This window comes from Parasteatoda tepidariorum, chromosome 12, assembly GCF_982258835.1.
Source record: "Parasteatoda tepidariorum strain Cologne lab strain chromosome 12, Ptep-v5.0, whole genome shotgun sequence".
NCBI lineage: Eukaryota > Metazoa > Arthropoda > Arachnida > Araneae > Theridiidae > Parasteatoda > Parasteatoda tepidariorum.
In genome coordinates, this window is record NC_141766.1 from 43,785,304 (window position 1) to 43,853,581 (window position 68,278).

Sequence of the window (68,278 nt, forward strand, 5' to 3'; positions counted from 1 at the left end):
AGATTTTTCTGACCTGGGAAAGCAATTCTTTCTCCACCCACCGGTCCTGAATAGGTTTTAAAAAAATGTACAATGCGTAAAACTTAAGACGAAACACCTAACTTTTGATTTTATTGGTCGGGTTTTCATTTAGTAGCATGCAATCTTAATGGTTTTAGGGACTGACCTGAAATATGCTGATTAATTAGTGCAGAAGATACTTCAAATTATTGCTAGATTGTAGGTAGGTAAGTACTTTATTTACGTCGCACTAGAGCAGCACAAAGGGCTATTGGCGACGGTCTGGGAAACATCCCTGAGGATGATCCGAAGACATGTCTTCGCAATTTTTATCCTCTGCAGAGGAGATGGCTGCCCTGCTTTGGTAGCCCGACGACTTGCGCGCGAAGTCGAGCACTTTACGGCAGAACAGTTTAACGAGAACCGATACTGCACACCCTCGGTCCCTACGCAGGATGATCAAAGTGGTCATCCACCAGCTTACTGACTGCATGCAGTGATGCTGGACTACGGTGTTCTACTGGTTACCGTGTCTTTACAATCAGTTCACTGCGGGACTATAGTTAGATATATTAAGGAGATAATAGTAAGATATATTATAGAAGATATATTAACTTATTACTTAATATATATAGAAACATACTTTTTTTAAATAAATCTACCTTTTTTCGACAGTTTAGTATTTTTACCTTTAAAATGTTAAAATATGGGTAATCTCAATCAGAAAAAAGATGGCCTAAATAGTTTAGTTGGGAGAGCAGTCGAAAGTTTGAACCCCTTAAAACTTTCATTTTTTGCGTATTTTGCTAAATCTCCAGAATTATTTAAGCTAAGTTAAAAAAATTTGCACAGAATTGTAAAACTTATTTACCCAAAGATAATTCCTCATAAAAAGTAATTTTCTTTTAAATCGTTACAATTTTTTATTGATAAAGTTAATAATGGTCGAAACAAAAATGGTAGACACAAAATTTTTTCATCTTTTCCAACTATCTAACTTAAGTAACATATTCCAAAATTTGAACAAAATTTTCAATCAAAGAGCTCAAGAGAAATAAAAATTTAAAAATTTTGACTTTTATGAAATTGTTATAACACAGAAATCATTTTGCCAGTTTTTAATACGTTACAATTTAAAATTCTTCAACCATTATTAAATTGTATTTTTCAAAAAAATCAATAATTATGCGCAGTAATTATGCATGAAATTATGTTTGAAAGAATTTTGTAATTGCTTTCCCCAGAGATATGAACAAATACGTGAAAAAAGTGATCAATTCAAAATCAGCTTTCAATTGTGTTTTTCCTGATTAAACTACTCGGACAATATTTTCCAAATTGCGGCTACCCCCAATATTTTAAGGATCTAAAATCCAAAACAGACGGGGAAAAAGGTTATGTTTATTTAGAAAAGTACGTTTTTGTGACTATTTTCGCAAGTTGAAGTATCATTAGTAATTCAGTTTGGAACTACCCCCAATATTTTAAGGGTTAAAAAACTAAACTCGTCGTAGAAAAGGGAAACATTCAGTGAAAAACATTTTTGTGACTAATGTTGCGAGTTAAAATAATGTTTGCTATCCTGTTGGCGACTACCCCTTATATTTTAAGGCTCAAAAAACAAAATTCGTTGGAAAAAAAGGTATGTTTATTCAGGAAGAGAAACTTGCGACTGATTCCGCAACTCAAAATATCATTTGCTTAAATAATTTTTTTCTTTTTGTCTAATGGCAGGTACAGAACATATGTTCTTCACCTCGGCAGGTGCCGGAAGTGTTGCTCATTTTGTCACCTAAGCACAATTAACCCAAGTCACGGAGGAGAGCAACATTACCCACACTACATTGTTACAGATACCCGTTTATAGGGTGGGTCACATTCACGCATCACACACAACAGGACAACACGCAGAGAGAAACATCCATACCCAGAGCAGGATTCGAACCCGCAGCCATTAACTTCGCAGTCAGGCACACTAACCGCTCGGCAACCTTGCCGGCCTACATTAACATATTTATGGCTAAACTTTCAAACCATTAAAATTGCATCTTAATGCATGAAAATCAGACCTATCGATAAAAAGTTAAAGGTGTTCTGTTTTCAATTTTCCGCGCAGTACATTCAAGGAAAATTGCCTTAAAAGATATTATGTACTAATTAAAAACATTTAAAGGGACATAAAAATTTCTGAATATTTATCCCCCCCCCCTTATTTTTTTACTCTTTTAAAAAAAAAGCTAATTTTATCATTTTCGGTCCAAATAATAAAAGAGATTTTAGAGTGATCATATATCTGATTTATTTATAAAAATCCTCTTTTTTTCTTTCTTTAACACGTTGAATGCCATGCTAGTTCTACATGGCTCACCCGTCTGGCCAAAAGCTAAATAACTACAAACTAAATTTGCAAATATTAGATAGATTTTGCTAGTTTTTTAAAAGGTTTAGCATGACATATCTGAAAAAAGTGGTCAATTATATAAGCCTACGAATTGTTAAGAAATAGTGGTGAATAAAAATCTACTAAATTGAATTTACTAAACCAAGAATCACAATTAATAAACCACCACTTGAAAATATTTATTCGCTGTCCGAAGCAAGTTGGCATCTCTGCGTATATAAATAAAACTATTTTTGTGTGTTTTATACTGCATTAATTTCTTCAAATCATTTTAGTAACTATAATAATATTTAAAAAATTAAAAGCATTAAAAATTTACTCGAATTATGTGTTTCTAATAATCTTGACTTCGCCGGTAACCCCTGTGGTGCTACGAACAAACTCAGTGCTGGTCACCGGTGACCCCCATGGCATTCAACGTGTTAAAGAATAATAATAAAATAAAATAAAAAGTTTGTGCTTCATCTCCACCAATATAAGTCTTTAAAGTTCCCGAGGAAGTTATCGGAAATTTTAACAATAGGCACTTCAGCTTATTATTTGTTGAACAAAATGAAATTACTTTAATTTCCAAATAAAAAAAGAGAAAATTCTTTAATTGAGCTTTGTCTTTCAAAATCAAATTCATTGAACAGTAACTAATTGGAAGCCATTGCGTGTGCAATAATGTTTACTATCAACTCTTATCTTGCTCGTCTTTTTTTAATACGTTGCACAGTGGGCCAGCATCCAAGGTTTCGTGGCCAAAATTAGTACTTCGATAAAATTTGTTTCAAAATTTGGGGGTTTTTATGAGCAGGTAAATTGAATTCATAGTTGAAATTTTTAAATACACTAAAAATACCAAAAAAAAATAAAAATGGCGGCTGAAATATGGCGAGCAAAAATAAAATAAAAAATAATATAGAACGTTTAAATAATTAAATATAGCAATGAAAATATAATAATTTTCGTAATTTTATATTAAAAATGAAAAGCAAATTATATTTCCGAAATAATATTACAAAATAACGCGAATTAATTGCAAAATGACGCGAAAACATGAAAAAAACATAATTTTTGTTTTTCGGTATATTTAGTCCACTTTTGCAATATGGGCAAAATGGCGTAGGATTTTTCGAAAACGAAACATCAAAGAAGACAACAAAAAAAAAGTTTAGCTAATTACCTCGTGGAACTTTTTGGAGATAAGTTTCGAAAGTGATTCAAACATTGTAAAATGTCAAATGATAAGATATAAACTATAAGTTTGTCAAGAGTATTAACTAATCCAACAAACTGAAAAATTGTACTATAATTTCAGACTAATTACTCTGATAAAAATGCAACAGTAAGGTGAAATTCTTATATATATTTCTGAAATATAAATTTAAAAGTCACATTAAAAAGAAAAAAATTTTAACATATTTTTCACTACGTTGTACTCTCGTCGGTCCAAAAAGTAAATTATAATGTTTGGAATGATTATGAATACTTAATTTGGGCGATATTAAAACTGCCTACACATATTTTAGTTGAAAATTTAATTTTGACTTTTGGCCAAAGATCATAGTTTTCACTGTGCGTTGTGAGAATACTTCATTTTAGTAAAGATACGTTTTCCCAATTCCACCGAACAAATTGTTGCTACAGAAGAATTGTTTACAGCAAAATTTTTTACCAATTTTACTGAACAAACTTCGTGAATAATTTTTATTGTTATTATATTTAATTACGATGCGATTTAATTTTTTGAACAAATCATGAACATGTGATTTTAAACCGAGTAACTTTCCGAGTAATTTTGGTCTATACAGCATCGTCGGTGACAATGAAACTAGAAAATTATATCGATTTCATTATTTCAGTTAATCGCAGCCAATCGCTGCTTCTATGATTTAAGATCATTACTGAAATCTCACTTAATAAAAATAATGACGAAGATTTTACTTTATAAGGTATTAATCAAGTCAGTTTTGACTTATGCTTCAGAGACATGGACTTTAACAAAAAGGGAAGAGAAGTTATTAGCAACCTTCGAAAGGAAGATCCTACTAACCATCTTTGGCGCTATCCTCGATAATATATAAGATCTTTAATAGTGATGATGTCATTAAATCTATTAAACTAAGTAGAATGAGATGGGCCGGGCATGTAGTGAGAATGAGCCCAGAACGAACGGCATGGAGAGTCTTTAATGCAACCCCCTTCAATGAAAGGCCAAGAGGAAGGCCCAAAAAGAAATGGAAAGACTGTGTGGATGAGGATTTTGCCATCCTAAAAGTAAAGAACTGGAAATCAATTGCTGGGAGAAGGGCAGAATGGGCAAAGCTTTTGAGGAAGGCCCAGGCTCACAAAGGGCTGTCGTGCCAATGCTGATGATTATTATTTCAGTGCCTGGATTTTCGATTTCAGATACGATTTCCCCTGTTCAGAGGAAAGGTAGTTTTAATCTTATTGAACAACTGGTTTTCAGATTTTATTGAACAATGCTATACCATTTAGATGAAACATGCCGAATTTCAATTTCTCATAAAAGTTAATTTTTAAAAAAAGTGTGACTTATAAATATTTTACAAAAAGAAAAGGTTCGATCCTTTTATATGTATGCATGGAACTTTGAACAAGAAATTGAGTAGTTTGTAATCAAGTTACCACTAGTATCAATTTTGAAAACTTGATTGAAGTAAAATAGATTTGAAAGCTGTAATTTTTTTAGAAATATGTTTTGATGCGATACGATATTATTAAAAAAAATTGTTATTGTAGTTGTAGTTCATTTACGTCGCACTAAAGCTGCTCAATGGCTATTGGTGACTGTCTGGGAAACATCCCTGAGGATGATCCGAAGACATGCCATCACAATTTTGATCCTCTGCAGAGGGGATGGCACCCCCGCTTCGGTAGCCCGACGACCTGCACGCGAAGTCGAGCACTTTACGGTAGAACAGTTTGACGAAGACCAATACAGCACACCCTCGATCCCTACGCAAACTGATCCAAGTGATCACCCACCCGCACACTGACCGCAGCCAGTGATGCTTGACTTTGGTGATCTGCTGGAAACAGTGTCTTAACGATCAGACCACTGCGGGACTCAAAAAATAAGAAATAATGAAGAAAAAAAAATTTAAAAAATTTCAATTAACTAAACTATATTAACTATTCTAAATATTTTTTAACATTTTAGTTACAGCAACCCGCTTCCCACTAAAGTGACGCCACTGAATAGTGCTTTGAGCCGTGACATTGCACATTGCATATTAAGATTTCGTATTATATTTTACTTTTGTACCTAACGAATACTTCACTCCTAAATGTAACACACCGAAGAAACTTGTTACATATTAAGCGCATTTTTTATTTTGCTTTATAACCGGCGTTGAGCAGCCGACCCAACTCTGAGTTTACGACTACCAATGTTCAATTGCGTACCCTTGTAATTTTGAACCCAATCTCGAAGACAAAGAAACTCCTGAATCAAGCATTTGGAACAAACTAGCCTTTTTAAAGGAAATGACCTGCATCTGCGTTACATGGAGAGAAAATCAGCGAAAACCTTCCATGGTTAGCCTGACGGCAACGGAATTCTAACCCATGATCCGTCTGAGGATATTTTATGGCTACTGTAGCCATACCACTGAGAATATTTTATGTCAGCATTGTAATAAGTGAGAACCGGGAAAAAATTCGCATCAACCAGTCAACGATGTGATTCGAACCTGGAACCCCTATTAAAAGGTGAAGAACGCTCCATCCCCTGAGTGGTATTATTTTATATTTCATAGCCGTTGTTGAACAGCCGATCCAATTTTATGGGTTTACAACTACTAATGTTCAACTCCGTAGCCTTGTAATTTTGAACACAATCCAGAAGGGAACTCCTGGATCGAGTATTGGGAGAAATTTGCCTTCGTGGAGGACTTTTTGATGGAGCCATCCAGCATTTGCGTTACATGGGGAAGAAAACCACGAGAACCTCCCATGGTTAGCCAGACGACAAGGGGCTACCACTGAGGATATTTCACGTCATCACTGTGATCGGTGCAAGCCGGATGCGGAATTCGTATCGACTGGGATTCGAACCCGGTTCGCCGAAATTGGAAGGCGAATGCTCTATCCCCTGAGCCATCGTGGCTCCCTGAGTGGTATTAATCCAATATAGGTCATTGAAATATTAGTCAGTGGCAGCTTAAAGCAGATTCGGCCGGTTTTCAAACATTAACGCGATGATGCTGTCCAAACACGGCGCTCGTGCACGCAGGACATCGCGTTGATGCCGGGAAAATACGGCGCTTCTAATGAAATAGTTGATTATTACATAGTAATTATTAATTTTAATTTTTATTATTTTTCATATTGTAGAATATTTGTATACATAATGCAGGCCATGAAGCAAAATCCATTAAACTCAAAATAATTAGATACTTATTTGTCATAAAACTGTTCAAAAAGCTGCTTGAATCGAATCTCTTACCTTCCTAAAAAAATTTTATTTTCCTAAATTTATATTAAAATAAATTTCTGTTACAATGAAATTTCGATCCAGCGAGGGGAAATTCAAATATTGGGGTTACAAACTAGTTCGGTCCGTTTTTCCTTTTTGTGATCAAAAATGCATTTATTTCCGAACAAAATGAATGAACAGATTAATCAAAGCATTGTCCATCGCTGACTACTACTTTTCCCCACCTCTCAGGCAATTTTCGAATTCCATCTCGAAAAAATGTCTCGTCTTTCGAGGCGATCCAAGTTAGGAGCCAATTTTCGATTTCTGCGAAAGAAGTGAACTAGTGACCTGCCAAATCGTGCTGCATCCGTCGGAACAACCAGTAATCAGAAGGAGCAATGTCCAGCGAATACAGTGGGTGCGGCGAAATATCCCACTTGAGCGTTTCCAATAATTTTTTACGACTTTTGAGACATCAGGCCGACCGTTATTATGCAGAAGAATAGCGTTGTCATGTCTTTGCTCGTATTCCGCCCGTTTTTCTCGTAATGCACGGCTCAAGCGAATCAATTGTAGCCTATATCGATCGCCCGTAATGGAATCACCAGATTGTAGCAGCTAATAGTCTACAACACTATTCACCATTCATCATTCACTATTCACCATTCTTCATTCACCATCCTTCATTCACCATTCACCATTCCCTGCATGATTTATCAGTTGGAGCATTGTCACCATAAACTTCTACAAGCATTCGATGCCCTTCAGCTGCACTTTTCTTCCAATTAAAGCGGAAACATAAAACCTCCGGCAAATGCTGCTTAGTTACTACAAAATTTGACCTATTCAACAAAGTAAAAAATAGCGTTTTTGTATGAAACTCAGAGCGATATAAACTGAATATTATTGACAGATGTTTAACCTCTCTGAAACCACCGAAACCAGCTGTCACTATATAACATTCATAACAGCAGAGCCATCTTTTAAAAACGGACCGAACTAATTTGTACTCCCAATATATTTTTACATTTACAATCACATTGTAAAGAGATACAAACAGTAAAAAAAGAACTCTTAAACTATTATTTTTTTATGAGATATAATTTTTGCAAATGTTGTCTAATATTTAAGACGCTGGATCACAATGGCTAACGAGCTTGGCTAGTTCAGGCGGCATTAGAAACAACAATAATATCAAACATTTTAGAACAGCAATGAAAGAAAGACTGATTTTCAGCGTTTTTCTATTTTCTGTATCAGAAATGAATAAAAATTTCTTTGTTTTGCCCTTTTCGTCTATATTGCTAGCTTAAACAACAGTAAAATGTAATTTTCTCAACAACAAAAAATTGACGAAATAGCTGGATGCAAGTAATATTTAGCTTGATAGAAACAGGCAGGTTTTGTCAATATTAACATTTTGATGGAGCCCTACAATGAAAAACTTTCAGGTATATGTCGCACGTATTACTCGGAGCTTTTACAGTACAGTCCGCAAAAAAAAAAATAATAATAATAAATAAACAGATCACCTCAAATAATTTTTGATTGTATCCTCACATTCTATGACACAATCTTAATGGTTCAAGGGGGTGACCTTAAATATGCTAATTAATTAGAGCAGACGATTTTTTAAGGTACGCAATCAGCCACAAAAACGCACTTTCTCTAAATAAGCATGCCTTTACTTTGACGGATTCGAATTTTTAAATCCCAAAATATAGGGGTTCGCCACAATCTGGGATATATGGCTCCGATAATTTGGTCAAGAAAATTGACCAAAGTTTGACCCCTTTAATGTCCTTTTTTATTTTGCGCATATCTCGAGAACTTTTTAAGCGAAAATTCGGCACACGTATAAGAAGTTCGTTTATCCAAAGATAATTCTACGCAAAATATAACTTTTAGTAAATAATTATTATTTTTCATTTAATAAAAATCGAAAAAAAAAATTGTATTGCAAGGTGTACAAGTTTTTACATCATATTAAAGAATGCTAGTTAAAGTGACAAAAAAAAAATTAACAAAAACGGCAAAATACGGTGAAATAGTTCATGAAAAAATGAATTTTTAAATTCCGACCGATTCAAAATTTAATTTCCCAGGAACTATTTTAGCGTTTTCGCTTAAATTCGTTTCTTCGAATATTTTTACGTTTCGATTATTCACAGATTCATTTATTGCAACCAACCTTTTGGAGTCCCGCAGTGGACTGATCGTTAAGACACGGTTCCCAGCAGATCACCGAAGTCAAGCATCACTGGTTGCAGTCAGTGTGCGGTTGGGTGACCACTTGGATCAGTCTGCATAGGGACCGAGGGTGTGCGGTATTGGTCCTCGCTAAACTGTGCTACCGTAAAGTGCTCGACTTCGCGTGCAGGTCGTTGGGCTACAGAAGCGGGGTGCCATCCCTTCTGCAGAGGATCAAAATTGTGATGGCATGTCTTCGGATCATCCTCTGGGATGTTTCCCAGACCGTCGCCAATAGCCCATTGTTTAGCTCTAGTACGACGTAAATGAACAACAACAACAACCTTTTGGAATTTATAAATTGCAGAAAATTCTTATGAATAATAAAATTACGGTTAAATTTAAACACAAATCATAATTCTAAAACTGTCTAGAAAATCTAGCCTCCGTACATAACCTCGTAAACATAATATAAGCCGAGGAACTCACCAAAAATTTTCTAAATTTTTAAGTTATTGTTTGCATTCCATCAACTATCCATGGAAGGACATAAAAAATGAATCCAGGGTTATCCTGCTACTGTAGTTCAGCCTGCTACTTCAGCTGAAAAATATTTGGTGAAAGGAAAATGCTTTTCTGTCATAATTAAACCCAAATTTATGGAGCATTCTCACTGCATAAAATTCGCGTTAACGATTCATCGCGGACGCAAGCAGCTCGTCTTCATGTTATTTCTAAACTGACGCTCTCACGTCTAGAGCAAATCGCATGCAGTACAAATGTTCTCTTATTTTTATTTGATTTGACTGTTAGCCAACCACTAGAGCTACACTGGTATGCTATTAGAGACAGTAAGAAATGATAAAGTGAAGCAGGTGGGTTGGTAATGCTGTCTTCGAACCATCTCCTCAAACTGCGTCTCTGAACTTCTTCTCGCTTGGGAAGAAGGAGCCTTGGTGCATCCACAATGCATGCGATACATATGGATGGTGTTTTCAGTAGAAATGTAAACAATAGCAATCTCGAGCTGTATGCCTGCTCTAATTCCGGTAAGAAAGTTCGCAGCTGTTTACTACATGTTATTCTGCGAGGCGATATTTTCAAACGGATAATTTTGTTTTCAATAAAAGAAATATATTAGATAATTTCCGAGCTCAAATCTGCCGTATTTCATAAGATATTAATGTTATTATGTAATTCTGGTGAGTTTGAAGTGAAAATTTGGTTTAGTTATTTAGAGATATATTGTTAAAAAAGGTGACATGGTTGCAAGATTTTGACTAACTCGCTTTTTTGATAGTCTTGATACGGCCTCTTTCCATAAGTTTATTACTGTTTGTTCTTGTTGCAAGCTGTGCACCATCTTACGTTAGTGTTAACACTTTTAGCATTGTAAACACAAGTATTGTTAGCATTGTAAACACAAGTAATAAGTAATCAAATACATTGTTTGCAAGAATTTCAAAACACAATGATGTCAAATGGCTTTAAAATACAACGGAAAAAGTAACCCGTAAATTTAGGCGGTAGCGGGCTTGCAGCTTTCCCTAGAGTAGAAAACACCATCCATATGTGTTTGCATGTCAGTGCAATTCTCCCATGCGATATGCGCGAGCAGTTCGCCTTACATGCTGTTACTTAACACTGGCACGAGCGTCTAGGGCAATCACATGCAATGTGATCAGACGTTCAGCCCCAGCCGTCTACGTGAGGAATTAACTATCGACTCTTGAATAAAACCTGTCTTACCTCTAATGTCTGAGTGGTTAAAGTTTTTCATGATTCATAAAACATTTTTTAGCTAATAAACTTATTTTCGTGTTTGGAACTAATCACGAATGCGTGCTGCGCGAATGAGATACAGTGAAAATGACCCTTACAAAATTTCTGTTCTCAATTTTTCAATATTTTTTCTCGGCTACCGCTGCTTAAACTGTGACTGCTCTCTTTAGGTTTTGATAACTGGCAACTTCTGAAATTTATGCGTTCCTCGCGAGGGCGTCAGAAATATTTGCGACGTCATTATACCGTAAGCTAAGTCATTAGGATAAACAAACTATCAATTTTGACTTCAGTTTTAACTTGTAATTTTATCGTGAAGTTTAGCGGAAGACGTCTCTTATTTTAAGAACATTTATTCCAAATGGCTTCAGGAGGTGATTCTGCAAGTAAGAAACTGTTTCAGTAACATTTCTTTCGGTTTACTAAAACCGGCCGGCTTAGCTGTCACTTAAAGCTGTCAAGCATTTTTCGAAATACTATTTACTTTTGACAAGACGGAAATATGTCACACCTGCAGATGTTTACCTTCTAAACATGTCGAATAAAATATTTAACTTAATATAAATCCTTTTTATTTTTCTACATCTGTAATTAAGCAGAATTAGCGTTAAATTTTGAATTAAAGCTGTTTTATGTAAAACTTAAGAAGTTTCATAAGGTGTGAAAAATTTTCAATTTTTGGAAATTCTTTAACTTTTTTTCCCCTCATTTGCGTTTTTTGCTACTTTCTTTAATCTTCAAATCGCAGTTGTTATTTTGAAAATTGCTTGACAATTTCCGCTTATTGCTTACAGATTTAATGGTGATGATTCCATAGGCTGAACTTCATAAAACAAAATTGTATTGAATGCTGACAATGTTTCTATAAATATTGAGCTCATTGTTTGTAAAGAATTTCGTTTATCCCGGCTTAAATAATTGTAGTGATTTGCACTTATCAGTTTAAAATGAATACTGTGTAAAAAATGCATATTTTTATTAATAGCATAAATTTAAAATTAATATTTTATCTGTAACTCAGCTGTTCTGATTTAAAACTACTGACTGTTCTACTATAATAAAAACTTTACAAGTTGTAAAAAAGTAAGAAGTGGAAATTTTACAAAAGTTCTGATCGCATTTAAAAAAATTATTTTCATAATTTCCATCTAAAAATGAATGTCATCCAGGCTTTCTGGTCTTGTAAGTCCCTATGCATGCTATTAGTTCAGACCAACAGTTTCCAATTTCTTTAGACCTAGAACCTTCTACTCTTAATGATCGATTTTATCAATTCATTTCAACTAAGTATTATAATCAATAATTCAACTAATTATTCACTGTTAACTAAAGAAAGACTTCTTAATTATTTTGAAAGTGTAAAGAATCAAGTTTTTTCATTGTTTATCAATACCAGATTTAAAGCTAGATTTACCCTGTTTTTGACAGTTTCATCCACTGATCTGGAATAGCATTTAGTCTACTGTGGAAATTTGTTTAAGTGTAGGCATAAGTTGAAAATAAACAAAATAAGCTGGATTATGGCTTATGTTGAAATAAAAACTGGTGAAAAGAGAACTGTAATAAGTTTTTAAAAAAGTCAAACATATTTAGTTATTATGGAATTTAGTTTTATTTAGGATTGAAAAAAATTTAATTGCAAATATAAATGCAATTTTTTCATTAATGCATATTTTTATTCAATATATTGTCTTTTTTTCTCTAGCATTTTACTTGAATAATTTAATGAAAATAACTAAATTTTGAAAGAAATAATTGATTGTGGAGGAGATATAAATATAATTACAGCTTTAAAAGAGCTGTAATTGGTCAATTAAAGTCTTAGATTTCAGAACCCATAGGTACCCTGGAACTAATTGTGGGAACGACTGTCTTATGCACCGCTATAATGTAGCCTGATTATAGCCTCATGTAGCCTTGCACTTTAATGTTTTGATATAAACTTAATCTGTAAGTAATCCGTCTGATGTAACTTTATACCTACCATTCTTTAATATTTATTATTTAAATATTAAGGTTTATAATTTTCTCTTCTATGGAGCTGCTACTTATATACTTTTCAATTATGATAATGTAAACAGTTATGTTTTTTGCGTACATTATTTGCTGAATTTTAGTAGGTACAATTTCTGTAATATTTAATTCTGAATTTCTCTTTATTTTTTTGTGTGTATTTTTAAGTAATGAATTTAACTTATTACGTTGAATGAATAAGCTATAAATATCATAAATTTGTTTAAAAGTCCCCTTTGCTTACATCCAAAATAAGTGGTAGCTAAATTATTTCATACTAGCTTTTGCAACATTATTTTTAACTTCAAAAATTTTCACTCTTAATAATCGTTAAAATAACTAAGCACATTCTTTTTTGCCAAAATGTAAAGTTTTTTCACAGTTTAACTCTAAAGTGCCTTTATACATAGCAGATATTTTAGTACAAGATATAAAATTATTTTTCTTATTTTAAAGGCATTTATATTTATTGAGTTGCCAAAATGTGGATTTTAAGATAAGTAGTTTGAGATTAAAAGGGAGGGACAGTTAACAACAAATAAAGAAAAATAGATGTTAACCGTTAAAAGGAGTAGAGCATAAAGAAGGCAAGGAGTTCAAATTTGTCGAATTTTTTTTAACACAATTTTATTAAGCCGATCATAAGTTTATTACTTCAATTTCAATTTCTCTTCGGCTTCATTAATAGAAAAGGTCTTAAAAGCCATAAACATTAAATATAAATTAAGTAAACTGATAAGATAGAAGCATGAATTTAAAAAAAATACTCAAACTTCAGTTTATTAAACATGTATTGGTGTAATTTATAAGAACTGGAAATGTTAAAATGATTCTTTTTTATATATTTCTATTCAGATTTTATTAAAAATTACAATGGAACTATTTAAAAAAGGGCTGTAAAGTTGTAATCAATTAAAATATGTACATGCTAAAATAAACTGATTTTCAAAAAATATGTAAATGTAATTTTAAAAATGTTCTGTCTGTAGTATTTTAAAAATAGATATTTTGTAAAATATTTTGGATGTTTTTCTTGACAAACCTCTTATTGGAAACTATTACATAAATATTTCGTTGAAATATAATTTCATCAGTGTTCTCCCTAAGCATTTTTTGAAGAACAGCCTGTCTTGCTTACCATTTGATCCTAGGAAATTCGGCCTCATGATCTTTTTTGTAAAAGTAAACCACCACCCTTTAAACACTACCTTTTTATTCATATTTCATTTTGAAAACAATTCACTGCTTAGATAATGACACACTGGTAAAATTATGTATGCTCATAGTTTTAATTTTATTTACTATTACAAATATTTACTTTGTCAAGATTATTCTCAACTGCTTTAATTTTTATAAGTATCTTTTTCGGAATGAGGGATATTACTAAATTTTCTAAGTGATGTTTATCTTATTTTTAGTTTAAATTGTAGAAAAAAGCTTTCAAGTTGTTTATCAATTATTCATTTTCTTAGTTTTGTATTTTGAAGAAAAAAAATCTGCACAGAAAATAACTTTTAACATACCTTTATTTATTTTTATAAACTACAAAATTTTAAATTATTTTGATTGAAAGAGAATTACTTTTGAAATAAACACCTAAAGTAGTGTATTAGGGTAATTTAAAAATTGTTGAGGATAAAATTCAGAAATTTTTATAGTTTTAAGTAACTGCCCTTTCAAAACTCAAAGTGCCCTTTTTGAAATGAATGTGCCCTGCCCTTTTTTTATTCTGAGGCAAAACTCTTGATTTCATATCCTTTCTGATCTCATTTGACTGTTAACTATTCATTTGACACCTTAAGTTTCTAAAATCTTTTATGATAAACATGTCAACTTTTACTACAAGTATTGTTAACATAATTATTCTAAATATTTTCCTACTTTGTATTTTAGTGATAATTGATAAGAGCTGATAAGATAATGACCAACAGTTTTTCTTGTCAGTTTAAGCTATCAACGTCTGTTATTGAAAACCTTCCAACCTAAATTATAAATGATATAAACTTAATTATTTCAAAATTATTGTTTTGCATTCTAGTGTAAATTTATAGATATAAATGATAAATTCTAGGTGTTTAACATTTTCAGAATTTATTTGTGATATGCTAGATTGTTTCTTGTGTGTGATAACAATCATAGGAAGCAACTGATAAGACAAAACTAGATAAAATTTAATTCTTAGAATATCAATAAAAACTTCTATATTTATATGAAATAAAATTAACTTCATAATCGGTGTGAAAAGAAAGTTATCTTAAATTGTATGATGAGATAAAATAATTTGACTTAAAGAAATTTTTTTAAAAAATCAATATTATTTAAAACTATCAAAATGGTCATTCAACCTAATTACATAACTTTCTAAAAACTTTATATTATCATTTGAGCAATATAGTCTTTTAAAAATTATAATAATTAATTTCTTAAGTACAGTTTCAATTTCCCTTTGTAAAACCAAATCACTTTAAAAGAAATCAAAAATTCTTTTAAAATGGTTCCTAATTAAATTCTTAACTAAAGCAATTTTCATAAATCCCCATTACTCTTAATGGTAGAATTAACATACTTAATTTTGTATTCTTGCAAATGAAATGTTTGCGAGTTATTTACAGAAACACTTAAGACTTGACTAGCACGCTGTAAGTTAAGTAATCCTGGTAGGGAATCCTGGATTGACCCCTATAAGTTCTTTTCTAAAAAAAGTGTACTAAACTCGTATAAGGCTACAAAAACTAATTCTACAACTTTCTTTTAAATTTTTATTTAGAAGCTTGATTAACTAAATATAATTTTTTAAAAAAAATTCATGGTTATTCTCTGTGTAAATTATTTAGACTTGTAGTTTTCCTTTCTACAGTTGAAAATTCTTTTGAAAACTATTTTTAAAAGGAGGAAAAAAATGATTTTATGTCTGGGTAAATAGTATTTGTCAAAAAGTAGATCTATTTTTCTTTAGTTATGAATAGATTAAGATTTAAGAATAAATGTATGACACAGTTTTTTTCCCCTCTGCCAAGGTCGACATATCTTTCCTTGTTATGCATCATTACTTAATACTATATGCGACATAGTGTGGAAGTGACCTTTTGTATCTTGGAACTACATTAGAGATTATTGGTAGTACTCATGGAAATTTGTGTACAACTTAAAAAAGTAACTTATATTAATCGTTTAATTAACTTGTTGGCTGAGGGAAAACTTATTTGACAGTTTTGTCATTTTAAAAACATATCCAGATTAAATTCTGTATATTCATAAAACAATTTTTTTTAAAAAAACTAATATCACCCTCAATCTTATTAGTTTTAAATTTTAAAAAGTATTTGTGATCTAAAAGAAAAGGTGGTTATTGAAAAAAAGATCTTGACAGCTTTAAATCATATAAATATTTCTATATTCATTCTATATTAGAGGCCCCCGGGATCCCTAAGATTGGCCCCGACTCACTGTGGCGCAACCGAAAATTTTTTATTTTTTTTCGCTAAAGCATATTCATTATAATGAAAATAAACTTATTGTTGGAACCCAAAAGCCTATTTATTTATTATCATAATTATATATATATATATATATATATATATATATATATATATATATATATATATATATATATATATATATATTGCAACTCAAGGTCGTTATTTTTCTCTTGAATTCATTTTTTAACGTAATCTTTAACGTGATTTGTCCTAAAATTCTAAGAAAAAAAAGCTATTATAGTGATAATTTTATTTAAATGGAAAGGTATACTTCATGAGAAATTAATATTTATTTTCATATAACGTATATATCAATATAATTCAAAATTAGCTGCTGTTATAGTTATTGTTCCCACCTTTTAAAGTGTTCATAACCAGGGGTCTGTTTAGTAGAAATTTGGGTCCCTTCACAAAATATCTTTTCATAAAAACGGACCCTTCACAAAATATTTTAACTTATCTTCATTATTTTTTTTTAATGGAATAAAATCCTTCTCAAGAAGGGGTAGAAAGACAAATGCAAACGAACTAAGTTTTGTTTTCGGCAGAAGCTCCTTCCTTTATTCGTCCGAAATGAATATTCTGCGTTCAGCAGTATAGGCTAAATACCAAATATTTGTATGTTGCATCTCTAAAATAGTAGCAGCAATTGCTGTTTATTTTTTAAAATTTAATTTTTTTAATTATAAATTTACAGTGTTGAGCATAATCTTGTACGTCTTTACAATTTAAAAACTCCTTGAAAAAGTTTTTTTGCAACAACGGACCCTATTTGCACAAATTCCCAAAAGCGGACCCTCGTTGAAAGAATGTGACTTAGCGTTTATTTTATATTCACAAAATTGCGAGTAATTTTTTCAGAATTTTACAAAAACAGACCTTTTACAAAATGTCTGGACAGACCCCTGCACGAAGGATTAGCTATTGTCAATTGATGAAAATAAACTTATTGTTGGAACCCAAAAGCCTATTTATTTATTATCATAAATTTTTTTTTTTTTTTTTGCAACTCAAAGTCGGTATTTTTTCTCTTGAATTCATTTTTTAACATAAAATTCTAAGGAAAAAAAGTTATAATTTTATTTAAATGGAAAGGTATACTGCATGAGAAATTATATGAAAATAAATATCAACGTAAATATCAATATAATTCAAAATTAGCTGCTGTTATAGTTATTGTTCCCACCTTTTAAGAAGTGTCCATATAACAGAATTTTGACACCAAATTTTGCCGTTTGATCGCTCTATATTCTAGAAAATAAGAGTAAAAATTATGATCCCAAAGCTATTGTTTTGATAAGAGTGACTCAACAAGAAAATATTTACTCTAAGTACAACGAAGCTAAGTTTTATCGGCTGCATCATTAGTTTTAATCAGCGTTCCAGGAAGCTGACAAATTCAATTTCTAAAAGCTAATAAAGTTTGTTTGGGTAATATAATAGCGTATTTTTAGACCGGAGAAATGACTCATTTTTTTTGTTCTCGTATTTAACTCTCTATTATAGAGCATAAGGCCTTTTAATTCCCATTTTTTATAATTTTCTTACACACTTATTTTAAGAGTTAATAGGCATTCGCGGAACTGGGTTTTTATTTACAAATCTGTCCTAAATGGGACACGTGAGAGTATATAGTTCTGAATTTCCTCGTTGAAAGTTGGTATGTTGGGTCTTGAGGATTATGTAGGATATTTGCACGATATCTTTTCAACTTTTGAGTTAATTCCATTCTTTTAAATTGTATTTTTTCAGCTTTTTATTTTTTACGAACTGCAACGGTCATAAACTTCTTAATTTACATCTTCGAGAATATTGGATTTTAAAACGCTTTCAAGGATTTTAAAACGCTTTCAAGGATTTTAAAACGCTTTCAAGGATTTTAAAACGCATTTAAGGATTTTAAGACGCTTTCAAGGATTTTAAGACGTTATTAAGGATGTTAAAACGCTATAAAAAGATTCTAAAACACTCTAAAAAAACAAATTTTGGATTTTTTACTAATCCTTCACAAATTCATTTATCGTAATAACGGATCCTTCACAAAATTCTTTACCTTAAAAACTGGCCCATAACAGTATTTTATGCTTTAAAAAATGGATTTTTCACAATATTTTATATTTTAAAAATGGACCCTTCCCACAAATGGCGTCATTAATTCATGATTTAAAAGCAAATCTTAGAAAAGTATGGTATTTGTATATTTTACAAAAACGGGACTTTGCTTTCAAATGTTCATGAAGCAGGATTCTAAAAAGAAAAAAAGACATTCTACACTGACCTTAGATTCAGATAATTTTGAACATTTATCATAAAAGAACTAAACAGACAATTCTATTTTTTTTTCTTTTCTCAAAAACTAAACCTTTCCCCCCAAATTTATGTGTAGATTTTTCCCAATTTCACTGAAACTAGACCTTTTCATAAAAAAAATTTTTTAAATGACTGCTATTCCAAAGTTTCTATTGATCTTAGAAAACATACCATTTCATTATTTGCTACATGCCTGTTCTTCGACCTCCCTAATCTTTATATTTGTTTATCGCCGAATTCGGATTTTTTTTTTAGGTAAAATAAAAAACGTTATTGACGATTCGATAAAAATTCTCTCTGGTATAATCCTGACTTTGTGTTCTTTCCAGAAAGCAATTTAAAACTAAATAATTAATGCTGTAATTGATAGTTTTTTTCCTTTTTATTTTAGTAGAATTTGGTTGAGTAGATTGTAATGAAAGCTGACGAACCTCTAATTGAAATTTGTTATTTTTTTTTATTCAAATAAATACTGGTTTTAGCTTTCATGACCCTCAGGGAGGTACCCTTATCTCCTCTAGTTTCTTACATACTCAGGATATTTTTTCTTAATAGGGGTTTTATGACATATATGCTCCTAGTAATCTTAGTTTGTATACTCCATTTTCCTTTTTGTTTTACAGTTATAGTTTATGCCTTCATTTTAAGGCTGGCTGCTAAGAAATATTTCTTGGTGTCACGCTACCTAGCATGCGCTATCTTGTACGCGTTTTTGACTATAAACAAATTGCGATTACTAGCTTTCTACGCGAAGTGGCAAAGCTTATGGATTTCCGATTCCTGTGCCTTTTAACCTGTCGAATACCTATGTTTTAGAAAAATATATCAAAATGGAAACATTTTTGAAACTAGAAATCTAACCTGGTCTTTTTTTTTTAATTTTGGTCCATTAACATAAAAGGTCCCTTTACGAATTTATCGTGAAAACTGACTCTTTATATTTTAAAAATGGAACTGTCACTTATGTCTCTAAAAATGATGACATCTGTAATTCCTTATTTTAAAATACAGCTTCTTTGAAAACGTTTATTTTATTCTTTATTTATGTTAATTAAGTGTGTTTTTCCCCATAAAAACTAATTTATTTTCACACATTCATATCCTGTCTTAAAGAGCTAGCTTCCGCCATAATTTTAGATTCCAAATATAATAGAAGTTTTCACAAAATCAGGGCCTTTTATAAAGGTTTAGACTGACTACTGGTTTTTGTGATTTTTTACAAAATCGCTTTGGAACCATATCCTATTTTCGCAAAATTATGAAAAGATGTTTTAAAATTTTCCGAAAATTTTTTTTTTTTTAAATGTTAGAAATTGGAATCACAGAAACGATCGAATTTCTTAGATTTAACGGTGATTCCTTCATTTTTTCCTGCTTGCAGCCAATTTAGATATTTCAAATTTACCGGCAGATAGGTTGCCCGAACTAGACACTTGCAAGAGTTGCACCATTCAGTCTTAGCAATGTAATCTGGCTTTTTGTGCCAATGAAATTAACTTACTTTAAATCCTATTTAAAAAATTTATGCTATATTCGCAATGATTTGTGCATCTTATTTTGAGATATTAAATATAGTTAACATTTTAAATGCTATTTATTTTATTTCTTAGGAAAAGTATGTTCGTATTTAAGGAATTGTATGAGTTTTAAATTTACCGAAAACTATTTTCGATGTTGGAGGACTACATCTTAACGCTGGTTTTATTACAAATTATGGAGACAACAGATTTCGGTCTAACATGGTCTAAATTTTACCAAAATGCGTATTTTTCTTTTTATTATTATTCACTGTCAAATTTTTAAAATTTAATCCTTTGTTCAAATATTCAAATACTACCAGTATCTTGATTTGGTATGCGTTTTGGTTGGCTAACGTTCTTTTATATGTTTAAAGTTTGAATATTTTTTATTTTATTAAAAAAGAATATCAGGGGTCTGTCCGGACATTTTGTGAAAGGTCTGTTTTTGTAAAATTGTGAAAAAATTACTCGTAATTTATGGATATAAAATAAACGTTGAGTTACATTCTGTCAACCAGGGTCCGCTTTTATGAATTTGTGCAAATAGGGTCCGTTATGGCAAAAAAAAAAAAAAAACTTTTTCAAGGAGTTATTAAATTGTAAAGACATACAAGATTATGCTCAACTCTGTAAAATTATAATTAAACAAATTGAATTTAAAAAAATAAACAGCAATTGCAGCTACTAAATTAGCGATGCAACATACAAATGTTTGATATTCAGCATATACTGCTGAACGCAGAATATTCATTTCGGACGAATAAAGGAAGAAGCGTCTGCCGAAGACAAAATTTAGCTGCTTTACATCTGTCTTTCACCTCCCCCCCCCTTCCTGGAAAGGATTTAATCAATTAACAAAACAATAATGGAGATAAACAAATTTGTGAAGGGCCCGATTAAAATATAAAATATTTTGTGAAGGGTCCGCTTTTATGAAAAGATATTTTGTGAAGGGTTCATTTTTATGAAAAGATATTTTGTGAAGGGTCCGTTAACGGACCCAAATTTCGTCTAAACAGACCCTTGAATATAGAAAATATATTTCTAAAATAATAATGAAAGGAAACTCTTAATTATCTTGGATAATTAAGGTGGATGAATCCAAGCATCCTACGATAATGTTTTAAGTAGTTAGCTTAAATTTTCGGATAAAAATAAACTCGTCACGCATATTCGTTAATGGTAGAAAACAATTCTGTAAATGTAAATAACTTCCGTCTCAAATTATCTTTAATAACTTCTAAAGCAGAGATGTCCTTGAAAAGGTAGATAGAAAACAATCATTCTATTCATAGAAAGGACGTAAGTCTCATCCAAAACCTATCTTTAATAAATTATCGTATTTTTAAAAAAACTTTATCCGAGGAATACATTGAAATATTTCTTTATCGTTATTTATGCCAATTTTAATGATAACACGGAAAAAAAAATGCACCCAACAAAACGTGTCAAAATATACAAACGGAAAAAAATATTCGTGGAAAGAAAAGCACATTTTAAGTAGAAAATTTATGTTTTAGACTAAGTGCTATTTATAATTTATAACACTATTCAAGGAAAAAAATAATGTGGTTTCCTTTTTTAACTGTAAATACAGATACTTAGTATTGTTTCCTGTTATCGTTAAATAGAATGCGTAATCGTTTTCTAGTGCAAGAGAACTTGATTATCCATAGTCGTGGACAAATTCTTACCCGGCATGCTATTTTGTTCATAAAAAGTAACCAGGGTTAGCATGATTTAAATAACTCCATTATTTATTTTTTTAAGTTTACTAACCCGATTATTTTAATCATTGATTTTGTTGAAATAAATTTTAGTTTTAAATATATTCATTCTTAAAGTTGCGACTCTAAATTTCTATTTCATTGACAGGGGTCTGTTTAAAAGAAATTTGGGTCCGTTAACGGACCCTTCACAAAATATTTTTTCATAAAAACGGACCCTTCACAAAATATTTTAACTTAAAAACGGGCCCTTCACAAAATGATTTTTCTTTTAATCGGACCCTTCACAAATTTATTTATCTTCATTATTATTTTGTTAATCGAATAAACCCTTTCCAGGGCAGAAAACAGGAAAGGTGGATGTAAACGAATTAAGTTTTGTCTTCGGCAGACGATTCTTCCATTATTCGTCCGAAATGAATATTCTGTGTTCAGCAGTATAGGCTAAATACCAAATATTTGTATGTTGCATCTCTATATTGGATGCAGCAATTGTTGTTTATTTTTTTAAATTTAATTTTTTAATTATAATTTTACAGTGTTGAGCATAATCTTGTATGTCTTTTACAATTTAAAAACTCCTTGAAAAAAGTTTTTTTTTTTTGCAATAACGAACCCTATTTGAACAAATTCATAAAAGCGGACCCTGGTTGAAAGAATGTGAGTAATTTTTTCACAATTTCACGAAAAACGGACCTTACACAGAATGTCTGGACAGACCCCTGATAATGTTTTAGTCCTCATATTTTTTACTTAAATATTGTTTAGCATTATACTACGTTTTATCGTAGTTTTGATTTTTTAATGACTTTTTCTAGAAAACTTTTTGCTAGTTTGCAAAATTCAGTTTCAATCCCACAATTTTTGACCAATGCTAGTATTAGAAATAGTTTTATATCTGGTTTAAAGCGGCTTTTTTTTCTCACAAATTTGTCTAAGGGAATATATATATTCTCTTTTTCTAGCTAAACAGTTCGGATTCCCTAGTACCATTCCAAGCAAATCCGAAATGTAGGTTTCTAGGTTAATTAATCTTGTCCTAGACTGGGTTATTTGTTATTCCATTAACTAAGCGTTCGTTTCAAAAGCCAAAAGAAAGTGTTAGTTTGTGTGATAGTAATCGATATATCGATTCTAACATTGTCTACTATTAGCTAAATTTGGAAATCTTAAGTATCCAAAGCACGTTTCTATTCATAATGTTAATACATATTTTTTTCAGATAATCAGGGTGCGTAGCGTTTTTCTGAAGGTGCTTATTTTCGTTTTCTAAAAGCCCTTAAAGGTGCTTTTTTCATTGAGTATTTTAAAAAAGTGCTTAATTTTCCTTTTTTCAAAATGAAATTTTTCCTTTACTATGTTGATTTTCGCTTCGAATTATGCTAAAAGACGCAGTTCACATTGTTCTGTTTAACGTTTCACAATTAATTCAACCCCTATCTATTTCGGCTTATTGTCGGTCCGTAAAGTATGAAAACGCCATTCGTTTTACACTATTCTAAATTTCATGATTTTTGACAGTTGTCAAAAAAATGCCAAAAGTTTTTTTTTTTTTTTTACTCGACGGTTAAAACAAGATAAAACCGTCAATTGTCAAAAACTTTCCAACCCTGCATAGTTATATTTTTTTAAAGTGCTTAAAAATATTTTTTGAGTGCTTAAAAGGTGCTTATTTTTTGTTGAATAATTTGTCTACGCACCCTGATAATGTAGCCCAATTTACAATTTTGAAAATTCTCATTTTAAATCTGTTATCCTTATTTATATAATTGTTTTAAATAATTACTTTTTACAATTTTTTTAAATTTACGCAATTAAATACTAATTACAATAATCAATTAAATAATATTTTTTAAATAATTACGTTGTTAATTATAAGATATACTGGCATTTTTTGCCCAAAATGTACAATTTTTAAAATAACACAAAAATCAAAAATGTTTTAATCCCTGCTTGAATGTAATCACATATCAAAGTTTATCATTGACTTGCCCAACTATAAAGTATGGGTAAAAAAAAACGAAAAAAAAAATGTCAATCTCACAAATTTGCTTATAAGCCCGAAGTTTTTGGTTTGGTTTTTAATAATTGCGTGTTGATTAAGTGATTGCTCTTCGGTTATAAAAAGCAATTAGACTGATGAGGTTTTATAAAATTATGAACTTGAAAGTAGTTTAATATATTTAGTAGATGCAAATCTTTTGCTAATCCTAGATAAAGTAAATGTGGCAATAGTTTTCGTATTTTATTTTTAAAGGTGATTTTTTAATGGAAAAAAAATGAAGGTTGTTATAAGCGGCTTATCTTTTTGATAAATAATGCTTGCTTTTCTTGGTTTAAAATAATTTTCTAAGTGCTATATCCAAGAAAACGTGATCACAGAGCAGAGTTGGTTTTTTGACGTCAAAATCCTGTCATAAATTGTTAAAATCTGATCCAAATTCTATCATGAACAAAATTATCAAATTGGATAAATTACAATTTACCATATTTTTATTTAATATTTATAATAGATTATGATTTTCTGCACCAAAATTTTGGATTTTTGACAGTAATTGTCAAAACAGAAAGGGAGTTTAATGTCAATGATTTAAATTACTTGTAATATTATATGTACTATTTATAATTACTACATATTTATAACAGCTAATAATTATTTTCTACATCAAAATATTGGGTTTTTGACAATACTCAAGAAATGTCAAAGTGCTTTTTGCCAGGGCTCTTAAAACGGGTAAAATGTCAAAAACTTGCCAATCCCTGTCTCATGTTACAAGTGCAGCTTCATCATTCATCAGAACATAATATTCGCGGCGTCCCTATCCAAATTCAAAATTAATGCTGTACAACCGCTTTCGGCGCTTTTGCTGTTCAATTCTATATTTAATCGAAATGGAAATGCTTAAACTTTTAAATCATATATTAGTTTACATACAACTGCTATTATGATTTAAATTTATTATGAGTATTTTATTGTTATTGAATCTAGATAGAACAAAAGCTCTTTTAAAGTTTACCATTTTGTTGTATTTTTAGTTTAGTACTTAAATTATTCGAAAATACTTAATGCACTGTTAGGTTTTGGAGCATAGCTCGCTTTTAACAAGCAAATCTATATTTTAACGAGCTATACTTTTTTTGTGATTCATAAACGCTTTATTTAATATTACTTCTCCCGCTCAGCAAGTTCTTTCCTAGAAAAATTCCTGTTTCGGCTAGATGAATTTTTCGTGTTGACTAATTCCATTTTGATGTCTGTGTTTCGGGCTACGAGTCCGAATTATCCGTAGAACAATTACACAACCATGAGACATTAAGACAATTCAAAGCTAACTTCTTTTGTGTTGTACTGAAATAAAAAAATAATTATATTTTTAATTTAGTTAATATATATGAATTCCTGATTTGATTTTATTTTTTACGAGCAAATATTGCGGTCTCTTCGCCCTCGTAAGCGAGTTCGACTGAAGTTTCGTTTTCTCTAACTTTCAAAGATAGTGTATCAGTCGACAGCGGCAAACCAATATCTTGAAAAAAAGAGTGAGAAATAATTTACGTTTTATGAGATTTTCTCTAACTTTCAAAGATAGTGTGTCAGTCAACAGAGACAGACCAATATCTTGAAGAGAAAAAAAAAAAAGAGTGAGAAATAGTTTACGTTTTATGAGATGAGGAAAAATAACTGAACTTTAAAACGTCTAAGGATTTTTTTTCTCGAGAATTTAAAGCAATGAAATAATGCAGTTATTAATTTTTATATAACCAATCTGCTACTTTTTTTAAATTTTATTTAATCTGACAAAAACAGATTCGGATGTAATTAAATAATTATTTTAACCTAAATCACGTAAAAATAAAAATTTAAAGCCGGACTATCGAATAATATATATTAAATTACTTTACTGAATATGTGATAGCAGAATTAGGAGTTGGTATTATTTGATTTCAAACTCAGATTCTGTTGAAATTCTAGAATAACACCAGTTGTATCTTTTTCTTTCTGATTGAAAGACCTTGCTTGTTACATGTTTAAGATTATTAAGATTCCCTTTTACTTCACCCCTCTGACAATTGAGTATGGTCGCGGCAGGGGGAGGGGAGGCATCTTAAGAATCAAGATTGAATTAGGAATGTTGCATTGTAAAGATTTTACTAACTTTTTCTGCTTAAAAATTCGCTTTAGGGTTTAATGAACTCGTCTTGTAGTTAGAAGGTTAACTGCTTTTGTTTCTATTGGCAAATTTTAGCCTCTTATATAAAAAATACATCTAGGAATTTCAAAATATGAAGTTTGAGTTTTCTTTTGAAGTACATCGCCATCAGAACTTTTGACCCATATTCTTTTCTGAAACACGTGGCTGTCTGCACGCGATGGTTTTTCTTATTTGCATGCTCTTATTGGAATGATTATATCGCGTGCTCTGAATCCATATATTTTTTAACGTAACTATACTATTTCTCCCTCTGGTATTCGAATTTATTCTAACTTGCATGCTGCCTGTTAAATGCTGTGTTCCAATCTGTCAATAATACAGTAGATGTTGCGAATGTTTATAAGTACCTACCGTTTTGTTAAAACTACCAGCATCCTGATTATAAATTATTTTAACGTGATTAGTTGTTAAATTTGCATTTTTTGTTTAAAAAGAAGAGATGATGAAAATACTTTTTTACATTTATTTCCCTCGTTTTTAAATTGAGAAATGTATGTAAAAAGTAGTTTTTTTTACTCTTCTCAATCAAGCAATTAATGGATACAAATTCTGATAATTCAAAAAATACTTTATTTTATAAACGGTGTTGAACAGTTCCCAATTCTGAGTTTACGTCTTTCAATGTATAACTCCGTAGCCTTGTAACTTTAAACCCAGCCCAAAAGACTAGAGAACTCCTGGATCAAGCATTGGGGCAAACTAGCCTTTAAGGACTTTTAAGTGAAACTAACCCACGTTTGTGTTACATGGAGAGGGAAAAACCCCAAAACCTCTCATAGTTAGTCCGACGACAAAATGGTTCTAACTTATGATCCATCTACCACTAAGAATATTTTACGTCAGCACCTGACCTGTATAATATACAAGAATGCCGTTCGCGGAAAATTTGTCACCATTGCGGAAATTTTTTTATTATTGCTAAAAATGAAAAAATCCGTCTCTTCTAAAAATGTGTATTTTTCGAATTCCCGTGAAAAGATTAATTTTTACGCCTTTTCTTACCAATGTAGACGCGATTTTGAATTATATTCACGTGATTTAAATCAAACATTCAGAGTCCTATTTACGCGATTTAAGATCGCGCATCGTGTTTCGTATTTTTACGACTTTATATTAAATATCGCGTTTTATATTGACACGATTTTAAATCCGTGATTATGATTCGTATTTAAGTGACTTAAAAATTATATCCGAATTCGTATTCACGCGATTTTAAAATCAAAAATAGTTTTTTTATTCGCACATTTTTTTAAATTAAATGTCGAGATTTGCATTCGCGTGATTTAAAAATCATACGTTGAGATTCATATTCACACATTTTGAACAACACGTTTTACTTTTTTCCTGCTCTAATTTCAGGTATTTTTTCAATTATTTAAAAAGTGTTTTTTCACATAACATTTTGGATTTTTTGGTCTTTTACCAAACTCATCCCTATCAGTGATGAGATTTTTCCGCTTTTTTTCGCTTTTGTCTCTCGAATTTGAGCCTTTTTATCAAAAACTCCGATTTTCTAAAATTTTCGTTTTTTTTTTTTTGTAAATATTCCGCTTTTCTCAAAATTCAGTCGTTGAAATAAAATTATTTCCGATTTTCAAAGATAAACAGAAAATTCAAACTACGTAGCTGCCAACCCATCCGCATTTTCACTTATTTTAGCGATTTTCTCCGCTTTTACGCCCGGATAATAAGATTTTCTGCGTTCTTACCGTCCGCTAGATAGCTCGTATTTTCTTACTCCAGACATCGCTGAATTTCATATCAAACATCGATTTTCGTATTTACCTGATTTAAAAGTTGCGCTTTGGGATTCTTATTCACGCAATTTCAATATCGTACATTGCGATTCTTATTTACGAGATTTAAAAATCCAATATCGCGATTTGTATTTACGCGTTTTTAAAATCTATGTAGCTATTCGTATTCACGAGAGTCTAAAATCCGATGTTGGGATTCGTTTTTGCTGTTGTAACATCAAACATCAATTTTCGTATTTACACGGGATTTAAAAAATAGGCTTTGGATTCGTATTCACGCGATTTCGAAACTATGCATCGTGATTTGTATTTTTAAATTTTTGAAATCCAATATCGAGTTTCATATTCACGTGATTTCAAGATTCAGAAATCCTTTATCGCGATTCTAGTAAGAAACTTTTTTCTGGAATTAATTACTATAAAGGTGACAGTTTTTCTATCAACGATTATTGGTATATATCGGCACTACAATATCAGCGAAACTGGATGAGAATGTTACTGATATTTTTGCTATAAATCACGTAAGATTTACCCTCCTTAGAATTCAGCATTTTTGCCTTTTGGGCCAATCTCATCCCTGATAATTGAGAAGCTCTGTTATCAAATTAATAAACATTTAAAATAGGACACCTTGATTTATTTATCGATAGAAACAAGATACCTCATCTTTCCTAAATTTTCTGAGTGTTAGAAACTAGATATTTTTATCAGTTTTCTCATTGTTGATCTTATATTTTTTCTGCATTGAACACCTATTGATAAACTAGCTAAGTAGAAAAACATGACTTCTGAATGTTTAATTTTTTTAATCATTTGTTTTGAAAAGAAACTATTGGATGAATATTTTATTTTAATTGGTTAAAGTTTCAAAAAATATTAAGAATATTTACAAATTTAAGGTAAAAAAAAAAATATCTAATATATATAGATCAAATTTTGTTTAGAAAGGGGAGGAAAACGCCGTATTGTTTAATCAGGGGTCTGTTTATAAGAAATTTTAGTCCGTTAACGGACCCTTCACAAAATATCTTTTCATAAAAATGGACCCTTCACAAATTTGTTTCTCATTATTGTTTTGTTAATTGAATAAACCCTTCCCAGGGCAGAAAACAAGAAAGATGGATGTAAACAAATTAAGTTTTGTCTTCGAACTAAACTTTGTCAGACGATTCTTCCATTATTCGTCCGAAATGAATATTCTGTGTTCGGCAGTATTGGCTAAATACCAAATATTTGTATGTTGCATCTCTAATTTAGAAGCGACAATTGCTGTTTATTTTTGAAAATTTAATTTTTTTTTAATTATAATTTTGCAGTACTGAGCATAATCTTGTATTTATTTACAATTTAAAAACTCCTTGAAAAGGTTTTTGCAATAACCCTATTTGCACAAATTCATAAAAGCAGGACCCTGGTTGAAAGAATGTGAGTAATTTTTTCACAATTTCCCAAAAACCAGACCCATCACAAAATGTCTGGACAGACCCCTGTTAATAATTTCCTCACATTTCTTATTTAATCATATGCTTCTTCAAAAAAAAAAAAAAAAAAACAAGTTCAGTGTTTGAAAAAAAAAACTTTTATTTTAGCCCAGTAAATCTTTGTTCATATCATTCTAAAAAAATGTCTTTGCTTTCCACACCACTACGTGTAAATGATTCAAAAGTTCATTAAACTGCCACTTTGTTCCAACTTTCTCATAGTGAGGCTTTTAAAAGGTTGGCAAAATTTTTGGAAGCTTTGGTTTTTAATAGTCTACTGCAGTGTTTCCCAAACTTATGACTTTTGTGTATGCTTTCTAAATTTTTTGTAGCGCTGTGTACCACTAATAAAAAAAATGAATGCATTTTTTACTTTAAAAAAAAATTTGCGCAAAAGTTTAAAACCACAACTGGCTGTTGACACCACTAATTATTAACTGTTAACTCTGCAAAAAATAGCCAATAGAAAAATACGTAATAGTAAATTTCCATGGCTAGCTTTGTTTTTAAATAAAATGTTTTGAAATCTTCGTTTGTTGCAAGATATTTCGCATAAGAATAGGTACCCCCACTAAACTGTTCCTGTACCCAGGGTACGCATACCACACTTTGGGAAACACTGGTCTACTGCTCTATAAAATATTTTGCAATGGCAGTTAATTGTCTGAATTCTCAATTTTTGACAAACTTTTAATTAATACGAGAAATTTACCAATGCAAATGTTTTAAATCACCAATGTCTTGAATTGAAAGAAAATCCTACTCTGGTATTTTGTGTGAACTTGTGTAGATGGTGAACCCAGGTTTTATTAGTATACAAATCTGTCTTGAAATTATATTTGAAATAAAATTTGTAATATCTTCTTTTTTTACATTAATTTTTTCAAAGTAAGAGGATATATATTTTTTTTTCTTGAATTGAAATGAGCATGTGAAAGTATGAAAAATTACCTGCTTAATAGATTTGCATTGATAGGAGTAATAAAATTTTTTTAATGAAACAAAATTTTTAACAGTAATGATAAGCATGTTTTGTCTATCAAATTTTATTTAACTCCAGGTCATATGTTCTGCATTTTTTTCTGTATAGGCATAGTCTTTCCCAATTTATATGTATCTATATATATAGTCTTAGTTTCAGACAGAGCTTGTGGAGTTAGTAGTTGAAATGTTAAGACTTCAACTAATACACTTATACTCAAATAAAATTTCCATCAAATTCCAAGAAAGTATTAATACTATAAAGTATTTGTTAATTTCAAACAAGGATGGCAAACCACAATTTAAAAAAAAAATACACCTAAAGATATTTTTCTTCTACCCAAAGTGGTAGAAACTCTTTTTATAAGAGAAATGTCAAATATTAACTGAATTATTTAAATATTTTATTATTGCAAACTAGTTTAAATAATGGTTTAATAATATTGGTAATTTCATTAAGTTTTTTGAGATTTTCTGAGTGGATTTTTATAATTGTGTACAAAAATTATATTTGCTTAAAATTTTCCCAGCTATGGCAAAATATGCAGAAAAAGAAATTGACATTAAGGGGCCAAACTCCTTTTTAAAAGACTAATTTGAAAGTATACTTTGATTTAAGCAAATGGAGGCCATCTCATAAAGAATATATTTAGATTCAATAGTTTTTTCTCTCTTAAAGACAAATTTTCAGAAGAAATGTTTAAAATATTGAATCAAATGCTATGTACATTTTCTTAAAAATCTATGCTCTTTTTGTTAAGCACAGGGTTGGCAGGTTTTTGACATGTGACAGTTTTTGGCAGTTTAAACCATGGTTTAAACCGTCACGTCAAAAACCTCACTGTCGAAAATGTCAAAAACCTATATTCATATGTGAAATTTAATTAATACATAAAATTTATATATTTTTTATAAAGGATAGTGTTTCTAAATATGTTCTAGAAAAAAACAAATTTAAAATTTTGAAGAAACACTTATATTTTGAATAGTAACTAAAATCTTGTACTTTTGAAAGCTCACATCTTTTGTAATATTATGTATTCATTTTCATGTGTTATTGAAAATCTGCAGTGATATTATTAAGAAATTTATTTATAACCAAATTTAGTGTATAGTATAGATTATACTAAAAATTAGACATTTTTAAAGATAAACATTAGCAGTTTTGTACATTAGACATCTTTTAAAGAAAAATCTTTTTAATATTCTTTTAAATCTTCTTAATAATCTTTTTAACATAAGACAATACAAATTTAAGTGCTTTCTGTTAAATACACAGAGTAGTTAGTGTCGATTTACAGTATATTCAGCCTATTCATTTACTATGCTGAAAATTTAGTTTATCCAAATACTTGTGAATTTCATTTTGCTGAATACTATATACATAGTTTTGTTCAATATCTAAATATTCAGCTGCTGAATAATTACTTCTTGCTTTCAAGATATGCATTATTTGTATTCTTAATACAAGTGGGGGAAACAAATTAAGAGGTAAAAATTGTTTTAAAATGGTAAGTGTAATAATTATAAATAAATATAATAAACAATATGAATTATATTTATCATTATTCCCAAATATAACTACTTTTAAATTCAAATTAACATACTGGATAATAAAGATATTCGGTATAACATTAAAAAAATTTTTCATACACTTGTATCAAGTTTGTATTTATACAACATAACTTGTAAGTTCCTTATAAATATTAGTTATATGTTCCTTATATGTCAAAAATGCATAGTAATAAACTTTTAATTTTCTTAAGTATCAAAAAAAAAATTTTTTTTTTCAAAATATAAATATTTAAAAAAATTTTGTGCAAAATTTTTCTGTACATGCATTTGAATATAAATTTCTAAGATTTTAAATCTGTTATTTTACCTTAATTTTAATTAAAAAATATCTTAAAACCTGCTGATTACCTATAGTATAATTAAATTTCAATGTAATGCATGGCAACTGTTGGTAGTTTTGAAGTTTATATATTTTTTTGGCAAACTTTAGTTTTTGACATTTTTGACGGTTTAAACCAGTATTATACCCTTGTCATGTCAAAAACCTCTTTTTGACGTCAAAAACCCAACCCTGGTTAAGCATGCATTTCTAGCTGTGCCCACTTTTTTAAAACACATTTTGAGCCGTGTCCAGACAGTGGTGATTGTATTCCGCGTTTTTTGCAACATTCTTTTGGGTCTAAATACTTAAAGCAGGTTACGCGAATATCACAGAATTCCACTATTTGTATTAACTTGTTTTAAAAATCATACATCTCAATTCCTATTCACGTGATTTAAAAATCCAATATCACGATTTGTATTTACGTTTTTAAATCCAACATCGCGATTCGTGTTTACACTAGTTTAAAATCCAATCCCGCAATTCGTATTCACGTGTTTGTAATGTCAAGCATCAATTTTTGCATTTATAGATGATTTAAAAAATATGCATTGAGATTCACATTCACGCAATCTAATAATTATCCACTGTGATTCATATTTGCGTATTCATATTAAAAATTCATTATTGTAATTGTATTTTCGCTTTTTTGAAATCCAATATCACCATTCATATTCAAGCGATTTTAAAATCGAATATTGCGATTCTTGTAAGAATTATGTTTTTTCTTGAATTAGTTGCTCTAAAAGTGTGATATCCTGCATTAGTAAGTAATTTAATTATAAATGTTGGTTTAAAAAGTTATGTTAAATATTAAACATGTATGATATATAAATTGATGTAGATTTTTTGCTTATAAAATTTTCAGGGTTTTGACATCTGCTTTTTTTTATTTCTAGTTGTACTTGTAACTGGTGCTTCTGGATATGTTGCTTCATACATCATCAAACTACTGTTAGATGAAGGCCATAAAGTTAGAGGAACTGTTCGAGATTTGAATAATGAAAAAAAGATCAAACCTTTAAAAGAACTGAGCCCTGAAGCTCGTTTTCCTCTTGAACTGGTAGAAGCAGATTTATTAAAAGAAGAAACATGGAAAGAGTAAGTTTTTCAGTTCCTTTTTACCACTCTAGTCCTTCCAACCACTTTACTTTTACTCCCCATGGCAGAAGCACGGCGATATTGACGCAGAACATTAGAGTTCTTGCAGAAAGATTTTTCTTTTGAAAAGTAAAATATTTTAGTTTTCTTTTCTACAGAAAGTTACACGTAAAATTTGAATCGTGTTTTTAAATATCCCGATATATTTCAAACAATATGGAAAATTTTAATCGTGCATTTGAGTATTTACTTTTTAAGGTAATGATTCTGTCTATTTTTCTGCTGTTATTGCTATTGATTTCTCTATAGTTTTGAAATCCGATCTTTTTCATACGATATTATTTATTACAACAGCCTAATCTCGAAATGAAACATGCAATTAAGTTACACCTTTTAGAGGAAGCAGATTCGAGTGATTTCATGGTCAATCTTTTATTCGGCAATTACTACTACAGATTTCATTATTTTTAATTATTTTTTTTTATTGTGATGATTATTTACAAAATGCAAAGAAGGAAATAATTAGTGTGTTCCCCCCCCCTAACAAAATGAGAAATATCACCCATAATATTGTAATAAAAAATTGTTACATGTTTAATTTAAAAAATTGTATAGTTTTTTTATAAGCACAGCACTTTTGTTATTTTAAATTAGTTACACATCTGTTTGTTATTATTAAAAGTATCTTGCAGAAAGATAGTAGTGCTAGAGAGTTTTGTCGCAGATAGCTCGAAAAAATTCTGTCTCAGGGGTTTTACTTAAGCTAAAAAATCTGTCTAAATAGTGGCATAAAGGAACTAAAATCAATGTTTAGATTAATAATAATTAACAACTTCCTCATTAAATTGTAATATTAAGTAAATAGTTGTAATAATATAGTAAATAATATGGATCAAAAAGTATTAATAGTGAAACGTTTTTAGAAAAACCACTTAATAGTTACAATAATTTTGACGATATTTTTTATAGATATGTAATATAAATTATAATTGAAGAGATTCAAACTAACTAAACTCAAACTGGTAGCTAAATTTATGATTTAATATAATATTTTCAGTTATGCAACTTTAAATCAAAATAATTTTGCCCAGAATTACGTAAAAATAATTCAAATGAATTGAAAGTTAGTGTGTTATTTTGTGGTAAAGATTTTAAGGTATTATCAAAATTGAGCAAAAATTTCCAAGTTTTAATTTTTGTTCTCTACCACTACAGAAAATCATTTGTGGAAAGCAGAGCAGTTGGCGTCCCTATTGTAGTAGTAATTATAATGCAAGTATTGTGCATAATTTAATTTCTGATAAAATGTTCCTAAAGGCAAAGAAGAAACTTGCCTCAGGTTTTTGACTGATTTTTGATGTGTTATGTCAAAAACTATTTATTGACATCATAAATTCAACCTTTGATTTGAGACAAAGTTTTATTTATCTAGGGCTGTCAAAGATTGTACTTACGTTATTCACACTGCATCACCTTTCCCAAACGCATCACCAGCAAACCCTGATGAAGTTATTAAACCAGCTGTAGAAGGTACTAAAGTAGTTCTACAAGCATGTGCTGATGCTGGGACAGTAAAAAGAGTTGTACTCACTAGCTCTGTTGCTTCTGTTCATGGTATGTTTTATTTTTAAGCATTACTTACATTTTTAAATTTATTTTTAATATTTTTGGACTAATTTATTACTTAATATACCTTAGGGGAAATGATAATGGAAGAAGGCAAAGTATACAATGAAGGTGATTGGACAAATACAGAATCTATTTCGCTTGATACTTATTCAAAAAGTAAAACTCTCGCTGAGCGATTTGCTTGGGATTTTGTTAAAGAACTGCCCGGTAATATATTTCAAATTGATATTTTTATTTTTGCCCTAGTAATAAGTGCCTAAAGTGTTTAAATGTTTAAAAAATTTCATGCGTATATAAATTTGATATGTCTTATTTTTATCTTGTATACTTAATACTATTTTTATTGTCAGTGATATGTTCTCAGGAACAAAAACTTTCATCTAATCTTTTTCTAGTTAAAAGGTTAATTTCCAGTCATCAGTGTGTGAGGTGATCTTATCAAATAGCTCATTTTGTTTGTAGCATACAACATAAAAATGCATTATATGAACTCAAATCTGCATTTCCAGAGATATTAATTTTATTGAACAATTCTATTGAATATGAAACGAAGGTCTTTTTTTTTATATTAAATGCATCATTGAAGAAAGCGTTTCTTTATTTGGAAATAAATCACTCATTTGGCTTCTTTTAATTTGTTCATATAGTAGAAACCCCGCAAACTTTGGTTTGATATTCCATTCTCATTAAGGTAGGAAAAGTTCCTTTTTCTAATTAGCTGTCTTTATTATTAATTAGTTAGGTTTGACATGATTTTAGCAAAATAGTTGAGTATGAATTAAATTTCAAAGAAATAATTGTCGGATGATAGTTTTTTTACAACAATGATTTTCTAATATTTATTTCAATACGTAGTTGTTTTCTTTATAAAATTCAGCTTATTCTAAACACAGATATAAATAGTGGACCGATAAAATTCATAAGTACGATGGAAATAAGTTATCCGCTGCAGATATTTGGTGATAAAGTAGAAACACACCTAGCCAAATAGCCTTAAAAATGTAATCAGCGAATAACTGCAATGCCCCCTTGTGTAGAAAACAACATACAAATTTGTTGCATCTGATTTTTACCTTGTATACTTTATATGTCTGATACTGTACACTTATGACGCCCGGTGGCTGAGTGGTAGTACAGTAGGGAACCGATTATCCGGAACGAACGGGACCATCGCTATTCCGGATAACTGATTTTTCCGGTTTTCTGAATCGCTACAAAGAGCCGATTTTTTTATTGTTAAACCCAACTAAAAAAAAAATTGTTAGGAAATAATCTTAAAAAGAAGAAAAAACGATGAAGTAATACAGTAATGATTATTTCTAAAATGATGGTAGTAAACATCTTTCAAAAAAGAAAGAAAAATCCTATGAGGGAAAAAAAATTTTTTTTTAAAAATGGCGGGGAAAATTTATCGAATTTCGTTCCAGTTTTTTGGTTTTCTGATTCGGGTTCTGTACTGTACTTCTTTCTCTCGTGCCACAGGTCCTTAGTTCGATCCTCGGGACTGGGCAGGGTCGACACAGCCTTTCATCTCTTCAGTGAGTCGATAAATGAGTATCAAGCATGCTTGGGAGCTAAACACTGGGGGTTTCGCATTCGGCTGACCACCTAACCGGAACATCTGCTCTTGCACTCCAGAGCTCAAGGTCAAGAAAACTGAGATGGGCACAGTAGGCCTTTGCCCTCTATGGGCGGTCGCGCCACTGAGTTTAGTTACTGCACACTTATACCATATTGATGCTAAGTAAATTTAAATTAGGTTAATTAAGGTTTTTAATTTCTTAGTGTTACAAGCAAAGTTTAATTTTCTTTAAAAAAAATCTCATTTATATAAATTGAATACTCACGAGCACTGTCTGTGAAATTTGCTTAAGTATAATATACTAATTTTAATTAGTATATGCAGTGATACTATTTTTGAAATAAAACTGAAGATGTGAGTTATGTATTAAAAGTAGAAAAATTTAAGAATTTATAAATTGTGTAATATTGAACTTCATTATTGATAAAAATAATGTGCAGTTTTTATGATTATCATTGGTCTGAACTTTGCTGAGCATAGTAAACTCTTTTAGATGCCCTTACCTTCAAAAGTAGCACAATGTGGCAGGGTTCGTTGATTTAAATCAGCTTGATTTAAATCACGATTTAAATCAAATGATTTTTTAAAAAAATCATTGATTTAAATCAATTGATTTTTATATATATATAGATTGAATATTTAAAATATATAGATTGAATATTTATTTTTTGATGAATGACAACATTTATAAACACAATCTGCTGCTTTTATTTTGCCATTTTATAAATCAAGAGAAAAAAAAAGAGATCACAATTTAAAATTAAATTTATGGTGTGCTAATTGAAACTTTGTGTTACTAGTTAAAGTAGTATTCTTTAAATTATCTTTTTTATCTTGTCTTTTAATTTCAATCATGCCTTGTATTAAAATGGTCGCTATGCATTATAATGAAAAATTATTTTAATAAGTTAGAGCTTCTAAAATATTGTTATAATATAGTTTTAATATTAATTTAATTTTGATTAAACATTTAAAAAGTTTTTTTAATCATAAATTAAAGCTCTTATAGTGTATTTGAATAAAAATCAAAAAAATCTGATTTAAATCAAAAAAATCCGATTTAAATCAAAATAATCAGATTTTCTTGATTTTTTTTAAAAAAAATCAAAAAAATCACGAACCCTGCAATGTGGATAATTTAACTTTTCTTTTAAATATGTAATTATAATATTAAATATTAAAAAGAAACTTAAGCTTTAAGTTTTAGATGAATTTAATGACAAATATATATTGATGTCTTTAAGAATCGTCAAAATGGGAATTCAAAATTGTGTAAAATTGTTTTGTTGCAAATTCATAATCCACATATTATTGTTTGTTTGAACATTCAAATTTAATTTATTTCAGAGGATAAAAAGTTTGAACTGGCTGTTATTAATCCAGCATTGGTGTTGGGGCCTGTTTTGAACGGAGAGCCTGGAACAAGTGTAGAGGTAGTTTTTTTAATCTTTTTTTAAGGAAAAAAAGTTATGATAAATTTATGATTGTTTTATATGATAAATTTTAAAAAAAAAATTTTTTTTCAGGTTATAAAGAAGCTTCTTGAACGGGCTATGCCAATGATTCCTAAAGTAAATTTTGATGTTTGTGATGTAAGAGATGTTGCTTTAGCGCATGTAAAAGCTATGACTCTACCTAATGCAGCTGATCACAGGCATATTGTGACCACTCAAAATGTGTGGCTTAAAGATATAGCTATGGTTCTTTCAAAGGAGTTTAAGCCTCATGGTAATATATTATTGATTGGAGTACTTAAACTTACTTGGAGTGTTTCATTGCTTAACAAGTGCTTTTTTTTTTGTTGAAAAATCTGGCTACGCACCGTGATACGCGATTTTTGATTTTTATCCCTAGTTGGTTATAATAATAAATAGGGTCAAATTGTTACAACTTGGACTTAATTCACCTACTTAAAAATTTAGCCGACGAAATTTAAAGATTCTTTTGCTTACAATTATTTTTAATGTAGCTAGCTCAACAGAATATAACTTCAGTTGGTAAATTATAACTTATAAGAATGTGTGGCTTAAAGATATTTCGATTATTTCAATGGAATTAAAGCTTTATAGTAAGTATGAGGAATTGCCTTTCTAAACCTGTGTAATCAGAAATTTTATAATTAAATGGTAATATCTGTTAGGAGAAAGTCTGCTTTTAACAAAAGACTGCAATATATCTATACATATACAGCAGAATTTTGACCTGCAGTTATTGAAGCTTTTAACTGTTTTCAAATGGCTTCCCTAATTCAATGAAAATTTTAAAGACCAAAACAATGAAAATAAATTGACAACTGAAGCTGGACATCAGCTTCAGTTGTCATTGTTTTCCTCATTAAAATTTTCTATTGGTTTCAATTTTCTTATGAAATTTTTGCTGCATTGCACAACTTTCCTTTCAGATTGTAGTATTTAACTGCTTTATACACAAAGTGCTTAAAGGTGCTTATTTTTGATTTACGTTTTTTAAAAGCCCTTGGAGGTGGTATTTTATTCGGGGTTTGTTAAAAGTGATTTTCAAAGAATTTTTCTGATACATGATTTTTGATTATCTTTTTAACCCTAGTTACTTAGACATTCTCAAACATTTCAGTTTAAATAGACTATACCATGGAAGTGATAATGCAAGAAATTTGAAGAGGATGGAATATGCTTTTCATTTTAAGATTCCTTACTCATGGATTTTTCTATTAAAGCTTGTTCTACATTATTTGCTGTTCTTCATTTTGTGGTGATTGTTGAAATCAGCAAAAATGTTAAAATAGATTAATGTCATCCATTCATTTACTTTTGATTTAGGCATAGTTTCCCTCTAAAACATGGGAAGTTATATTATCAAGAACTTTACTACAAACAGTTAAAAAATGTTGTTTGGTTATTCAGTTGTAGCTGATTAAAAAATGTGTGCAGGCTAATGTGTTTTATGCCTTGTTTTTCTTTTCTCAGGATTGTGACTTTATTCTACATAGCCATCATTTAATTATCATTTCCTTTGTTGGATATTTAATTTATTCATTATGCATTTTTAATTTGATGAAACTCTGAGTTCATGATTAATTATGCTTAGCACGTTAACTATTTAAATAAATAACTGTGTGAAATTGAAGTGTTCTCTTTGTTTAATAAAATAGGTTACTGTGTACCAACAACTATTGCTCCTTACTTTGCTGTCTGGTTAAATAGCTTTTTCGACAAAACTGCTAAGTCTATATTGCCACGAATTGGAAGGGAATTCAGATTTGACAATAAAAGGGTAAATATCTAACATACCAATTTATTGCTTAGTACAATTATGATTTTTAGCATTTATGTTCTGTGGAGTATTTTTTATGAAGTGTCATTCTTTTTAGACAAGTCTTTTTAGTCACTAGACCTATATTTTCATTGTCCCTGGTATCTGCTTAATGCATTACTAATTAAATTAGGCTATATTTTGACTTTAAATTAGGCTATATTTTGACATTTAATGCTAAAATTATTTTGAATTAGGCTATATTTTGACAGTTTTATATTAAATCCAGATTCTGCTTTTTATGGATCCTTTGTAAAAAAATATTAATTTGCTAATAATCTTACTAATTTTTTATTATAATTTTATTAATTTATTGCTCCACAATACATTCCCAGGAAAATAACATTGATCCTTTGAAACATTTATGAACAATTTTTCATTTTCCTTCGCTAATTGATAATTAATAGCACTAAGATCCATTAAGTCTTTGTATGCATCAAAACTATGTCACTTTTTATTTTTATTAAAGCGCTGTCAGTAAAACAAATTTAAAAATTTTAAGCAAAATACAAGAGTTGCTATGTTTATAGTTAATATCCAACTATAAAGCTCGTAAGAGGCAAGAAATATTGTTACGATAGTTTAGATTTTTCATAAGTTCATTCGAGAAACAACTAATGATTTCTCATGCTAGTTTTCTACATTGTCTAATAATTATTAGTGTAGCAATTAATGTCTTGTTGATCTTAATGATAATTTTTTATATTTGCAATTATTTAAATTCTTTAGTTGCACCATTATATATTTATTTTAGACCATAGTAATAGCACAAGAGTATCTTTGAGAAGCTTGACACTTAAGTGAATAAATTTTGTTGTAAATATGTGTACTGTTATTGAAAAATATGCTAATGAACATATTAATAATTGATGCAGTTCAACCAAAAGTATTTCAATTCAATCTTTGTTCTAGATGAAGGAAGAATTGGGAATTACTCCAACTGAATTAAATCAAACTTTGATTGATACTGCTTATAGTTTAATTGAAGGTGGATTCGTGAAAAAACAAAAGAAATACAAGCAAAATAGGAAAGATTCTGTTGCAGAACCAAATAAACAAAGTAAGATATTTCATAATTTGTCCCTTTTCTACAACTTTAAGCATCTAATTGTGTATTTCTACAGTTTCTTTTCTTGTAATATCTAGTGTACAGGGTAACAAAAAAATATAGGGATCATTTTTGAATGTTTATATTTCCAAAATTTTTTACATAAATTCAGCAATGCCTCTCAATATGTCGACCTCCGGCATAATAGATTTGCCACAACGCTTCGGCCAAGATTTTAAAGCACGCAAAATGATTTCCTGGGGGATTTTCTTAACCTCTTCTCTTTGAAGGCCTCTCAATGTAGAAATTCTTCGCTTAATCAGTTTGTTTTTCAGATGTCCCCATAGGAAATAGTCGCATGGTGCAGCATCAGGACTGTTTGGAATCCATTGTTCTGGTCTCAGGAATAGCACTTGCTGATCTGTTAGGAATTTCTGGGTGACCTTAGATGCATGTGATGGGGCAGAGTCCTGATGGAACACAGCATCACCATTAGGGTACAATCTGCAGTAATCATCCTTAAGAAAGGGCTTTAATATCTTCTGTATATAATACTCTGAATTTATTTTGGCCCCAGGTTTCACAAACCGAGGTTTGGTCACACCATGGTTGGATATGCCCATCCAAACCATTACGCCTTTGGGATGAGGCACCGTGGTTGATGGTGTCAAGTCTCGCCTGTTCTGCCCGCGACTAAGATATTGAACTTTAGATTTAGCATTGGTATCAGATAGATAGATCCAAGCTTCATCAGTTGTAAGGAACTTTCACCATCTGTCCTTACGGAGAAGCTTGTAGAGGGGTCATGAACGTTGCCTCCTAATCTGCACCGATCTCTCACTTAAATGATGACATTTAGATTTTTTATGGCATTTTTTCTTCAACTTTTGTTTTAGTTGATAGCTTACAACTTGCTGACTCACGTTAAGAGCTTTAGCCATGCTCGCCTGTGTTGGTGGATCCGGTTTTGATGTCATCTTATCAAGCTTCTGCAAATCTGATTTCTTCAATTTGCTTGGCCGTCCACTTTTTCTTGGTTTTGCATTATTTTGCATCTATCCGAGTTTCGAATTCTTGATGCGACTGATATGGCTGAGTGAAATCGCAATACCTTTCTTTTTAAAATGGGTTTGTATAATCCTGTGGCTCCAGCGAAGTGTGGCTAAAAATGCTTGTACTTGACCAATTAGCTTTTTGTCAAATTTCTTCAAAGGCATTTCTGTGATTTTATGAAATAGTATTGCAATTGAAAGTCTAATAGCAGAGCTTTAGATCAGTAAGCTATATATGTAAAAAGGTTTTAAAACTTTAGTGGTAGATAGCCACAAAAGTGATCCCTATACTTTTTTGTTACCCTGTAACTCTCTCTTCCCAATCTTGAAAATTTTATATGTGCTTTATTAATATTTTCCTTATCCTATTTGTTTAAAAAGGTTCTGAAATGTGTCTAAAGGGCCTCAACTTTCAACTGTTTTCATGGTTAAAAATCCAAATATGTTAACAGAAAAAAAGACATATTTATTTAGAAAAAGCACCTTTTTGTGTCATGGTTCGTAACCTAATAGTTAGAATTACTTAATTAGTAATATTTGAGATCAATCTTTAAAATTTCATTTTGCTTTAAGTATTTAAAAAAAAAAATTATAGAATAAATATTAAAAACACTGAAAATTGTTTAGGAAATGAAATTGTCTTATAAGTAATTAAAAATGGAATACTATGTCTGCCAATTGTACAATTTTTGATCAGATGTTTCTTTGGTGCAAGAGTAATGAAATATAGCAATGAAATATTCCAAAATAGCTTTGTTTATACATCTGCAGATAGATTTAAAAAAAAAATGCTGCAAATTAGTCCAAACTTGTTTAATGCGGTTCTTTTAAGCAATTTCTCTCCAAGAGGTAGAAAAAGCATAAGTATTAATAGCTTTATGATAAAAAATAAGCTGTCCTGTGAACAGAAAATTGTTAGAAATTTTGGAAGTCTTAATTTTTCAGCTTTTTTTAAACTGTTATTTAGCTTGAAGAAATGCTTTGAACTCTTTTTAGGATTGCTTCAATATTTAGATTCCTATAAGGCAGTCTTGCTTAACAATATAGCCAGGCAAGAATCTGTGATTTTGTTTCTTTATCGTGTTTCTCTTTAATATTTTCAGAATTTCTACTTTCTTGTTAAAGTCAAATAGCCGAAAATTTTATATTGTGCAATTTTCGGTATGTTTATGAAATATTTATATCGAACTTTAAATTGATAAAGATTGAATCTATGTGCTGGCAATTTAAATGTTTTAAAGTGGTTTAAATGGTCCTTCACTAATTTATTTTATTTATTTTTTTTAATTTATTTATTTTGCTAATTTAACTGAGGTTATGTACATTAAAAGTATAACTGTTTTAAATTTGTTTTAATAATTTAATTCAATATCAATGAAATTTTCACAACTTAAGTTAAGCATATTTGTAAAATAACCCCTTTCATGATTAGTGTTATGCACTTTACAATATGTGAAGTGCTCAGCCAAACAAATCTTTAAAACATTGCTAATAAAGATAGTCAGACGCTGGAGAAAAAAATTTGTTAAAGCAGCTTATCTTATGTTCTTCCATAAATATGCTTTGTAAAGTTGAAGAAATGCTACAAGCTGCTTTATCAATTAAACTGAAGTTGTCATAGTCAATTTTGACAGTAAATTTTTCATATTTGTTTTTAATTTTATGTAGGTAGTAATTAAATCTTAACTTTGATATTAATATTCAATTATTCCAAATTTGAACAGTTTCATACAGTATATTCTCAGACCAATTGAACTAATAGTGATCTAAGGTTTTTATTTCCCATGCATTTCTTTTTGCAATTTAGTGAAGCTGTAATCTATTTTTACTGGATAATCTTTTATTATTTTAAAGTTACTGTATTCGTGTAAATAGCATAAAAAATTTTATAAAATAATTTGTTTTGATTGAAATTTAATAATTTTTCTTAAGTTCCTTTTTCTCTAAAAGGGTGGTTGGCGCAGCATGTCCACATTTGGATCCTGTGCCATTAAACTCTACATTCAATCAATTAATCAGTTTTCTCTAAAAGGGCTGTGGATTAATTGTTCTTGCTGCGTGCTCTCAATTATTTCTAGTTTTTTCAATTTTTTTACTTAATTTTGCTTTGATTTTTGTATTATATAAAAGGTCAATTCTATATTTTTCTTTGCAAAATATAAAATATATATTTAATAAATTTATTGCCTCAAATTTTTGGCTAAAAATTTCATTTCTCTGTTGAATATATAAATCTTTGTTTTTTTTTTCCTGGGATATTGACATGTATACATAAGGTTTTTGTTGAACTTGTGATGCAATTCTTTTTCAGGTGAAGAAAAAACTGATCAAACTGAGGAAACAAAAGAAAATGAAACAGAAAAAGGCACTGATGAAATGAAAGAGTTAGAACCAGAAGACAAACCTGAAAAGTTAATTTGTGGAGAATCTGAAACTAAAGCTGTAGAAACTCCTGCTGCCCAGTAGACTTTTATGCTTGAATACATGTGCGTTTGCTATTTCCTCTAAGATTTTATTATCTGTGCCTTTTTGTTGCTATTTTAAAAATATTACTTTCATGCTACCTGGTAAAAAAGAAAAAAAATATTTTAATACCATTCCTATGTGCATTTTTTTCTGTTTTTTGGATTTGTATAGAAATAAGAATAAGATGCTTCAACTTAACTGTTCAGCTTATCTTTTTACTGAATATTAAAGCTTTAATTCTATCTTCTGTGATATTTCAGTGTGTATATAAACTCATCTTATGTAGAAATATGGTTTATGGGTTTTAATTCTTGTAAATTTTAAGGTAAAATTAATATTTGTTTTGTTGTGTATTTTTAAAATTTGTTACTAATCATACTGTTTGCGGCATTTTGCACTTATAGTGACAAATTTAATTTTAATTAATTTTAGGTTATTAGCAAGTATTATATAAACTTTTTTTTAACATTAAATAGTTCATAATTTAAGCAAATCCAAATGACCACTAAGAACTATGTTATGTTTGCAAATGGATTTTTTTGTTTTATTTATTTACTTCGGCCAGTTTAATTTGCAACCTTTTTCAACAACTTGTTTACTTTTAAAAGAAAGCCAGTTTGATTTATAGTAGTTAGCAAGCTTTTCAATAAATTGATTATTCTTCTAATGAAAAGTATTTACAAGTTTGAATCATTCCAGTGTATTAATAATAAAATATACATGTTGTGAGTTCTCTTTATACTTTTACACTTACCTAGTTAGCCTTGAAATTTTTAATGTTTTATTTCTATAAAATTTTGCTTGTGCTTGTCTACTGAGTGACTAAAAATGTGCAATTTACATAACTCTTTGTATGAACTTGTAAGTGTTTGTTACACTCATATACAGCGTTATTTGGAAACTATATACACCATTAGAAGAGCTTTTTTATTGCATGTGATCATGAATTTAATTTGCTCAAAGTGAACTTTTTTTTTAATGTTTAAGTATTTATAAAGTAATTTGTCATTGATGTTTAATTTTTTATTTACATTTACAGTATTTTTTTATTGCACTTTGTTTTATAACTGAGCAGCTAGCTTATTGCTTAATGCCCTTGAAAAGTTGTGTAATCTACTTATTTTTGTTTTTAATTATTTGTAATGTTTAATATGTCATTCAATTTTATGCTGTTGTGCATAGGTAAATGAGTTTCACAATTTTGAGTGAAGTATCTTAACCAATATTGAATTTTCACACTGAAGTGCACAACTGTAAACTGCACAATAAAATTTTAATGTAATTCTGAAATGTTTGTTTTATTTTAAGTTACTGTCTAAAACTATCAAGAGCTAAAAAGTGATTGCTCATAGATAAAGTATTATGAAGTGGGTTTTTCAAAGACCCTCTTTGTTTCTAGGGTTCGCATTTTGTCCTGTTTCTTTCTTTTAGAAACCTTTTTCTTACAGAACACTGTAAGAGGAAGAAACAACGAAATGGATGAAACTGAAATTGATAAATACAATTGCTTAGGGATTACTAGGGATGCTTAGGGATAGTTCAGCCTTAAAACAAAATTTAATATAGTGTAAAAAAGTTGAAATTCTTGACATATAATTTTAATTTATGTTACTGTTTGTTAAAACTATTTCAACAATCGATGCTTATTTTCTCATGCTAATTTCATGCAAATTTATATTTCAGAAGAAAATGGTATGAAATAAATTTAAAGAGACAGAAATAATGTAACTCAAAAAAGTAAGGATTTTTCTGGAAAAATATTTTTAATAATTTTATTAATTGTCCCTTGTATTAATCTTAACTTTTTCCCCAGAATATCGCTCAATTTTTTTTTATTAATTTATATACGCTTGCATTTTGGAAGCCAAGTTTGATTTTATATAAAAACATGGAAAGAAACTATTTATTTCAAGAATTTAAGAGCTTGCTATGCTACAAATTATGGGGGTTTTTTTATTTGCAAATTTCTTAGAAACAAAGTTCAGAAGCAAAGTCTACAAAGTAAAATTAAAGTGTGGCACTAAAAGTCTGGGGCAAAAAAAAAAAAATTAACATTTTTGTCTATTTTATCAATGTACATCCTCACTATTTCACTTAACAGGTATGCTTATTTTTCATTACTAGTTTCATAAAAGTTCCAAAGAGAAGTGTGTGCAGCAAATTGAAAGAGGGACACAGAAATATTTAATCTTAAAAACTTGTTCTACTGTTTAAATAAGTGAATTTAAAGAGTGAGACCAATGGAAGCTGTCTCAAAAATTGAAATGCTCTGCAGTACAATAATTTAAGTGCACAAAACAAATTTGAAAAGTGACAAAAACTATATACAGTACAGAACCCGTTATCCGGAAATCAGAAAACCGGAACAAAATTCGATAATTTTCCGCCATTTTTAAAAAAAAAATTTTTTTTTTTTCCTCATAAGATTTTAGGATTTTTCTTTCTTTTTTTTTTTTTTTTTTTTGAAAGATGTTTACATTACCATCATTTTGGAAATAATCATTAGTGTATTACTTCATCGTTTTTTCTTTTTAAGATTATTTCCAAATAATAATTTTTTTTTTCAGTTGGGTTTAACAATAAAAAAAAAACGGCTTCTTGCAGAGATTCAGAAAACCGGAAAAATCAGTTATCCGGAATAGCGATGATCCCGATCGTTCCGGATAATCGGTTCCTTACTGTATCTGGAAAAGTCAAAATTTCTACAGAAATTCCAAAAAAGTTTTTACCGCGAACTTGTAGACTTGATTCCGATTCATTTATAAACAAATAAAAATATCTTTCAAGAGATGAAATTCTCTTTATTCACATTTCAAAAAGTATTTCTCAAGATTTTTCTCATTGTCACATCTCAAAAGTAAACCCATAAAATCTCATAATGAAATTGATTTTAAAAAAAGAAAAGAATTCTAAAAGCATAGTTTTTAAATTATAAACATTCTGTTGCCTTGGTTACACATGTGCACTGTTTGCTCCTGCACATACATAACACAATAAACTAAACTACTTCATAATAATCACTCAATTTCTGCAAAAACTCTCTTGAAATCATCTTGTTGCTGAAAATTAAATTGCATATATACACGCATTGCAAAATCTAATTACCATCGATATTTATTAAGACATATAACTTAAATTTTGTTTCAGCATTTTAACTTGATAACTCGTTTTTTATTACCTTTAATCTTTTATGATCTTTCATCTTTACCACAATTTATTTCAACGGTTCTCCCCGTTAGCCATTTCGTACTTGGCAAACGCTCAACATTTTTAACAATCTTTGTAAACATACATTTAGAAACGAAAATTATTTAAATAGTCCCTCTTCCATAGTGGTCAGATTTGTTGGCTATATTTTTTGCCATTGAAAAAGCCTGTTTTCGAGTTGACGTTCAACAATTTCAGACAAATACCTCCCTATTACAAAATCACAAGATTGCAAAGTTATTAAAATTACCAATATAAGGGGTGGAATATCTCAATTTCTAGGATAACTGAGCAATTCTTCTTTAATGAAATTTGCGTTTGTCGATAAAGCGTTTTAGATATCTAAAAGATTTAGCCTCCCAAAGACCATCAAAATTTGGTTATATCGAGAGTATAAAATTTCCTTTAGTATTTTCTCTAGAAAGAAAATTAGCCCAAATTTCACATAGATGTTGAAACACGTATTTTGACGTTTTTATAGTTCCCCACTTGCCCCTGTAAAGTTTTTAGCATTGCCACTGTATAATTATGAACAATTATCCTAACGGATAACAAACGTTTAAATATTTCTTTCAGTATTCCATTTCTCTAGTCTTTAAATTTAAGGTAAAAGGGCCACAAAAGTAAACGCCAACGTTATGAAAAAAGGGGGGTGACTCTTTCTTTGGATTAATCACCCATAATTTGACTTTCTAAAACTTTTATTCTTTAAGTATGCTACAGATTTGAAAACTAACTACAAATATTTCGACCATTTATGGCTCAAAATTTATATCTCCAGTGATATAAATTAGATCCAACATGCATATACATGATAATATCTGTACATGTATCGAGCCATTCTGGTTCAAGGGATAGAGAGCTTGCCTCCCAACGAGATGACCTGGGTTCGAATCTCAGTAATGGCTCGTATATGCGAATTCCTCACAGCGCTGTCGTAAAATATCCTCAGTGGTAGAGGGATCATAAGTTCGAGTCCCCTTGCTGACAGGCTAACCAGCAGAGACTTCCATGGTTTTCCTCATCATGTAAATCAAATGCGGGTTAGTTCCATCTAAACGTCCTCCACGAAGGCAAATTTTTCCCTATGCTTGATCCAGGAGTTCCCTTGCCTTCTGGATTGGGTTCGAGATTTCAAGGCTACGGAGTTAAACATTGTTAGTCGTTAACTCATAATTATGTCGGCTGTTCAATGATAAAAAATTTAAAAAAATATTGACTAAAACTTGTTTTTGCTGTCAAAAATTGGTTAAAACTTGTTTTGGCTGTAACTGTTTTTGTTGGGTGGGCTAACGTTTGGAGGCAAAATTCAAACCTCTATCGGCCAACTTCCCAATTTTGCCAAAATCTGTTCCGGCCAAAATTATTTTTTCATGGGCTAACAATTTCCTACAATGGGCTAACATTTGGTGGTAAATTTCGAACTTACGGTTTGTTCGTCAAAAATTGGCCAAAACTTATTTAGGCCGTAACTGTTTTTGGTGGGCAAACGTTTGAAAGCAAAATTCTAACTTGTGGTTGCGAACTTCGCAATTTTGCCAAAATATCTTATGTCCATAACTTTTATTTTTTACTTTTTTTTTGGTGCGTGAGCTAAAGAAAATTTTTAGTGGGCTAACGATTTAATGAAATGGAAAATTCTAACTTGTGATTGTTACGCTCACGATTTTGCCAAAATTTGTCTTGGCCATAGCATTTTTTTGGTGTTTGGGCTAAAGGAAATTTTTTAATTGTCTAATGAATTCCTATAATAGGTAAAATCTTGAAGTCAAAATTCGAACTCGTGATTTTTCCGGTCAGGAATTCACTAGACCTTGTTTTTGCTGTAACTATTCTTAGTGACTGGGCTAACAAAAACTTTTGATTGCCTTACGATTTCCTAAAATGGGCTAATGGGAAGCGAAATTCAAACTTGTGGTTGCCAACTTTACACACCTCCATTAAATTACCTTTGCACGAAAAAAGCTTTTTAAATCTATTTTCGTTTTGATATTATGGAGACCTTACATTAAAATTATAAGATTAAATCAATTATATGAGCAAATCAATTCTATTACAAATTTTAATTAAATATTGGCATGAGGAAATATTAACTAGCTGTTACTGGTTATTTTTAATGCAACAGTACCATAAAAAAGTTTTATTTATGGATCTCAAACTATTATGAGTTCTACAGAGCCCCATTAATAAATTTAAAATAGAAACTTACGAAGTTTCCTGAAAATAATTCTGAAATTGAAAATAATATATTTTATAAAAACAAATCAGTTCCGTTACAAATTTCAATTAAATATTGGTACGACCGAATATTAACTTGCTGTTACTGGTTATTTTTAATGCAACAGTACCATAAAAGTTTATTTATTGATCTCAAACTATTATGAATTCCACAGAGCCCCATTAATAAAATTAAAATGGAAACATATGAAGTTTCCTGAAAATAATTCTGAAATTAAAAATAATATATTATATAAAAACAAATCAATTCTCTTACAAATTTCAATTAAGTATTGGTATGAGGGAATATTAACTAGCTGTTACTGGTTATTTTTAATGCAACAGTACCATAAAAGTTTATTTATTGATCTCAAACTATTATGAGTTCTACAGAGCCCCATTAATAAAATTAAACTGGAAACTTTTGAAGTTTCCTGAAAATTATTTATAATAAATGTATTCATTCATAGTATCTCATATAGCAATTAGTCTTAAGCAAACGTTGAATTTGCGGTTTCTTTTGATTGGCACAATAATGTTGACTGGTTAATTATAATACCAACATTATTTTTTTTCATAGGCTGAATAAATGTACGCATAAACCTTTACAAAATATAATTTATTAGCTTTTATTTCCAACCTAGGTTTTGGAACTTTTTTTTTTCTTTTGTGTGATGAGGTTCTCAAATGCAAAAATGTTTTAATGATGATGCGTAGTGTTTTTCGATTCAATCTCGATATAAAAGGGCTGTTTATGCAAACTTAATGCGAATTTCATTGCTCAAAAATTAGCATAGTTAAATTTAGTATTGTTTCAGGCTTACGTAGTTTATTTGCTAATCATTTATAAGCCTTTTTGGGGTTTTATGATGAAAGTTGTAAAATCAACCTTACAATGCTATCTGGGGTAATATCTCCTTTTGATACAAGCTATGGATAAAAAAAAGTCTAATGTTGATATTAAAGAATAAGATAAGAAATTACTGTTGTACAAACTTTGTTTTTTAAATTGCTATTTAACAATCGTATGTTTTGTCTTGAAGAAATATATGAAAGTGTAACATAGTTTTGCTTATCTGCCAAAATTTCCAACCTTGTTTTCGAAATTTTTTTTTTCCTTTGCATGTTAAGGTTCTCAAACTCAATTTTTTTTTTTTTAATAATGATGTGTAGTGTTTTTAGATTCAATCTCGATATAAAAGGGCTGTCTATGTAAGCTTAATGTATATCTCTAGTTAAATTTAGCATTGTTTCAAGCTTAAATAGTAAATTTGCTAATCATTTATAACCCTTTTTGGGGTTTTGTGATAAAGGTTGTAAAATCAACCTTACAATGCTAATATTTCCTGTTGATACAAACTATGGATAAAAATAGTCTAAAGTTGATATTAAAGCAAAAAATAAGAAATTACTGTTGTAAAAAGTTTGTTTTTTAATTTGCTACTTAACAATCTTATGTTTTGCCTTGAAGAAACATTTGAAAGTGTAAACTAGTTTTGTCATTCTGGGAAAATTCACAGAGAATTTTGGGATAATAACGGAAATATTGCATTTGCCTATACCAGAGTTGGCCAAAAATGTAATCGATTACATTTTTTGATTACAGTAATCAATTACTTGTAATCATGATTACAATTTTCAAAAATTTTGATTACAGCTGTAATCATGATTACAATATTGATTACAGTAATCAATTACTTGTAATCATGATTACAAAGTTTGATTACAGCTGTAATCATGATTACATAGTCGATTACAGTAATCAATTACTTGTAATCATGATTACAATTTTCAAAAAATTTTGATTACAGCTGTAATCATGATTACAATTTTGATTACAGTAATCAATTACTTGTAATCATGATTACAAGTAATTGCGATTACAAGTAATCACAACAAAAACGATTACAAGTAATTATGATTACAAGTAATCAAAATATATGATTACATGTAATTTGATTACATGTAATTTGATTACATGTAATTATGATTACATGTAATCTAATTACACGATTACAAGACTATTGTACTCTTATAAATGATTATATTTTACAGTAGATAGAATGTATTTTATAATGATACATTTTGCACGTATTAACATGTACTGCATTTTGTACGTATTTGTATGCGTACAAATGAATGTAACTGAAATGTATGTACATATGATTTTATCTAGTTCATATGTTCAGACATTTTAGTATCACACACATGTACATACACTTATATTGTAGGTAAAAAATATATGTACGTATGTATATAGATAATAATTACGTATGTATGTGCAAACAATGTAGGCATGTACATTTATACACAATGAATATATGCATTTTATGCAAATATTTGTGTATGTAAAATGTATATCTATGTTCATGTACGCATGTATATACAAGTACTTGTGTTTGTACGAACATACATACATTGTCTGTACAATGTATGTCCCATGCATGTATGTGCAATTTATTTATGAACAGTACAATATATGTATGCATGTACAATATAGGTATATCTGTAGGATGTACAATATATGTATGTATACATGTACATGATATGCATGTCCAGTGTATTTATGTACATGTACATAATATGTTCATGCTCAATGTAAGTATCCAAATATGCATAATACATTTGTGAACTATTGTACGTACATTGGGCGTATTTATATTTCACATATATTCATACATGTATTCGACATGCATAACGTACTTACATACACACATTTGAGATGCATATATTGTACAGATGTATATACTTATAGCGTACAGATGTATATACATATAGCGTACAGATGTATATTCATATAATGTACATATGATGAAATAAACATATAATGTTCATATAATGTACATATGTGTGTACATATACAGTACGTATGTGCATAAATATATTGGGCATAATTCTTTCGTACAAATTTTACATGTGTACATGCATGCTATCCCTATCTATGCATATGGTGCAATGTATATATGTGCAATGAATGTATCCACACATGTACAATACACGTATGTTCCATGTATGCATATCCATATGTACTATATATGCACGTACAATACATGAATGTATGTACATACATTGTACATGCGTACATACATTACACGTATACATATGTACATTACATTTATGTCTAAATATGTGTACAATGCAATAAATAAAATGCATGTAAGTTAACTTTTAATGACTCAAGCAATTTAAATGACAAAATCAAACGATATTTAAATTTAGTTTTCAGCTTTAATTGTTCTATATCATTTTGAAATTCTCTGAATAAAAAATTATTTTCAGGTATTTTCATGAAATGTTTGACAATACAGATTTATTTTTTTTATAACATAATGGATGATTCATAGAAATGTTTTAAATGGTAAGAAAAACGGTAAATTTTATGTGTGGAATTAATATTTAGAAATTCCAAATAAAATTATCGTTTGCTTTCTAAAAAATATGAGGTCGAGTTTCATATACCTTAGAATAATTTTAAAACAAATTTTAATAACTTTACTCATATAAATTTTTTTAATGTATGCACAATGTATGTGTATATTGTAATTACATATATTTAAATGTACGCACGTATTTGTGCATTACTTGTAATTATGTACATGTATACGTTGTATGCACATGCATACATTGTGCATATAACTATTTTTTTGTACATCCATGCATTACATGCGCATAAGTATTAACAAAGTATGTAGTTATACAAGTACATACGTAAGTTGTACATAAGTACATACTTTGCGTGCACATATATCGATGTACATATAAATATGCATGTATACATGTACGCATTTTATTTACGCAACTATGTGCATATATTGTACCTTTAAATAACATTTTTACATATTGTACGCAAATACGTACAATTTTATACACAAACGTACATTGTATACACGTGCTATCATCGTCAATTTATACAATATATGCACTTAAGTACATAAAAGCATGCAAACGCATAAACATTATTTTCATATACGTTCATACATACATAGTCTATGTATACAAAGATACAAAACATTGCCTTTTTGTACAAACTAACATATATGCGTACATGTATCATAAATGCATAATTATATGTACTAAGCATATGCGCATTGCATTAAGTATATTACAATATAATTATGAATATTGTACGTACAAACAACGTTTGTGCATACATTGTATGTATAGGAATCGCAAATTGTACGTTCATGCGTGCGTACATTCTATGTACATAAAAATATGTAAACACATGAATACTTACATAAAAAATTTGACTATAGTATACAATCGTAATAACTTGCAATCGTATAGTCTGATTACGAGTAATCACAATTACATGTAATCAAATTACATGTAATCATGATTACATGTAATCATATATTTTGATTACTTGTAATCATAATTACTTGTAATCGTTTTTGTTGTGATTACTTGTAATCGCAATTACTTGTAATCATGATTACAAGTAATTGATTACTGTAATCAAAATTGTAATCATGATTACAGCTGTAATCAAAATTTTTTGAAAGTTGTAATCACGATTACAAGTAATTGATTACATAGCTGTAATTATCTGTAATCAATTACAGTTGTAATCGATTACTGTAATCAACGGCCAACTCTGGCCTATACTAGCCCCATGTCTAGACTAACTCTCCCATTTCCCTATATATTGTTCCATATAATGGCCTGATTTTGTCCTGATTATTTTGAAAAATTTTGTCCTTATTTTTATCTTGGCTCACTACGTACCCTTGAATTATATTATAAGTAAATTTTTCACAAAAAAGATTATGTTTTACTGCTATTTTCAAACTAAGTTTTATATATATATATATATATATATATATATATATATATATATATATATATATATATATATATATATATATATATATATATATATATATATATATATATATATATATATATATATATATATATATATATATATATATATATATATATATATATATATATATATATATATATATATATATATATATATATATATACACTGAGTGGCCAAATTATTATGACCACCTCAGAGTTTTATGCAAATGAGTTATTGTGTCACAGCGGTGCTGCTAGAGGGCTAGATAACTATAACACGGGAATGCTGGACAAGTGAGTCATCAGTTACACTGTGTTGCTTGCTCAGATATGGGAATGAAAAGTGATTTAACTGAATTTCAACGTGGAATGATCGTGGGTGCGAGATGTGTCGGAACGAGTATCAGCAAAACGGCTGCACTTGTGAAGTGTTCTAGAGCAGCATTTGTTTATGTGTACAAAGAAGGGACAATCAAGCAAAAAACCGGGTCTCAACGTCAGACTTGTGGTCGTCACAGGATACTGAATGCTCGATCAGAGAGAAGGCTGGCCAGGGTTGTGCAGCGCATCAGGAGTGCAACAGTGCGACAAATTGCAAGTGATCTTAATCAAGGAGCAACTGTGAGCGTCTCTAAACGGACTGATCGACGCACATTGCGCCGTATAGGGTATGGAAGCAGACGACCTGTTCGTAAGCCTCTACTGTCTGCTTTAAATAAGCGCAGACGTCTCCAATTAGCAAAGGAGGAGCACAAACATTGGACAGTAGATGACTGGAAGAGGGTCATGTGGTCCGATGAATCACGATTTCAAATGCATTGCGCAGATGGCAGGATGAGAATATGGAGAAAACAGCACGAAAGCATGGACCCCAACTGCATTGCCACGACACTTCAAGCTGGTGGTGGCAACGCTATGGTATGGGGAATGTTCTTTTGGTATTGTATGGGTCCTTTAATTCCTGTAACACAACGCCTTAATGCCCAAGGGTATTTAAGTATCATCGCAGATCAAGTACATCCGTTTATGTCAATGGTGTACTCTGACGGGGATGGATACTTCCAGCAGGACAACGCTCCTTGTCATAAAGCTGGAATTGTCCTCAGATGGTCCGAAGAGCATGACGGAGAATTTAACTTGCTTCGTTGGCCAGCACAATCCCCAGATCTCAATCCAATTGAGAATTTGTGGGATGAAATTGAACTGGCGCTCAGACAGATGGATCCAGTACCATCAAATTTGCAGGAATTGGCAAGTGCAGTTCAGCGAGCATGATCTGGCATACCTTCTACCACCAACCAACATCTCATAGAATCCATGTCCAGATGAATTAAGGCAGTAATACGCGCAAAAAGTGGCCCAACAGCGTACTGAAGGGGTGGTCATAATAATTTGGCCACTCAGTGTATATATATATATATATATATATATATATATATATATATATATATATATATATATATATATATATATATATATATATATATATATATATATATATATATATATATATATATATATATATATATATACATATAAGAAAAGTGTTTGATACGAATTTGAGGAATGATGTGTAGAGAAACTATTTAACTCAAAGAATTAAGAGCTTCACTGAACAAATATTAATTATTTTTTTTAATTGTCCATTATATCAATATATAGGGTGTCCAGTAAATGTTGCGACAAACTTCTAGGGGAAGTAAGTACCATTTATACTAGTATTTTTCATTGTATTTATACTATTTAAGACAATTTTTCATAAGAAAAGATAATTATTTTTGATTGCTATTTTCAAACAAATTTGCATGTCAGATCAAAATTACAAGATCCGAATTTAAAGAGCGACTTGAATCGAAACTATATATTTCAAAGAATTTAGATTTTTATGGTGCAAATAACTTTAATATTAAAAAGATATAATCTTTTAATATATCTAGATATATCTTTTTTAATATAAAAAAGATAATTACTTTTTTTTTGCTATTTGCATGCAAAATTTTCATTGTATTTATAAACATTAGGCAAATTTGTCACAAAAATAGAAGCTTATTTTTGAGTACTAATATCATATAAATTTAAATTTCAGAAGTAAAGTGTATGAAGTGAAATTAAAGAGTTACATGGAAAAAAAATATTTATTTCAAAAATTTAAGAGCTCTGCGAGACGGATATTTTTAATAATATTTTTAATTTTGAAATATAAATATTGTGGCAAAATATAATATGAGACTTTTTTCTCCAAAAAATTTGTTTATTTTTACCTGGTATTAATCGAGTCTAAAGGTACAAAAAAATTTCTTTTATTTTATTTTACAATTTATCTACATATATTATGACATATTTTCTCGAAAAAATTTAATTATTTTTTTCTGCTAATTTCATACAAATTTACATTTTAAAAGAGAATAGTTTAAGATTTGAATTTTTGAGTGACATGGAGGAAAATTATTTCTGTAAAAACATTTTGAGATTAGTGAGGCAAATGTTTTTAACATATTTTTTTTTTTAATTTTCTATCTTATCAATATATATTAAGTCCCCTTTTCCAAAAAAAAAAATGTTTATATTTTATTACGAATTTAAAACAAATTTATATTTCAGAAGCAGAGCAGAAGCAATATGAATTAAAAAAGTGGCACGAAGAGAATCTATTTATCTGAAAAATTAAGAGATCCGCAGTATAATAGTTCTTAGCTATTTTTTTTTTCAATTTGCTATTTTATCAGCATAAATTAAGGCATATTTTAACTAAAATGATGCATATTTTTGACTAATGATTTCATACAAATTGATGTTTCAAAGGCAAAGTGTACGATGCGAATTTAAAAACTGACATGAACAGAAATTATTCATCTCAACTAATTAAAAGCTCTTTGTAGTAAATATTTTTTTAAAAAAATTATTATCCATTATATCAATTAATGGGATATATAATTTCATATAAATTTATGTTTCAAAGGCAAAGTGTACGATGCGAATTTAAAAACTGACATGAACAGAAATTATTTACCTCAACTAATTAAAAGCTCTATGTAGTAAATATTTAAAAAAAAATTATTATGCATTATATCAATTAATGGGATATATATTCCACTAATGGGATATATAATTTCTTACAAATTTATGTTTCAAAGGCAAAGTGTACGATGCGAATTTAAAAATTGACACGAACAGAAAATATTTATCTCAACTAAATAAAAGCTCTATGTAGTAAATATTTTGAAAAAAATTATTATCCATTATATCAATTAATGAAATATATATTCCATTAAAGGGATATATTAAAACATATTTCCCGGAAAAAAATCATGATTAGCACTGATTCAATAGGGGGGGGGGGGAATGTTAATAAATATTTTCAACAAGTTTCAATTTTTATAAAGTTAATTTTAATTTTGCTTCTGAGTAGTAGATTTTATATAAAAAGCAGTTTATAAAAAGTGCTTTCCTAAAAAATAGGTTTTGAATTTCTTTAAAAAAATAAGCACCACATAATTTTAAATTTTTTGTGATAGATTTTTCTATTCGAATTCATTTTTAAACTAATAAACCTCGCATTTTGCTTTTTGTTTGTATAATTCTGTTAATGGTATTCATTAAAATTTGTCTTCTTTTGTAATGATAAAATGGACACAAAAAATTCATGTAAGAAATGTGTGCCATGGAAATTTTAATTTTTAAGATAAATTTTTCAGTTGTTCTACTCTTGTATGATATCTTTTGGCAATATCGTATAGTTTTGCTTCTGATTTGAAAATTTTCGATTATTTGCAGTAAATAGTTTTACTAGTTAAGTAGACTAATATGTAATGATACAATCTACACTTAAAAATATATTAAAAATAATTTGCTCAGCGGATTATTTTCTTTTTTTAATCTTGTTTATATTTAAAATAATTCACTATACTTTATTTTTGAGTTGCTTGTAAATTCTTCTAATAATAGCCGCTTATATTAAACAATCTTCTAAGACATATTTAAACACAACTTACCATATTTGCGTTGCATAAAACTTTAATTATTTCCTTGTTTTTATGACACCTTTTAAATACAGAAATTTTTTATTTTGTACAACTGTCTTGCATGATCTCTTTAACAAAATCAAATCTAGAAGTGACACTTCGTTGAACAGACTGATTAAAGCTAATTTGACAACAGCAAATTTAACTTAACAGTTAAACTTAATAAATAATGTCAAAAATAGTCCAAATCTGTTTCAATATAGTTCAGTTCTTAGAATCAAGAAGTTCTTTGCAAAAAGAAAATGCTGTCTTTCCAAACAAATCTTCAAACCAATTTTTCAAACTGCTTGACACCAGTTTTCTTCAATGAATCTATCTGTCTTCTCTTTTTTATCTCTTCTTCTTTTATCTTCTCTTTTTATGTTCTCTTTTTCAGCATTTTATTTTCTCTTTTTATCTTTTCCATTTTCTTTTTTTTCATTTTTATCTTCTCTTTTTCAGCTTTTTATTTTCTCTTTTTATTTTTTCCATCTTCATTTTTTCATTTTTATCTTCTCTCTTTTTCACTTTTATTTTCTCTTTTTTACTTTTTATATACTATATATATCTTCTCTTTCTCATCTTTTAATCTTCTCCTTTTATCTTTCATCTATCTTCTATGAAATATGCTCCCAACATTTAAAGAAACATATTTTGTAAGCTGCTGCTCATGGTATTTGAAATATCCGTAGCACTTAAAAACACACTTTCGTGGCTGTTTTCATCATAGCATGCCATTGCAGTGGTTAAAGCAACAACGCATGCATAATCTCTGGTTACATTTGATGATTGAAGCAATAAAATTCCATTTTTATACATCCTCGTTAACACTGATTTTGGTATTTTATTACATATAGTGGAATCCGCTACAGAACTCGAAACAGTAGATAAATATTGTGTTGCATTATTAAGTGATAGTTCAGGCTTAAACACAGCTCTAAAAATTCTAGATGACAACAAATTATAGTATAATGATCGCATAAATAGATCTGCTGATGAATCAATTAGAACATCCTTCATTTGCTCGCATTTCAAGATAGAAGAAGAATATGTTTTTCGACCAATTGCAAAGCCTGCACTTAAGGACTTCTGTTTCTCATGTGCTATTCTGTTTTTCTGGAGTTCTGTTCTGTTCTTACTTCTGTTATGAGTAGAATGAGAAGTTGAGTTAAATGCTGAGAATTTTACGGTTTGTAATAAAATTTTCTTTATTCCACGACTAAGTTTTAACGCCAGTGGAACAAGTTTAGCTTTTTCCAGACATCCTTCATCGGTTAAAAATTGAGCAATTTTGTGAGTTAAAGCATGCAAATTCAATTGAGTATTGTTTTTCTGGTGAAAGTCCAATTCTTTTTCTATTATTGAATTCAATGATGAGTTTTGTTGTGGGTTCAATTTCATCAAATCAGATATAAAAGTTGAAAGATTTCCTGAAGCATAATCAATATGGTGTTTTCTGAGTTTAAAGTCAGCTATTGATTTTATAACCTTTGAAGAAATAAGGGAATTGTATAAATAATTTTCAAACATTAACTTGTTATCGAGCTTTATTTCTCCAGTTTGGTTAGCCTGTTTTGTTTGGCGTTCCTGTAAAAAGCCATCGCAAAAATGCTTAGCAAACGTCATAGCTTGAAATGCCAATTTATTCGGTTCATGCTGAATGTTTTCATAAAATGTATCTGCAATAATGTTGGCAATAACAAATGGAAAGATTTGATTTCTTTTTCTAGTTTTTATGGATCGAAAAGTTTCTTTTAAAGTCTGTGCCAGCATAATCACCTCTTTCGAATTCATTTCTTGATGAGAAGTAAGAAAATGTACTATATCCATTGCCATGTTTCTGTTATAAAATGAAATGCTTAACAATTTGGTAGAAAAAGCATACTCGCAATTCGAAAATGATTGGAAATTATAAAAAATATGCTCTCTGAAGATTGCAAAATGTCTACGTTTATTATCTTTCAACAAGTTTGGTTCGTTACTGATTTCACAAAACTGATTTCTATTTTCTAAATGTTTTTCAATGGCGTTTAAAATTCCTGCTCTTAATGCACTGCTGACTACAGCAGCGTCTAGTACTAATCTGGATGGTTTAGTATAGTTTTCTTTTTCAACAAAATTAGCTGTAGCTACTGATAGGAAATGTTTTAAGGATTCCGGAGTTTTCTGCTTCATCAAAATTTCTCTGAATGCACTGGATAAAGCGTGCACCTTTGCAGGATTTGCGCCAATTTTTTTACCAACAGCCAATGCCATTTCTTTAGCAAGGCAAACAACTTCGCATGAATCTCTCGTGTATTTTATGATATCAAATAGCCTATCAGATGCAACATTATACTCCAAAGCAAGCGAGAACCTTTCTTCTGTGGAAAGAAATTTGTTGGATATTTTCGTTTCGTCCAAAATGCGATTAGGAATAAATTTACTTTGAAGATTTCTATTTGTCACAATAATGCCTTTTATCAAAGATGAACTTGCATAAGCAGCTTGCATTATTGCCTTATGTCTCTCTAATGTATTTTCTTCAGCTAGAAGATGTGTTACGATAACGGATATCACCAAAGATACTAAACTTTTGTTTTTCAAAGTCTTAATCTGATGAAACACTGCCGTTAAGTCTTTTTCTAATTGGCGACATTTAAATGGACTTAAATTGAAAGCTTTTTGTAAAGAGTTTGACATTTCGGATGCACATATATTAAGCTCTGTTATGCTTTTCACGCTATCAAAAAAGTCCTTAAAAATATTCGATGACAGCAAATTGTACTGGAGAGATTCTCTGAAAACCATTTCCTTAGGAACAATATTTTGTTTTTGGTATTTCTTTACATCGTAGCTTTTTGTTTCTGCTCTTAAAATTGCTCTGTGTAAAACATCACTAACTTTAACTGTCTGTACCATCCAGCGATCTTTTTCTATGAAATTCTTCATCTTGAGGAAGCATGCAACCACAGAGGAGATAGCTGATATCGAATCCCTTTTATCTGGTTCTTTAATTCCATTTACCAGTGCATCGTTTAATAATTTACTCAGATAAAGTTTATCATTCTGTTGATAGCCACCTATCATTCCTATTACCGATTTTGTAATTTCTTCAGAAAAACGACTTGCGCTATTGTTCGAAACGTTTTTCAGAATAAAGTATATAGCTTTGTATGAGTTTAGATTATAATCTAAAGCACGCTTTACAGCTTTCAGGCTCTTTGGTGAACAGATCGAGGCTTGGTCTTGAATATTCTTAACTTTGATTCTTTTACAGCCTTTTGAATGACTTACCGTTATACCTTTAAGTAAACTATTGCTTGTCAAAGCAGCTTGAAAAACTAATCGTGAAGCGATCAAATATCTCTGTTTCATTAACGCTTTAGATAGAACTGATGATATATAACGTAAATATTTGTCCTCTTCTACGCCCTTATGTAGTGAAAATAAAATTTCATTGAATGACTTAGCTAAAAACTCTGTGGCTTCCTTATTCATAGTTGACATGTTTGCTACTGATGCAGCCATTTCGTATGCATGGCTGGTAGCGTTTGGACACTTCGAGATTAGCTCAAAGTACTTGCTTAAGAAATTAGCTGAAATTAAGTTGTAAATTAAATATTCTTCAAATAAAACATGAACTGGTAATGAGACCTTCTTAAATCCAAATATTTGGTGTTCGTTGTGTTTTTCAGATTTAAAAGTTTCCTTATGGCCATTATAAGAAGATTTTAAACCAGGATTCAAAATGCCTTGCTTAGATGTATGCGAGATTGAGTCAGAGTTTGGCCCTATGTTTTTGGTTTGGTTTGCCATTTCATCTTTTTTCATAACTTCTTCAAGGGCTAAAATCATAGAATATGATACTTTAAGGGAAGTAGAAAACAATTTACTTGGTTCTAATAAATTTTTCTTGTACAGAACTTCAGAAATGGATGTTGAAAAAACAACAGCATAGTCTTGAGTTTCTGCATTTGTTTGAAATTTTTGCAAAGCTGCATCATAAGCTTGAACTAAATCTGAAAATAAAGTTGTATTTCCAAACATGCTGTTAATTGCAGTGGCCATTGCGATGCAATAGTTGCTCGCCTGAGCGTAAGAGGTGTCAAAATTAAAAGAATGTGAAAATATTCTGGAAGACAAAAGATTATAACGTAGAAGGCTTGAAAATGTTGAAGTTGTATTTTTTTCATCTTTTTGCAAAGTTTTACCAGCAACACCGGTGGTATTTAGAAGAATACTGTGTAAAAGAGATCTATCAGTTTCACCAAAATTTTGCCAAAATATAAAAAATGAGTTAACTTTGTTGACAGGCATAAAATAAATTTTACTCAGTCTAAATTTTACTGATTGTATCCCTCTGATAATTGAAGTAAAAACAGAAGAAGCTTGGAATGGGATTCTATTTGGAAGAAGATGTTTACTTAATACGTTAGCTGTTTGGGTAGAAAACATCTTAGCATAGATTTTACAAGATGATGTTTCAATTTTCTTTAAACCATTGCTATAAGTGTAGATCAAAAACTCGGGCAATATGGTTGAAAAGTCATGAAGTTTAGATATTCTTTTAGCTATGGAGTTTCCAAAGACCTGAGACAGTTCTTGAGTTATCCAAGGATTAAATATTTGGCAAAACAATCGAGAAGATGAGCAAAGGCTATTTAAAGATCTTTCAAACTGGGTAACTTCAGTGTTAGATTCAACGAGAGAAAATGTCTTAGATTGCATTCTTTCTTTAACTTGAATACAGCGAGCTAATCCAGTTGATAAAGCGTTAAACATATCAAAAGCTCTATAAGCTAGTTTTTCGGATTCAGCGCAAGAAGATTGTTTTAATATGTGATAAGAAAAGTCAGTGAATATTTTGGCGTAATCACTAGTGTTTCCTTTTTGCTGTGACAAGTCTTTTATACTATCAAATAATCTCATATAAATTCTCCGTATAAAACAATGTTTCATAACTCTGGATAGTTGCTTAGCCAAATGGGGAAAGCATTCAGTTGCGGATTCTTCTGTCAAATTGTAGTTGAAAACTTTTCCAAAAACTCTTGAAGACGACAAACCAGAAAATAAAATATCATTAAAAAATATTTCTTCCGACCCAAGTGTTGCTCCGCCACTTTTTCCACTGTCAAATATCGTACTGTCTAAAGCACTTGAAACTGAAGATAACATTTGGTTTTGTTTTACGTCTAAATTTTGGTTAGATTTTCCTTCAGTTTTTTCAAGAAGATATCTTAAAGCATTATTTATAGCCATGGATACAACAGCAGCTTGAGAAATCAGCTTATTGGAAGAAAGCAAACCATAATATGATAATAAGTTCGTTGTAACCAGTGATATTGTATTGGCAAGTTTAATAGGATCTTCTCCCACTTCATTTAAGTAAAGTGAAGTATTGAATGATTGGAATAAATGTTGCTCGGTTATAGAAGAGAATTCCGGAATATTGATGATGTACTTGGATAAAACACGAGCTAAATCTAATAAAGGAATACGTTTTAATCCTCGGATACGAGAAGATTGAAAAGCACGAGACGTTTTTAAGTTGTAGGACAGAAATCGAAAAAACAACGGCATGATCTTGGCATCTTCCGCATTGGTAAATTTATATTCATTGGCTTCCTTTGGCTTGAAACTTATTAGACCAGTTCTTAGAGGGGAAGAAGTCAATGATAGTGATTTCTGGTTTGAATATAGCAATTTTAAAATGTCTTCAGAGTGAGTTTGGTCATAAGTAGTGAAATCCTCGCTTAAAGATGGTAAAAGCAGTTCCTCCTCATTTAAATTGTCCATAAAAGTTTCACTGCCTGAATGTTTCGAACCAATATTAGTATTTAACCTCTTATTATCTCTTCCTAAATGCATGGTTTCTTTTTCATTCTTTATTGCATTAGAAATGCATTTCATCAATCCATTTGAAATTTCGACAGTATATGGAACAACTCCTTTAAGATTATACAAGTTTTTATTCAAATGAATTGCTGTTTCTATGTAAGAGAAGGTACGAGCGAATTCGCTAATTGTTATGTTAGTATTCGCAATAGTTAATGTATTAACAAGAGATTCTTTAATAGAATTTAATTCGACTGAAGAGTATGATGTTCCATTGCTTAAGCAATTTGCCAAGGAATTTATGGTGTCAAGTTGATAAACGTTTAATTTTATAGCAGTGAAAAGATGATGGAATAACTTTGAAGAGATAAAATCATAAAACAGTAATTCTGAAAATGCTGATGAACAAGCCTCTATCATTTCATTGCTCAATCGTGAAGAATCGTATTTGTTTTGATTTCGATCATAATTTCTTGTAAGAATGCTGCAGCTTGATATTCCGCTTGCATACTTTTTCAAAATGGTTTTTTGACGTTCTGGATAAAGAATTCGACGAGTGAGAGCCTGTACAATTTTATTTGCTGACTTCGTTGCAGTTTGAATTTCAGAACCACCCGATATTTTATTAAGTTGCGCTAAAAGTTTGTAGGAAGTTTTGGCAATGGAGCTGGCATAATCAAACGGGGAAGATGAGTTCTGATTTCTGAAAACGGTAAAGTAAGGCAAGGTGTATGCAAGGTTGCCAACAGTTCTGATGTTTGAAGGATTGGTTATGGACAATGCAATTGATTCGCTTAATTCAAACAAATCTGGGTGAGATATGCGAGAGAAAAATGTTCGGTTGAACATTCTTGACGAAAGCAATTGACTTTGAAGAGATTTGATGAACACAAAATCTTGTACAGGTTTGGGTTCTCCAACGGCCTGCGAGGCTCGACTCATAGAATTTCGATTTAGCTTTTCATTTTTAAAGTTTGAGTCACTTGGCAAGCCTGTTAAGATAGAATCAAAAACCTTCTCGACTGTGGGCTTAATCGAGCTCCATGTTAATGAATCGTATACTTCTACCATACGACCAATTTCGTAAGAAAATGCTGCTGCATATGAAGCTGTAGATGGATTTTGTTTCACTGCGTACATGGACTTTACAAATGCAATTGACATTGCAGACTCAGGAATGTAGCTGCAACTTTTTAAAAGAGATTCAGCAATAGAAAAAGCATACGCCGCTGCAATTTCTTGTGGTGTTATGTTTCTGAATGATTTTTCAAATATTTTAGATTGTAAGAGTTTCTGACAGAGCATCTGTCCGAAAATAAGAGCTTTTCCTTTCTCGTGCGATATTCCATAATCTGTACAAAAGTCTCTTTCATGTTTTTCGTATTTCAATGTCAGTAGAACAATATCTAAAGCAATCTTTGAAAGTTTTGAAGGATTAATTTCTGTAATCATTCCATTTGTTGAAAAAAGCCACAGCATCTGCAAAACCAAAAAATTGGCATAGTCGTCCATTTGGGGATATTCATTCAATTTACTTAAATCATTTTCGTAATGTTGATTTACAATTTCTACAAATGTCGAATTTAATTCCAAAAGCATTTCTAAAACTTTAACAACTTTGAAATAATGAAGCATAGATATATCACGTGGAAGTCCTGTGTAAAATGTTGAAGTAATATTGGTAGAATTTTTCAGCTGAGCCTTAAACAAAATTGGGAATATATTTTGATGTAGTTGTGCATTATTTAGAATTCTATCTCTTCTTCGAGTTGAGTTATGGAAATTAAGTGAATTGACAAGTGTCTTGGGTTTTAGTTCTTTAGGCGAGGAGTTCACATCTGATGACAAAATTTTTATTGGTAACGAGCGCATCATAGCATCAACAATTGTATTTGAATTAGACAGCAAAGAATCTTTTGACAAAACATTTTCTTTTGCCAAGAGTTTTGATATTTCAGAAGAGAATTTTTCTGAATAAATGTCTGTGCTGGGCTTGACTCCAATTGAGTTTAATGCATTTTCAAATGCGTTTGAAAATTTAGATTCTCCAATTGATTTAAACTCTGGCAAAAGAGCTAAAGCCTTTGCCATGGAAAATGCATAGGCCGAGGCTACAGGATATGGCAAATTATTATAAAATGCCTTTGTGAATATGTCAGACGAAAGTAGGCTACTTCTCAAAAGTTTAGAAAATTTAGAATTTAAAGCATCAGTTGATTCAATTTCGTCCAAAAAGATCTTATTTGGAACAGATTTTTCATAGTCTTTACTAACTGATGAGTGTTTAGAATTTTGATGATCAAAGTTAATTGGTAGAATATCTTTTTGAGATTCAGTAATGCTTCCATTTAACTCCATTTTGCACTGTGCCTCATTAGATGTATGTTTAGAGTTTAGACTACTTGTTATCAAATTTGCAAGCAATGTCGCAATTTCGTTAATCCTATTTATCTCGATTAAAGAATACTTTTCTGCCAACTCAGTAATTTCATATGCCAATAAACTAGCGTAGCTCTGCGCTTCTAAACTGTGTTTCGTCATGCTTAATGCTTCTTGAAATTTTTTGATAAAAGTAACTTCATCCAAATCTAACAATGGAGGATATTTTTTCAAGCTCTGTGCAATCCATTTCAATCTTAGTATAACACAAATCGGTGATAGTTTATCATCCATTATGTTTGAAAATGTTGTTGATGAAAGTAAATTATATTGAAGAAGGCTCTCGAATGATTCTTTTAAAGTTGGTATTTTTGGAATGTAATCAGTAGACGTCTTTACAGAAAGACTTCCGTCAAACTCATTAGTTTTATCAGAGGTATCTCTTTTATGGATATTGTGTGTGGTTGAAGAGTTCGTCTTTATCAAAGTGTTTTCGTCAAACTCATTAGTTTTATCAGGGGTATCTCTTTTATGGATAATGTGAGCAATTGAAGAGTTCGTTTGTAAATTAATCTGACTGCACACATTAATATCTTTGATTATAAGATCAGCAATAAAACGTGCTAGATGCGAAACATTATATTTATGTAACACACCTGTGAATTTTAGCAGTTCGAACACTTCTACTGCAATACTCTGAAGAAAAGTTCGTTTAGATGATTCTTTTAAAGAAAGAATAGATGTCAACCTATACTTAGTTTCTGTAATATTAATTGAGTTTGAAATAAATAAATCTTGCAAATGATAAACGATGAGTGACGCACAAAAATCACAATATCTTTCTTGCAGTTGAATGGTTAAAATTTGTGAAGACAAAAAATGTTCATGCAAGTCCAAAACAAAAGTGATGATTATATCATGGGTAATACTGTCTGAGCATTTTGTGAATGTCTCCAATTCATTTGGAATAATATCTTTGCTTTCTCGATCCATTATAGTTCCATTATGGCTAAAGTTGTTCGATTGCAAGTGAATATCGATTTCTTTCAAAACTGGATCTAGATTTTCCTCAAATAAAGAACTTGTTTTTAAATCAGTTGTGATTGTTTCTTCTGTAAGTGTTTGAATTACATCAAATGCTATCATTTCAAAAAACATTTTGAAGGAATATTCATGTTTAAGATAATTAAACCTTTTCTTACCTAAAGTAACGTAGGGATTTTTTAAGGTATGTTTCTTTTTGATAGAAGCATCAAAAAATTTTGTAAGCTTTGGGTAAATAGCAATAAAATTCTTGTTGTCATTTTTAGTAAAATTTTGAAAGATTTTATAAGCAAACGATACTTTTTTCGGTGAAAAGAATTCTAAATTTAATGAAATAGCTTCGTCTTGGAATTCTTTACTTGATTTTTCAACAATTATTGATTGTTTTAAATTGTTTAAGCAGTCTTTAAATAAATTATCCATAAAAATATCAATGTTTAATTTTGAAGAAAGA

The 68,278-nt window shown here is 29.9% G+C and overlaps 1 protein-coding gene across 1 annotated transcript; it reads left to right on the top strand.

Annotated features, from left to right (window-relative positions):
- The first annotated feature begins 10,978 nt into the window (after nt 1-10,978).
- On the top strand, nt 10,979-45,640 carry LOC107445841 (uncharacterized). The gene is made up of 9 exons (XM_016060331.3): nt 10,979-11,188; nt 33,081-33,282; nt 34,715-34,896; nt 34,981-35,118; nt 37,841-37,926; nt 38,020-38,221; nt 39,624-39,745; nt 40,697-40,844; nt 44,196-45,640. Exons 1-9 carry the CDS (start codon nt 11,164-11,166, stop codon nt 44,348-44,350), a joined length of 1,260 nt encoding a protein of 419 aa, XP_015915817.1. The 5' UTR covers nt 10,979-11,163; the 3' UTR covers nt 44,351-45,640.
- Nucleotides 45,641-68,278: the final 22,638 nt, after the last annotated feature.

Bases quoted from the DNA above. Each gene is read 5' to 3' on its own strand.
- LOC107445841 (XM_016060331.3), top strand. From the start codon at position 11,164: ATGGCTTCAGGAGGTGATTCTGCAA. The intron at 35,119-37,840 runs GTAATATATTTC...AATTTATTTCAG, and splicing joins TTTTGTTAAAGAACTGCCCG to AGGATAAAAAGTTTGAACTG. The intron at 39,746-40,696 runs GTAAATATCTAA...TCTTTGTTCTAG, and splicing joins TCAGATTTGACAATAAAAGG to ATGAAGGAAGAATTGGGAAT.